This window comes from Fistularia commersonii, chromosome 9, assembly GCF_037954325.1.
Source record: "Fistularia commersonii isolate RoL2024-O1a breed Wild chromosome 9, RoL_Fcom_v1.0, whole genome shotgun sequence".
NCBI classification, from domain to species: Eukaryota; Metazoa; Chordata; class Actinopteri; order Syngnathiformes; family Fistulariidae; genus Fistularia; species Fistularia commersonii.
Window position 1 is genome coordinate 3272577 of NC_141292.1, and position 54248 is coordinate 3326824.

General features: G+C 40.4%; 4 protein-coding genes across 5 annotated transcripts; 3 read left to right on the forward strand and 1 right to left on the reverse strand.

Moving 5' to 3' along the window:
* Positions 1–8742: 8742 nt before the first annotated feature.
* On the reverse strand, positions 8743–10642 carry nxnl2 (nucleoredoxin like 2). Its single transcript, XM_086153046.1, has 2 exons — positions 10259–10642; positions 8743–9380 (listed from the first exon to the last, which is right to left on the reverse strand). Exons 1-2 carry the CDS (start codon positions 10558–10560, stop codon positions 9212–9214), a joined length of 471 nt encoding a protein of 156 aa, XP_086009172.1. The 5' UTR covers positions 10561–10642; the 3' UTR covers positions 8743–9211.
* Positions 10643–17508: 6866 nt separating this feature from the next.
* On the forward strand, positions 17509–18668 carry gng10 (guanine nucleotide binding protein (G protein), gamma 10). Its single transcript, XM_086151946.1, has 2 exons — positions 17509–17687; positions 18341–18668. Exons 1-2 carry the CDS (start codon positions 17607–17609, stop codon positions 18464–18466), a joined length of 207 nt encoding a protein of 68 aa, XP_086008072.1. The 5' UTR covers positions 17509–17606; the 3' UTR covers positions 18467–18668.
* A 525-nt stretch (positions 18669–19193) lies between these two features.
* btc (betacellulin, epidermal growth factor family member) lies at positions 19194–31040 on the forward strand. 2 transcript variants are annotated; one of them, XM_086151944.1, is made up of 5 exons: positions 19194–21165; positions 21837–21944; positions 26433–26550; positions 26683–26829; positions 28874–31040. In XM_086151944.1, exons 1-5 carry the CDS (start codon positions 21126–21128, stop codon positions 29037–29039), a joined length of 579 nt encoding a protein of 192 aa, XP_086008070.1. In that variant the 5' UTR covers positions 19194–21125; the 3' UTR covers positions 29040–31040. The 2 variants fall into 2 exon arrangements, with proteins under 2 accessions (XP_086008070.1, XP_086008071.1); XM_086151945.1 differs by having other exon boundaries at positions 26442–26550.
* A 14248-nt stretch (positions 31041–45288) lies between these two features.
* On the forward strand, positions 45289–46854 carry rxfp3 (relaxin family peptide receptor 3). The gene has a single exon (XM_086152993.1). The coding sequence runs from the start codon at positions 45289–45291 to the stop codon at positions 46534–46536; it is 1248 nt and encodes a 415-aa protein (XP_086009119.1). The 3' UTR covers positions 46537–46854.
* Positions 46855–54248: the final 7394 nt, after the last annotated feature.

Here is a 54248-nt window from a genome sequence, read left to right on the forward strand (position 1 = left end):
ATGACAAAAATAAACAAGATATATATATATTTTGTTTATTTTTGTCATTACTATTGTTTCTTATCCTTGTTGTCGTTTTGGTTGTTTATTCTAACCCTTGCTGTCCTTTTTTCCATTCCGTTGTCTATTCTTATCCTTGTTGTTGCTGTTGTTGGTCACTCTACTATCTATTTATTTGTGGATGTATTTTGCGATCTTCTAATTGTCTCTATTATTTAGATTTATATCCAAATTTATTGATACTGTAATTGTTAGGCTGCTTTGACAAAAGAATTTCCCAGATGGGGATCAATAAAGTATATCTTATCTTATCTTATGTTGCATGGTTAAAATTATCTTAAATGTAGATATACTTCACATAGATATATAGATATAACAACAACAACAACAATAGTTGTTATTATTATTATTATTATTATTACAACAACAACAACAATAATAATAATAATAAGTATGAATATCAATATTATTAATATCAGTTGTATCATTATTGATAATAGTATAAGAAATCTATTATCATTATTATCATTATTGGCATTATTATTATTACTATTATTATTCATACTTTATTAATCTTTGGAAATTCCTTAAGATATATTTTGTGGGATACTTCTAATGATACCAGCTGTAGCAACTCACTCTAAATAATGCTTATCTGTTTATTTATTTTGTTTAAATCAATTTTACTGGTAATCTCCCGATGTTCAGTGTCATTCAGTTCTTAAGTAACAGCTAGTTCCCTGCTCCACGTCCAAAAGACAAGATAGGACCGGCTGAGGGTGTGTTTTGCCACGATAATGCATCCAGCCAGCTGTTTATCTGGATGTATGAAAGCTGACATGGCCTCAGCTCGGGGCGCTCGCTCACTCAGTCACTCACAACTCTCGGAGGGGCGTCGCGTTCGTCGGCAGACGTTGGACTCTAAACTCGCAGACGGATAGCTCTTCACTGTTCCGCTCTTTCTGGCTGAGTTTTAACTCCGTATGTCTCCGCTGTTGCTGCCACTTGTACTAGAGACATATCTTCTCTTTACATGCACACTCTGAGGTGCCTGCAGGTCACCTCTGCAGCACGTATTTCATTTCTAAATGTTATTCGGACTCACATCTCGGCTTTCACGCGCATCCCGCCATCCTGAAACTTCACCATCACAGAAGACCACCGTGTGACTTCTGATTGAATTTTGGATGCATTATGCATTCTCTGAATATCCTCCAAAAAAATCCTCTTATCTTCATATTCGCTGGCCGCTCTCTATGCATGCTTATAGATCTACAGGGTTCCCGGCATGATTTTCCTCCAGTTTCTACTCAACAAATATTATTATGCTATTTTAAGTCATTCTATGTTGATGTTGGCAACGATCACGTATGTTTTCAGGTTATTTCTCGCATTTTTTTTTTCACTTTTCTTTTTTTTAATCTGAACATCCAGTAATCTTTTATTCATTTGGCAGATTCTCATTGAATTTGAGGAAATCTCTTGCTGATAGTCATAATTTGTGTTGTATATATTTTTTAAAGTGAGTATTTCATTGACTCACAGTGCTTCCCAAGGATTTTGCAAAGAGAGAAAACCAAAAAAAATGGGCAAAATTCCCAGGATACCAGGGATGGCAAATAAATATAATAAATGAATAAAGTAAAATAAAATAAAATAAAACAAAATAAAATAATGTTGTTTACATTTGAGTTTAAAAAAAAAAAAAATATTATGCAATATTTCAATAAGACTATGATCCAAATTTACTATGGGATGCCTGGACGTGAATGTTTGTGCTGGCAAGCAAATGCTCCAACCTCCTGCTGCTGGCATGAGTGAAAGTGACAGTTATCTCTGGAGGCCAAAGACTCCTCAGCACCATTCATGCTCTCCAATTAAAAGCCCTTTATGAAGCGGCGGCATCTGAATGAACAACGAGTACACAAAAGTGGAATCATTAGACAATTAGTCGACGGGCTGCAGGCACATCAACGCCACTAAAATGTCCTGCAAGAGTCTGTTATCTGATCTGAGCCACGCAGCAGCGTCCGGAAGCGGAGGGCATCTCAAATGGGGCAATTTTATCTTGCAGGCACAGGAAGCACATATATGTCATCATGTATCACATCACTTCTTTCAGCGAAACAGTCACACAAGGCCCGCGCAGTCCTTTACCCTGAGTGGGCTGCATGTTTTTCCACCCTTTTTAAAGTCAGCTCCCTTCTTTTTTTCCTGCGTGCTAAACAGCCTCCGATCCCACATAATCTCCAGCTTCATTCTTCCAATATGAGGAGGAGGTGGAGGGCAGGGAGGGAGGGAGAGAGAAACAACTCTGGCTGCCTCGGTGCCAAATATTTCAGGGTGCTAGGTTGCTTGTTAGCGAGAGCACTAAGCAGGATTACCACCATTTCCCTGATAAGGGAAAAAAAAGAAGAAAAACAGTGCTGTGTGAGTGTGTGTGTGTGTGTAAGTGCATTTGCATGTGTGTGAGAGAGAGATGCAGAAAGAACACTGTGGATGAGGAGCCGGCACTTGCAGAGTGCATGTAATTTTATTACGTGGGTTTACCTACTTGAAACGATTGTGGGTGGCTGTTAAATGTTAATGGCCACGCTTGTCTTAAACAATTATTGTGGTGTTTTTAGCTTTTTTTTTTCCTCCCCCCCGCCTTAACATGTTAAAGATGTCAGAAAAACAGAAGAAAACAATACTTTCCGGTGCACTGACACACTCCTAACTGTTTGCGTTCATGTGTGTAAACACTTCCTGTTTGTTATTGTTTACACATTCATTCATAAAAAAAAAAGTCCCTCCACCGAGAAGCGGCTCACTTTAACGAGCATCAACAAAGGGAAACATATTGATAAACTGTTAGTCAGCGGGGTGGATTAAACCGAGCCGAGATGCTGAACTTACCCTCTCCCCCGGGCTGCGGTGGCTCCGGTCTTGGGTGAGTGGAGGTCGGTGTTTCGCTCCGGTGCAGCGGTCCCGGCCCGCCGCCCTCCGCCGCTCTACGGCCGGCAGGAGAGGGTGTGAGGGTTTGTACCGGCCGGTGCGTCAAGCTAGCTGTAATGAAGACAAAAATACCGGAAGTTGAAGGTGCGGCTTTCAAAATAAAATATACAGGATGAAATCACTGAATGACTCAAAGCACTTTCCATGTCAATTTGAGGGGCTCTTGGAACCTGCTCGTTGCCAGAAACACAACCAGACTCTTTTTTTTTTTTTATCTGTGGAGGTTTTCAGTCATCTGGGTCACGGTGAATTCTCGCCACTGGATTTGGATGGACATGAAGAAATTAAAGAGTAGTTGACACAACTAGAAGATTTTGACAAGAATTCAAATATTTAAAAAAAAAAAATCACAAAAATTTCAATACTGAGTCTAATCACCTGTAGGAAGATACTGTATTTATCAAAAAAATGTCTGGAATGCGACCACAAACTTCCAGAATTGCATATATGTAAGGAATACTATAAACATGGCAAAGAAAACACACACACAATTGAAAAAAACCCAAGTTAATCTATAACCATTAATCATGTTTGGAAATAGTTCCTGTGTTGTTTTAAATAATAAGAATAATGGAACACGAACATGTTTGAAACTAGTAGTGTTCACAGTGGGAATTAGTCCAGCATCATTGTGATAAAGGGGAAAAAAAAACAATTAACAAGAATTTTTGACTTTTTGATTCAAGAAATATGCTTGTTGAAGAATACATATTTTGCAATCGGAGCATTCGGTGTGGAAAGCAGCTCTAAATTTTTATATTGAAAACATGACAGCAGATTTTAATGAAGAAGCACATGTGTGACAGAATATCTCAAAGAATTAGTTTCAGAATTTAAGAAAGATGTGGCTCACTTCTTTGCGGAGGTTTGTACAAAGAGACACCCTTTTACCGATTACACGGAAATATGAAGCGCCGGCCATTAAGATCCGCCTGACAGACATGAACGTCATCTTCACATCTACTTGGCATCATGTGACCACATTCATTTCTAACCAGGTTTTCCAGGCTCAAAGATACAAACTCAGGAGTCAAATAGACTCTGTCAGCCCCAGCGGAGGGAAATCACATATTTCAAGGTATGAGAAGAAACAGAGTAACAAATAAATCAACAAAACAGGACAATAGCATGCAACCAATCACCAAAACGAGTATTAAAAAAAGGATAACAGCTCTCACGAGCTCCCCCAATCATGAGGCAGGAGAACTTTGTGCCTCACGTGTTTTACAAGAAACTAGTAAAACACATGCAATAGTTGAGCAAAAAAAAAAACCCTGTACATTGGAAATGTAGTTCATATCGCAAAAGTTTTTAAACATATTTATAGCGATATACAGAGACAGCGATCCGGTCTTAGTGCAGAACATGCCAGCCGTCAGCCGTCGTTGAGTAATCTACGTTGAGACTTGACAGTCCGCTGCCTAACTGCATGTCTCTTCTCAGTATTTGAACAGGAAATGTGAAAATTTTGAATTAGAAAAAAACAATCTAAAACTGCTGGTGAAGTTAATATGAAAAATACCTTTATAGTGCAAATGATTAGTAAATATAACGATTTAATTCTTTTTTTTTTTATCAAGACTGGCAAGTGAGGCACGGCCTCTTCTGCCTCCCCCGACTGCACGTCACTGGTCCATGGTGCATTTGGCTTCTATTGACAATATATTGGCATTATATTGACAATAGCGGTTTTAACTGGTTTTAACATGTTTTAACTTGTTTTCCGGTTTTAACCTGTTTTAACCTGTCTTCAACCTGTTTTAGCTACTTACTAATTGTTTTTATTCCCCACTGGAGTACATTTACTCCACCCACGGACAGCCGGGTGCAATATAGCAACTCTGCTAAGCCTGTCTGGTACATCCATCTTCTCATATCGCATTTTATGCTGAAATGTTTAATGGCACTGTACTGTCTGTCCTTAAATAAAATTCATTCATTCATCCATTCATTCAATAAATAGGCAGTGTAAAACATGATAAGAAATATGAACGGTGTTGGCAGTGCAAGTAAAACATTGAGTGCAGCTTCTTGGTGTGCAAACGGCGAGTACAGTTTAAATGGCAGTAGCTCCGGGTGCAGCGCCCTCACCTACGTTCACGATACAAGGGGCCGAAATGAGTTTTCTCCGCAGGTGGCCGGACTCTCCCGTGGAGATAAGGTGAGAAGTTCGGCCATCTGGGAGGAGTCGCTGCTCCTCCGCATAGTGAAGAGTCAGATGAGGTGGCTCGGGCATCTGGAAGGAGACCGCGAGAAAGACCCGAGAGACTTCGGATAAGCAGCAGAAGATGGATGGATCTTCTTTTCCTTTCGGCTTTTCCCTTCAGGGGTCGCCACAGTGAATCAACCCTATTCGCTGTATCTTCCTCTCTCACACCAACTCCCTTCATATCCTCTCTCGCTACGTCCATAAATCTTTTCTTTGGTCTTCCTGTAGACCTCCTGCCTACCAATATACTCACTATGGAAGATGGATGGATGAAGAATTAATATAAAAAAATCTTTCAAAGTAAAACAAATCTATACAATCAGTGTTAAAAACACATTTTTGATAAGGGCATACGTGAGTATATAGTGCTTTGCTCTTGATAATTGTGCTTTACTGTCACGGGGAAACAATTTTGTCGAATTATGTTGTCCTCAACTCCAGGTAAATAGACAAAACATTGGAATATTCTTTTCAAGATGGGGAAAAAACGTCTTTGAATCCAGTCGTTTTTACAACATCTCTTTCCTGACTGAGAAATTCCTGTTGATACGAATCAACATTCAATTAGTTGTTTGTTTTATTTTGAAAGACCCAAGCGGAAGTAGAATCCCTCATTACCGCAGCTTGACACAGGCGCTCTCTGCTCTCAGGCTCCGCAGGTCCACCCTCACCCTCCACCTCCCTTCCTGCTCTCCTCAACATATAAAGACATCCTTGTTGGTTGGACTCAAGACACCGTTGCAGCCTCGGGGAAACACTGCGGCCTTTCACGACGAGTCAACGCTGCAAATGTGAAGCTCAAATTAAGCTCCTTCTCTATCCGACCTGCAGACAGACTCCACTCAACTTCATTAATGCCCACTTATGCAGTGCAGAGGCCCACCTGTACAACATAGCACTTCCTGGTAAACTAACGCTTCATCAATCATTAAAAGCATCATGGAGCCGCCAGATTGTAGTGATTATCCTGAAATGTAGGTTTTTTTCTGTCTGATAATACAAAAGGGCAGACAGAACTGCCTGGTTGTGTCTCTTCCTGCCGAGAGAAAAAATATTCGTGGACCTGAATATATCATGCCTGTCTGGTGTGAGTCTTATTTGTTCAAAAGGTGTTCTCATACCGATGGAGCGCAGGCAGACGGAGATATTCTTCATCCCAGAAGGGGCTTCTTGTTAATGATCCAAGTTCTCAGAAACACACAGGTGATTAACTGAAATTTGACTTATTACTCATAAACAGGGGGAGAGATTGGATGTCTCATTAAATGAACCTGAGCTCATCAAAATTTACCACTTGAGTTGAAATCTCTCTCGGTGCAAAACTGATTTGCTCCTTTTTCCTTGCAGGAAGAGGGTTGAATATGCAGAGGTTTAATGTTTGTGCAGTTTAAATACTGACTTTACATTTGGTGTTGGAAGCGTCTCGAGGCCCTGTGCTTGGTCGACTTGGTAGAAGCGAAGGTGAAGATTTCTGTCTCGAAATTAAAAACGTGATGTGGAAAATACAGAAGAATCTACATCAATAAGAAATGATTTGACTCAAAAAAGAAAAAAGCGATTAGAGTGAGGGAAAGGCAAGATATTAATGAAAATTGAGCAAGAAATTACCAGAAAAAGGCATGAAACTGCCAATAATAAGTGGCCGGTCACAGTCAATTATTTTTCTAAAGTGAATGGACAGACAGCTTTACTTAAAAAAAAACACAAATAAATACAAAGAAAAAAAAACTTGATAAATCAGCCAATGCGTGAGCGGTTCACTGTGAATAATTTTGATCTACTCGTCATTCAAATTCAGCTAAAGTTAACAATTCATACTTATTTTTGGTTGGGTTCAGAAGTTGCAGAACTTCAGCATTTTACAGCCCACAAATCTTTCTGATCAAAGATAATCAGCAGATTTATCAATAGTAAAAGCGTTCATTAGACCAAAGTAATTAAAAATTAATCGGTAGAATGAATTGATCCCACCTTAAAAAAAAAATAGTGGTAAAATCCCAGCCAAGGCGCAGCTGCCCTCCGTCATTCCCGCCATGGCGTCATTCCTTCTCCTGTAGCGCCACCGTGTGGCCAAAAATGGAACTGCAATCTCAGCACTTCTGAGGCTGCAGAGACAAAATCCGGATTTGATCTTCCTGACGGGGAAAGAGAGAGAGGACTTCTGCAAAGTGAGAGAGGACTTCTGCAAAGAGAGAGAGGACTTCTGCAAAGAGAGAAAGGACTTCTGCAAAGAGAGAGAGGAATTCTGCAACAGGCTGTTGCGAGTTTGGTGCTTCATCACTCTGCACCATCTCTCCCGAAACAGCAGCATCAGTCGGCAACGATCCAACAGACAAAACACTTAGTCACACATTTATAATCCTTGTTTTGAATCGTTTCCAGAAGCAAATTTTCAGGCGATAGTTTCCTTTTTTTAAAAAAAAAAAAAAAGCTAATTATTTGGGAGTCTTGAATGATTTATTTTAGGTTGTTTTGCTGGCCTCTCAGTAATCTCACAGGATTAACTCATTTAAATTTTAAATGCATATATAATCACAGGGATATATGTGCACAACTACCTCATGCACTCAGAAGTCCTGTCCTGACCCCTGGTTAGTATCACAAATGTTAAACCTGCGAAGACTTTAACAAGGTTTAGCCTCTGTCTTAATCACTTCCTGTCTCGCGTCCCCGGGCGTTCGACTAAAGTCCCGTGTGGATAATCCAGCCCAGGTCGGACGTGGGATCGCTCGTCCTCGTTCACCTGCTCTCTCAGAGGAAAGGTTACCTGATTCTGCAGAAGCAGCACTTGTGACGCCAAGATCTCCAGAGGAGACGGGAGGCCGAGAGGTCGGCCTGTGCGGGACGACAGTGGCGTCAGTACAACAGCCGACGTGACGGAAACAACGTCCTGTGGGCTTTTCTGCAATTTAATGAGGCCACTGGGACTGAATTTGTTTGTGTGTGTGTGTGTGTGAGGCCTTCACTGCACTGACACCTCAGCAACACACACACGTACAAAAACCTGCCTCAAAACAAACAGGTGTCCAACATACTTTTTAATAACGAACCATTAAAAAAAAAAAAAAAAAAAAAGGAAAATATAAAAATATACAAGCAGCTCAATATACAACTACTAAACTTTTATAGAAGAAAAGCGTTTTAATTTTGGGCAACATGTACCTTCATTTCTGCTTGAACTTTAACTAACTGCAGCTTATCTTATCATTAAGAAATGTTTTGAAACACAGAACGTGCCTGAGGTTCCTTTAAGATGCATAGGATGGTTTTTAAGAGCCAAAAAAAAAACAACTAAAAGCAACATCAAAAGGTGCTCAACTATTTTTCAGTTATTTAAAGAGACAATTTACCCTGAAATCAAAATTGGATTCGATTTAGCGGTTCGTTGAGATGGAATAACGATTTCAGATTGTAACAACTCGCTCTTTAAACTTACCAAATTAGGTTATTCTGATCCAATATAGCTCAATTCTATCAATAAGTCTATCTGTTTTCCTTGCCATCTGGAAAATAAACTTGTAAACTTCGTCATTCTTGCAATAAGACGGTAATGTATTTCATCATTTCGCTGTTTTGAAATAATAACATGAGGAGAAATTTCACATGGAGATACAAAAAAGGAGGGAGAAATAATCATGTCTCTGTTTTCATTATCTAAATTGTCATGCAATGTCATAAGTTATCAGGAAGTTAAAACTGTTTCTGGAGACAAACAGGATTTTTACATTTTTAAGATCGTATCAGTCCCCCCCACGCACTGATGGAAAACAACAGATGAGCAAGAAAATAAAAAAAAATAAAAAAACGTTCTTTCGATTCGAAGGTGAACTTTCCCTGTAACAGAAAGCGGGATCACATGAGAGGGGATAAAACAGAGAGGAACTTTTAGAAATAAATGCGTTAAATCTAAGATACACATCTATTTTCCTTTATCTTAGAGCGGAGTTGCATCTTTGGTTTTGTTCGACCTGCTTCTCAAAAGGCTTTTCTCCTGACGCTCCTCTTTCAACCCTTAAAGTTCTGGAAGATCTCGGCGGCGTCCAGCCAGGACCGGAAACAGGCCAGGCCGTGGTCCCGGATCTGCTTCCTGCCCTTCTCCGTGATCACGTCGCCGTTCTCCTTCACGATCACCAGCTTGGGCACGGCCGTGATGTTGTAGCGCTGCTTCAGCTCACTGTCAGATAGGAGAGAAAAAAAATTATGAATCATAATATTAGGTGTTTTGAAACAGCTAAAGTTTAAATAGTCTCGTGTAGGATCTATTTGACAAATAAAATTAGTCTATCAACAACAGAAGGATTATTTGAACTATCCCACTTTTATCTAATTTAGGACTCAAACATATAAAAGTATATCACTGATATTTTTAAATGTTTTATTTCAGGGGGAGTTTGTTGGATTTGGTGTCTTTCATTGATGAATAATTTCCTTTTTACTTCTTGAAGATATACACATTTTTATTGCTTTCCCCCCCCCTCTATTTTGGGCATTTTCTATCTGATTTTTCAGCACTTATTTTTTTCCACTCTTTTTCTGTTTTGCAAGTCTCTCTAAATGAAAATGTACTCCTGGTGTGTTGTCGGTGTGTTGTAGTGAGCAGCCCAATAATTAAAAAAGAAAGGAAACAAACAAGATAAGGTGAAAATAATAATAATGAAGAGTACAGAAAACAACTAAGGGAATATCATAATTTTGAGGGGGATTTTGGGAACCAACAGCAGATCCATCACCATGAAGGAATGATAACAACACACTATTGTAATTTTTCTTCACACAGAAAAAATTGATTTGTTTTTCTGAAGTCACGGGAAAATGTTTGCCACTATTGTGACATGAATATCTGATTATCTGAGTGGAGCAAAGCCTTAACCTGAGAGGGTTACCTGTCCTGAGCAGGTTACACAAGCAGACCAGAGTCCTGCAGCTCAGAAACATCGATAGCAGCGCATAGGAAACGACGATACACACCATTAAAACATTTTAAAAGCCTAAACTCGGGATCTGCATGAAGAACAAATCGGCTTAAAATGAATGCATGGATGATTCACGCACTGCTTGTAATCGTCGGTCCAGGGCAGAGCCAGCCAGTCGCCGTGCATGTCGTGATAATACTCCACCATGTCGTCGGCGGTTTTATCCGAGGACACGAAGACGATCTCCAGCTGTGCGGGCGGGTCTCCCTCCTCCACCAGCTCCGTGTAAAAGTCGCACAGGACGGGCGTGAAGTCCCGACACGGCGGGCACCACCCGGCGGAAAAGTAGATCCCCACCACTTTGTTCCTCAGCGCTTCCTCCGGTTCCACGTAATCTCCGTCTTTATTGAGGAGAGTCCGTCCGGAAAACACCTCCACCATGTCTGCTGAAGCCGCTTCCACTCCACGCACGTCTACCTCATGTTTCTTCCGTGTCCACCCGGCGAACCCACGGGAGGGTTTATTTACCTCTGCGTTAAATCTACTTACAGCCAATCCCGATAATCGCCGGCGGACCAATGAGGAGGCGAGGAAACGGTGACGTAGTTCATTAGCCACGTGGTTTGTGACCGTCCGGCTTCTTCTACGGTTTTAAGCCAAAAAAATGTGTTAAAATAGTAGGAAAGTGGCAACAGCGCTAATAATGTAATGAAAAAGACCCTAGTGGCTAAAAGGGGAAATTGCAAATATGGCGCCGGTCACGTGTTATGCACGCTTCCATTCACCGATTTTTTTTTTTTTTAATTTAATTTAATTTTTCTTATTGAACATAAACAGTATAAACAAATATACACATGTACAAATAAAAATTGCAAGGTTGAATCGAATGTCAATGAAACAACCAGAGATGAGGGAGCAAAGGACATAAGGACATTCATTATGCATGTAATCAGAAGTTAATTGTGTTACATCACATTACATTACTGTCGTTTAGCAGACGCTTTTAACCAAAGCGACTTACAAAAATTGCAATTCAATAACCGAAGATCCAAAGTACCAGTAGTCGTTATTCAAAGTCACCACTCTACCAAATAGCCATCTCAAAACCATATACAGTACATACATACATTAATTTCTTGTTTTTTTTTCTTTTTTTGGGGGGGGTAAGTGCGCTTAGTATTAAAGATTTGTGAGAAATGCCTAATGCCAGACAAAAAAGAAAGTAAAAGAAAATAATAAATAAATAGATAGATAAATAAATTGAAAAAATAAATTAATTAAAAAAAAAGACTTGCAAGGGGAATATAACATATATTTAACTTGGTCGTTCACAAGAAAGCTCAGACATCAAACTGTATGTTTTTGGGTTTTTGGATTTTTCCATAAGTTTTAAAGATTTTTTTATATGATTCAAAATCATTTATAAAGAACGTAAAATTTGGGGACCACTTTTGCATTCTCTTTTTGTGAATGAAGAACTTGGCAAGGCCTAAAATAACACATTCACCAAGTTGAAAGTTAAGGTAAGATAAACTTTATTGATTTTTTTATTTGATTTTTTTTTTATAGATTTAAACTTTATTGATTGATTGACATTCCTTTGTCACAGCAGTTATAATGTCAAAAATAAATATAAATATGAATATAAATATAAATATAAATATAAATATAAATATAAATAGAGAGACATTAGAAGATAAGATAGCAAAGACTTCCACGAATAAATAGACAGCGGGGAGAATAACAACAGCAACGACATTAGGGATGAGAATGGACGACAGAATAAAACAGTAAGGGTGAAAAATAGACAACCAGAACTAAACGACACTATAAATAGACTGACGATAGCAATGACAAGAATAAAACAAATAAACAAAAGACATGACATGTGAATGGGTGAGGTGGTGAGGTTGTGGTAGCAGCACAGAAGCACCTCAGGCCTACAGCCTGAATTTCTTCACTTGGAGACCTGAACAACTTAGACCTGCCCCAAAACCTGCCCCAAAATTCAAGTCCAGTTGCCATGGCAAGAAAATTTGGACAAGAATTTAGATAAGAATTCGCCACGGCCAGGATGACTGAGAACCTCCACAGACATGTCTTGGTTAGCTCAATGCTAACCACGGAGTTACACATTAAATCACCCCATTTTGATTTGTCTCATTTGGTCAGAAAGTAAAAGTCCGAAACATTAATATTCTTATCGTCGCTAAGGTATCAGAGGGCTACATTGAATGTTAGTTTATTTTGTTTATGGGCTCAAGCACCCGGAAGTATGAGGCCAGTCGTTTGAAACGCTGCCTCTGGTCGCTGATCCAGTTTTGTTATATATTCACGGTTCAGACGAACTTGAAAGGTGATTACGAAACAGTATGTCTAGTGGAGTGACGTGCAGTCAGGGGACGCAGTCTCGGAATAAAAAAAAATGTAAAATTAAAAAAATTGATTAAATGGTTATATCATTAGTGATTTGCACTATAAAGGTATTTTTCATTTAACTTCATTTTTAGATGTTTTTTTTTAATTCAAAAATTGCTGGATTTTCACGTTTACTGTTCAAATACTGAGAAAAGACACGCCGTGAGGCCACAGACTGTTGATCTTCAACGAAGATTGCACGATGACGACTGACTGCTGACATGCTCTCCACCAAGACCGTATTGTCGTCGCTGTATGTCGCCATTGAAATGTTTATACATTTTGCTATATGAGCTACATTTCCCATGCACAGTTTTTTTTGTCAACAACTGTGTGTGTGTTACTAACTTCTTGTGCTGAGCGATCATAAACGAAGATGGATGTACGCAAAATGCAGTGAATGCAGACTGCGGGCGAGGAAAGAGGATGTGAGATTGGCATGAAAGGAACCGGATCCGAGAAGAGTCGCATTGAAGCAAGCGAGACGCTTAAGATGATGGAGGTACTTCTTCAGAGGGCCAAACTTCATCCGGCAACTGGACTCATACGATAAACTAGACAAGTTAAGCCTGATAACATCAGGATGACATTTTACACTAAAGTTATGTTTAAAGCACATGTTGCTTTCAGTGATGCATCTTGCCGGTGTAGTTTGTCTCGCTTCATTATGTATTGACAGCTCATTTCATGTAGAAAGGCCATCAGCTGAGGGAAGTGGAAAACACACATCCTGCATAGGTAATCCAATCACTTTTGCACTCAGAGGAGTGAGAAATGAATACAGCATGCTAAACAAAACCAGAGCTATTTTCTGTTTTTTTCATTTATGTTGTGTGTGATATATATCTCTGTAGAATTGGAAACTGAGGAAACTATGTTGATAGATACACTTGAAATAAGTGTGAATTCTGAGGTGTAGGAAGCAATGCTATTCTCACCGGTTTTCACTGGGTCTAAGTTGATTTCACGCAAACCAATATGTTTTTTAATTTAAAGAAGCACAAGCAATGAATTTTTAATCAAAACAGATCTTTATAAACATGGGATGAAGTAACTAAAATGAGAATTGCCCAGCACTGCAACTCATTTAATTTCTGTGTCCATTTAATACACGTGTCAACTCAAGGTCATTGCCTTTGGCCCGCGAGAGCGTCGTAAAAGGTCTGATTGTCTTAAAATAAATAAGTCAAATGCTTGCATTGACTATAAACTACATTTCCCATAATTCATGTGGATCACGTTACCCACCAAGTGACAGCATCACGCCATCAGATTGCAGTGTATCCACATCAGTGCCATTTTGAGAAATACAAATTATCCCCAAATAGCCAGGAAGAGAATAATCGAAGGTTTTTGAACAAATTTAATGTTATAACTAGTGTTGGATGACATTTTTCTTTATTTACTTGGATAGTTTGAGTAATGTGGCTTCCTTAACCTGATATGATAAAACAGAGCAACTAGTGAACATAATTTTTTTCACATCTATGCAAATGCATATGCAACATTTCGGATTTGAATGAGTAATAAATTCAGCTATTTAACATTTAGGAGTAGTTACATTGATCTTACATTACATTCAGTTACATTTAGAAACATGTGGCCCTTTGACAGCAACCATGATGCTGATGTGGCCCGTGGGGAAAATGATTTCGACACCCCTGATTTAATAAATACAGGGGGGGGGGATATAATGCATATGCCTTAAATGATATTGGACATAGCTCATTTATTGATGTGCAATATTATTTTTGATTTCATTGAATCCAGTTTGTGAGCTTTTAATATGGCAGTGCCTTTTTTCAGTGCATTTTTTTTAGCAGTTTTAATAATTATAGTATTTCTACCTCCTTATCCCAAAATGCTCCTGATCTTCCTGCATTACCTTCTGGATCCCGTTGAACTGCACCTGTCTCGTCTACCTCTGTATTATCAAATATACAAAAAATTCTGTATTTACACTGGTTTCCAACAAGGGATTCAATGGGTTGTGTTTGTGACTTTGGCCTGTTGGGGTTGAGCAAGAGGGATGTAATTGACCTGGCCCTTATGCTGTCATAGTCTCGGAAATTATTCTTCGTCTTTTGGATCTATGTGTTATCTGTGAACAAATGAAAAAAAAAAAACAGGTTTTAAAGTTGTAGTCCACTGTAACAGATAAAATGATAGCAAGAAACACATGTGGAACATGGAATGGTAAAAGGTGTGGGGTAAATATATCGCTCCACTTAAGTCTGCTAGCTCATACGAATACAGTGACCCAAAACTGTATTTAAAAAAAAAAAAAAAGTAAAACAATGCTCTTTCTTCTTATTACGTTGGCAACTAAAGTGTAACTTTCAAGGAAATTCTTTTCATCGCCAACAGTCGTTATCATGATTATATTAATTATAAATATATTTGTTAATGCCAAAAACCTGATTTCTTTTGGATGAACGTCAAGGATCTGTGACCAGATCAATGAGAGATCCACTGTCTTCTCCCTCAATGACGCTGAAAGATGCGTCCTCAGAAAACGAATCGTGATCTGTTGAAAGCGCTTCTTCTTTTGTGCAAATTTAAAATCTTAGTAGCTCTAGTTTGGTTTGTTCATATGGTCTGCCAACAGTACAAACGAACTGAAACTTGTTTCTTTTCAAATCACACCCATCAAATGTGAAATTGCCCCTTTGTCGAGCGCCCCTGTGGGAAAAATAGGTCCTTTCCCATTTCTAAAATCCAAACAACAGTTGCTGTCTTTTCCACACTTGCAGGTTTTTGTTCTTCCACCATTCCCGGTCCTGAGGTGCTGGGATTCATTCTTGCAAAAATGAAGCCAATCAATTTCAATTTTCTTGGAGGTCTTTTCTGCAGACTTACTCTTCTCTTTTGCCATTGCTCCACTTGTGCTTTGGAACCACATCTTGTTCCAATCCGATCTCTTACTCTCTGTAAGAGTCTCCTTTTTGGCACTGCAATTATCGTTGTCTATTTGTTCCCCAGAATGATAGATCAGCTACCTGGTCACCACAGGATGCAATGTAATTTGCCTTTTGAACACTGCTTAGTCAACATGCAAACAGAAAATATTGAAAGAAATATATGAGATGCTTCCCTTGAACATGAATGATAAACATGGAGATCCAGGGTCATAACCCCTCCAATTTTAATATAATGTTGCTAGGTTGTTCCATAGCAGGTGTTACGGTAACAACAGTCACACAAAGTCCACTATATCGCTGATAAATCTGGCCACAATATGGTTTTGTGCAATATTTCATTATAGATAAAAGAAACGTAGCTCAACAGCAGAGTAAAATGCAGCACGTATAAGCCAAACAATGTTACGTTGACGTTGCTGGACACGCATAATGTAAGAGGATCTATGGTTAGAGCATTATGAGATTAGCTTACCTGAATGTTATGCCTGTAATGTGATTTTGCAAAAGTAATTTTTTTTTTGCACACCCTCCAAAAATGTTTCCCCTCCGCAGCAAGTGGCAGTACGGCACCTCACAAAAATTAAAGGTGTGTGAATATCACACAAGAAGAATTATAATCCTTTTTTTAGTTCTTATTCTTAACAGGTTTTAACTCACTCTTACTAATATCTTTCTGACCCGCATGCAAAATACTTCCAGGAAGACTGGTGCATGTGCAAGATAGAGCTATTGCAATATTAAAAAAAAAATTCATAAAGGTTGTTCTGCCTTATTTTTTCTCCAAATATTCTTCTATCATTCCAGCATAAAACAGATTTTTTTTTTGCAAATGCATTCTCTGTATGCAAATCCTTTCATTGATGCTGGTACTTTTTTTGTCGTTATTATGAATTTCTAAGCATCTTCAAGTATTGTACACATATAGTAAATATAGACGTCTATCGTGTTAATATCATGTTGCTTATTATTGCTCGATGTATTCATTTTTTTTTATTTTCGGTGAATTTGTACAGGGTGAACCTTGCCTTTGGCCCAGTGTCAACTGGAATTAACAGCTACAACCTGTGGTCCCGTAATCAGGAGAGGCAGTGCATAACTACATGTGTAAAATGCATATGTGAATAATGTACACCTCCTGTCCGCATGCACAAGTGTCCTTGGCCAAGACACTGGATGCCAAGGTCTGGCTAGCACCTTGCATGACAGCAACTCCCCCCCGCCGTGTGTGTGTGTGTGTGATATTTATCCGGTGTATAGTGCTTTGAAACTGCTTGATGAAGAAAGAGCTATGCAGGTGGAAACCATTTACCATTTAAATGTCACTGATGGTGTAAAGTGGGCATATATTGTCACGTCAATTGTAGTTTCAAGAATGAACTCTATTATCGTGATTTGTTTCTCTTCAAAGTATACACGGAAATATGCAATGATGTGATGTTGTAATATTTGTTTTAATCTGCTTGTAAATAATGGACTCAAGTTAATTATTGCCCCTTTCACAATTACGATGTTGACAATAAATCACAACATAAAAAAAAGTGTCATGACAAATTGTTAAACTTCATAGTCTTCTTCATCCTGCCTATTTCTATTTTTGTTTATTGATATTGTCACTCTCTATATATTGTCATTTAGTTCTGGTTGTGTATTTTTCACCCTTACTGTTCCATTACGGTATCCATTCTTATCCCTGATGTTGTTGCTGTTGTTATTCTCCCTGCTGTCTATTTATTTGTGGATGTCTTGCTATCTTCTGTCTTCTAATTTCTCTTTATCTATATTTGTATTCATATTTATTTTCTTTAATCAATTAATTTATTTTTTCCTAATTTTTGACATTAAAGGATTCATGGTAATCAATGTACATTGACTGTAGGTTTAAACGGAGAGCATTGTCTCATATTGTGTGTTGAAATTTGCTTTATTCCAGTTACATTTGGACATCAGTTTCCTTCTTTCACTCAGTATTTCCTACTGAAGTAAACTGAAGTCACCAGGAAGGAAACCCAACCCCTCTCTCTCTCTCTCTCTCTCTCTTTCTCGCTCTCGCTCTCTCTGGCCAAACATTTGTGGCCTTTCAGTGGAGAAAACAGTTGCACTGACAGACTGTAGAGAGTTTGAATATATTTGTCTATCCAAAATAGGACCATGTCCTCTAATTCCAATTTATCCAACATGCGACGGCTGGTGGAACAACTGAAGTTGGAGGCGAGTGTGGAACGAATCAAGGTAAGGAGAAAAAGAAGAATAAAAACGGGTCTTAACATACAGTCCATGTGACTTTGTTTTTTTTTGTCATTTAAAATTCATTTACACTTGTAGAGTTTATTTTGGGTTCCACATAGGTACATGGATCGAGGGTCTAATGATGAGAATAAGAATCAGAAAAACTTTATTTGTCCCCGAGGGGTGATTGGAGGGCGCAAGGGGTGGCATGGCAACCTAAAAAACAGATGAAGAGTAAGATCAATTAGACCTCTATTATAAAAAATGGGAATAATCTTGTTCTGCGAATCAATGTAAAAATGTGATGGATGATGAAGTTTAGAATTTGAACTCAACATAATTTCTGTGTATTTTTTTCATCTAAAATGCACACAAATTTCCTTTCTAATGTTGAGTTCTACTAAAGTATGATTGTAGCTTCTATAACAGTGCTGTTGTTTTTAATTGACCAGAAACTGAAGTAAAAATATACAACTTGTGAGCAGTAAACATCAACATACATTATACAGTCACAGGAATACCACATGAATATTCGCTCTTGTGGAAATTTACTTGAGTGCACTTGTCCGTGCTATCCTGAAGCTTGTACGACAGATGATGGGTCATCAATACCGATAAGGTTACCGATAAGTTTCTGAAGGTCAATATGTTTACAGGTGTCCCAGGCTGCTGCGGAGCTGCAGCAGTATTGTCTGCAGAACGCAGGCAAGGACGCCCTGCTGGTCGGAGTCCCGACAGGCAGCAACCCGTTCCGGGAGCCCCGGTCTTGTGCTGTCGTGTGAAACCAAAAGTTAGGGAGGGCTTCCACGGATGTGTGTTTTGGGACACAAAACTCCAAAAGAAATATGACGTTTGCACTTTTTTAATTGGGGAGGAAGAAAAATTTTTTTTTTTTTTTTTTTTTATCTTATCTGTCACTAAGGAAATTACCTGTTTGTTATACTTGAATAATGTGATCATGCTACATTACCATTTGGCCTTTTTCCTTGATTCAGGCTGATTGTGATAAAAACATATTAAAAGCGGTTATGTAATCCAACTTTATCTTTGTGCTTATTATGTAAATACTCTCAAAAGCTAACAGTGATCTGTTTGATGAAGTGTACAGTGCAGTATGGTTCATCTATGTGTATTACAAAGCGGATGTTTATAGTGCAGGTCTAAATAACCTTTTGGAATCTCACACTGGCAGAACTTCCTGCTGCTCGATCTATAAGGAGTTCGACTGCAGAGAGGAAGCACAGCCTTCCTGTCAAAAACTGCAAAACACTTTTTTTGCAGGCTCTTATTCTCTCAAGACATACCATCCAAAAAGAACACTGATACATATGAATATAAAACATTTGGGTCCTTGACTGTTCATATAAAGTAAAGGTACAATAATAATTCTTCCAAAAGGGTTTTTTTTTCTGCATGTTATGCATGTTAACACAACCTCCATCATTGAACTCCATTTATCTGACAAAACAATAACAGAAAATGTGTTAAGAAGGTAATTAGACTTTGCTAAATAAAGAGTGAAACTATCTCTAATCATACCTTGAGAACTGGAATAAATACGATAGGTTGTGTTTGCAGTTTGACAAGTTGAGATGTATTCACTGTTTCAGCACAAAGAGTGCAAACAGAAGTCTGGCGTGTCATGAGACGTTCCTCTGCATCACTTCTGTTTCCTCTCCCTTCTTGGACGAGTCTCAGAAAGTTTCCCTACTTTCCTAACAACCTCAAATTCATTCCAGGGTGAGGATCAGATGCTTCCTCCGCCTTTCCTTTCCTTTCCTTTCCTATAAACTGGAACAAAATCATTTCCTCATGGCGTCAACTGAAACGTAAGGACGATATTATCTATGCAAATATGAGACAAAGTAAAAGACAGAATTCTAAAAAGTAACTGGCAGAATGTGTGCTCAAAAAACCATTATTTCTAACTTGGTGTTATTTAAACATTTGTTGTTGACTGTAGTAAAAAAATGAATTTTAATTTTCAAATATTTGGTTACCAAGCAAATTTCCTCACAGTCAAGGTCCTGCTGTATCTCATTTTGTAACACATTAAAATTTGTATGATTCCTCAAGATTCATTGACCTATATTGAAAAGTCAATATTCTGGGTTTAAATATGAAAAAAAAAATTTAAAATTCTATGCTCCTTGTGTGTTTTATAAATTTTAGTTAGTTGCCTCTGTTCTGCAGTATTTGGTACCACATGAACGTTTTAAATTTTTTCAAAAACCTTTCGTGGTTATTTTCCTGTTGTTTTTTGTTTTTTTGAACGGCTCATCAATTGAACATCATGAATATGAAATAAATTAGAACTTGAAAACTCCAATTATGTGAATAAGTGAAAACTGCTAAGGATTTTAGCTGACTCAATCCAGGTTGGCACACAATCTGCACAAAGTTCTGCTGTGGGAAAAGAACTGTTCAGGGAAATAATGCCATCTATTGGTCAAAACACAGAACATCAGCTTTCCTCTCTCCCAAAGCAGAGGATTGAAAAGAATCTGCATTACAAAGTGGACTCACGCTCTTGAAGTTGATTTAAAAGTTTAATTCCTAAAGGGAAAACGTTCACAAATTCCACAGCTCGGGCTGTAGAATTCATGAAAACACATTAGCAAGAAAAAAAAAAAAAGCAATTCAAAGTAAAGCATATTCACATCATTCTACATTAAAAAAAAGAAAAGAAAATCCAATTGACACATTTTGGCAAATAGCACAAAGTGATTTAAAGGAAACAATATTTCCTCTGTGCAGGGGAGAATTGATATATCTATAAATGCGTGTGTGTGCATAAATATCTGTAATACTGAGCCAAATAATTCCCTGAGGGTTTTGAAACAGGAAAGAACGCACACAATGAAGCGTCGTCTCTGTAGCCCACCCATGAATTTTCCAAACCACTTAAAAATGCTTAAAGACAAAAAAAAAAAAAAAAGCTGGTAACCTCAATGCCTTGGTGTGCTGCTTCTGTGTATTGCTGTTTTGTTTTGTGTTTTTTTTTTCCTCTCATTCACCTCAATATTATTCCAGTTCATGAGCACATACTAGTTTAACAATTCATTCAACACCTGCCGTCTCATTCTTAGACAAAATAGGCCACGGGGAAATAAAGGTGCGTTTGTTCCTTGACTGGGAAACAACCTGAGCTGCTTAAATAGAGTCTCCTTTTAAAGGTGTGGGCGGAGAGCGGAGAGTTGGGTTTCAGCACCTCCCTCTTTCTATTCTGACACACCAGAGTGCCGTCCAGTCTGAGTCCGTGGAGCCGTTTGAGACTGTTTGACAGCTTCTCAGACCGACTATGAACTTTACTTCGATCAATGAACATCCACAGAAAGACTCTTTGCCGTGGAACCTTCACACCTCCTCCGTGAATGTGACCAAATGTTCTGCTCTGACTAAATCTGATGCTGCAGATGAGCACGTTTATCAAGTGAGGATATGGCCAAAGTATACAGGATCTGTCTTGGAATAATAGCAGGTAAGACACATTGTTATTTTATGCGTTTGATATGAATCTGTGATCAGCCTGTGCATTTGCAAACCTTAAAATAGACAAATATTTGTGTCTTATCTTTAAATAACTCCCTGATCTATTGCAGATAAAAAGTTGGATCAAAATGCATTTTTTGTGTATTTATTGGGTATCATTTCAGAATTTAAAACATGTTTAAAACGTCTACATGTGTGAAAAGTCATGCAGGCAGAGAATGTTTCCCTGTCTGGCTTTACTTGTACATCAGTGTGGGTAAATGATTAAATGAGTGCGGCAGCAATAAACAACAGTCCATTCAATAAAAGTGGAGTGAATTAGAGGAATCGACCTCTCGTGTTTTATGTAATCCAAGTGCTTGGATGGAGATCAGACAAAACAATATGGAAGAGTGAAAGTGTGTGTGTGTCAAAGGGTCAGAAGTGGGTGTGAGAATAGTTCTGTCAAGTCCATAACCTAGAAAGATTACCTCGTATGATAACTACGCCGCAGGAACAACGCAACAACTGCACGGCAGTTCCTGCAGCTGGAATTTAGTCCGAGATTATCCGGAGTGCACATGTTGGCGTTCTCTCACCTTTATTGCTAACGTGTGTGTGTGTGTGTGTGTGTGTGTGTGTGTGTGTGTGATTGGTTTTCGTTTGTGTTTTCCACCGCAGTTCTGGCCTTATGCAAATACTCCCGGGCTGACTGGAATGCGACCGGCAGGCCGGCCAATCGAACCCTGTCCCACTGTCCTCACCATGGCAACGGAGACAACTGCACAGGTAGATAGGGACAACATGTCGGCGGTATCATAAACGGCCGCTTTCAAGTGGTGAGGTGGACGATCAGCTGGAGAACAGATGTGGAGACAATCATGTAAACACATCAGGGTAATAAATATAAAAGGAGGCCATATCCCAGGCTGTGTAGAGTAATTAAAGCGGTTCGGAGGCTTAAATTAGTATCGACAACACGACGTCCTTGAAAACAGAATGGCATACAAAACATTGAAATTAAAATTGAGAAAACTTTTGATTTATCGACCGTCAAATGTTAAATCGGGTTTAATAATAATACAACGTACTAATACCTAGACAGTTCGACGTTGTACGATAAAACCCACAATATTTAATAAACACTCATTGAAATACACAAGAATTTTCCATGAACTTTGATTGAACATCATAATGGTTAATGATGAACTATTTAGATGAAAAACAGCGTTAGCTATAATGTCCTGCCAAATGTTACTCGGGAGGCAGAATTCAGCTAGAAATTGTTCATAAGAAAAGATGCATGATGGTTTGCGGTGAGATCACGTTCATTATTTCTATTTCCAGATTTCAAATGGCTATTTTGTAATCGCCATCGCAATCATTATTTCAGGCAAAAATTTACAACATATCTGGCTCGAGCTGTTTCAAACGTGATTTGACAAAATTGGTTTCAGCGTTAACAAAGTGGTGGAGTTGTGTTACATGTTTTGAAGTTCTTGTGACACACTTTGTCACAGGAGATTAAACAACGCTTACAATGTTATTTCTGGAGTCTCTCAACCCATTGAATCCAAGAAATGTGGTTCATTTCAGTGCCGTCATTGTTTTACAGACATGATTTACTCTTAATCAAAAGGGCAAGTTGTAAATATCTGAAAAGTAGTATCTATGTCTACAGGCATAAAGTTCTTTATCTTCTGTAATGCTATTACAAAAAGAAAAACGTCATACATTCTGGAGTCATTACAAATCAACTGAAATATTGCAAGCCTTTTATTATTTTAATATTACTAATTATGGCTTACATCTTGAGAAAATTCAAAAATCCTATATCAAAATATTAGAATATGGTGAAAAAGTATTTTTTGTTTTTTTAATTGCATCACAGAAGATAAAGAACTTTATCACAATATTCTAGTTTTGAGAGACAGTCCAGTATTTAGTGAGCTGGTAGATGTAATGATGTATTGTATTGAACAACTGTTTAAACAAATGTTTCAAAGAAATTGCTCAGCATTTGGCAAATATACCCAACTGAAAGCCTGAAGAAAATCTCAAATTCTTGTTGTCAATGTTTTGTTTTTCTCTCTTTTCAATCCATTACGTGTCCACTTTACCGCAAAGGCGATCGGAGTTTGTTTGCCACGGAGGTGCAATGTTTAAATGTCACACTTTTATGTGAGAATTTAATCACATATGGCTTCTAAATTGTTGTCTCATCACGTATTATGATTAACTGGGAGGAAAGTTTTCCCTTTTCTGTGAACAACAGCGAAAAGACATTATTAGCAAAGAAATGTTTTTTTGGTCTCAAAAAAAAAAAAAAAAATCCATGGTTTAAATTCTGACCCACATTTCACTTCAGTGACTCAGGCTGGAATTTTTTGTCAGTCAAGAAATAATAACTCTTTCATAGTTTGAATTCAATATAGATCTAGCCACCAAACATTTATTATGTGTTATCTTAAAGTCTTTGAGATAGTGATGTGATTCATGTAGCCGAGGGACGTTAGAACATGGCGGATCTTGCTCTGCTGTACCAAACAATGAAAACAGAAAAAAAAAAAAAAGAAAATATCTATTATTTGGATCAGTTGCTGGAGCCCTGGTGCGTTGTTATTCAAGGACAAAGGCAAAACTGGCTGTTTCCTCAAAGTTGATGTGAGATTAGAAGGTACCATCTACATGTTTGTTGGAAATAAAGAAAACAATGCGCTTCTCGCCTTAACAGCGAAAATAAAATAAACAGGACCAAAATGTTTCTTTAAACCCTTGTAATAAGATATTATTTTCCCTCTCAGCGGTTCAGGCATCAGTCCCGTCATCTAGTTTCAGCCACAGCGTTCTCATTGAAGTCACCTGAACAGCAGTATTAGTTTACAACCTCATCTTTGAAGGTAATGTCATGAGAATAGGCGGTAAAGATAGCCGCTGCTTGTTTTGTAGCCGGTCAGAAGTTCACCATTGTGACCTATGGCTGACTGCTTCACGGCGACTTTTACTGTGTGTTTGTCTTCCAGACGGACAAAAAAGGTGAAAAATGGTATTTAACTACAGCAGACAGAATGCGACCATAATCCAACGTCGTGTGTTTAATTTTGTAGAGTCATCTGACGCTATAATGAAGCCTTGATGCCACCAAAGTTTCTCTGGCACACATTTATTTGGCTTCCTCACCGGATCATATTTCAAGCTATTTATATACACGGACATGCCAGAAGGAGTTGGATGAAGGATGAAAGCGTTGAAGAAATTAACCTAGATTTTGAGGAGTGTATTTGCTGTGAGTTTGATAACGAGACTGATACCTATCACTGTTCTCTCAAGGAAATAAGAATGTCGTATCTGCCAAAATGATGTAGAGGAAATAAGTGTCAACTTGACAAGATACGGGTAGATGGAGTATTTAATTCCTGCATTCATTGCAACTTTGGACAGTATATTCATGCATGACACATGCAGATTTTCCCAGGCTCCATGAATTGTCAAATCCAAAAACAGAGCATTACGTTGAATTTTATGATATTTGTGTTATTTTTATGTTATTTAATTCAATGCATCTAATTGTAGACAGCCGTTGCTCGATGCCAAAACACCGTCATCGAAGACACGCCGCTCTGTATCCAGAAGCAAGACTTGCTTCTATATTTGCAAATATTGCAAAAATTGCAAAAATTATTTTGCAAAAATTGCAAATATTCTTTAATTCCCTGCTTTTATAATCTCTGATCAGTGTGAATATTTCTTTTCTGGTGCTTTTTGAGGTGTTTATTCATTTGCTTTATTGGGGGAGTTGTTTAGTTTAGTTGCTCAGCAGTTTTTTATATTGAGGTTTATGGAACAACAATAGTGTGGTTGGCAAGACATTGATTGTTTACAGTGTGGGTATATGTGTGTGTGTGTGTCTGTGTGTGTGTGTACGTGCAAGTTGGAGCCTCGCACACCTCCCTTTGCCAACTGTGTGTGTGTGTGTGTGCGATATGAAAATACTTTAGTGGCCAGTAGACTGGAAAATTACTACATGAATTAAGTCTGTTTACCATTTAAACTGTCTGATCCACATCTGCACGCTGCTGACAGTGTGACAGCGCATTTGGGATTCATCCTGCCTTCCACATGTAGGCCGCTTTTTTTTCTGCATGTTATCAGCACATTTGACAACTGAGAACTGCAATATGCCGACTTAATTAGAGTAGCGAGCATAAATTTATTTACCATCTGGACAGTGTTTATGATTCATCAATATCCTTAACATAACTATAGTTATATGAGATAAACTATGTTGATCCCCATAGGAGAAAATCTTCTGTTATATTGTCAATAAACGTGAATATAAACATAAATAAAGAGACAATTAGAAAATAGCTAATAATAAAAACAAAATAAAAGAAAATTGCAAATAAATTAAACAACAACAACATCAAGGATAAAAATGGAAGAAAAAAAAGACAGTAAGGATGAAAAATAGACAACCAAAACTAAAGCGACAACATAAACAGAGTGACATCAGCAATGACCAAAATAAAACAAATAAACAGAAATAAGCAAGATGCGAATGGGCTTAAAGCAACAAGCGTAAAATAGACAACAGAGTTGGGGCATGAAAATACATATATAAATAGATATTTATGCATATATATGCATGTATACACATATATATATGTATGCATGAGGAAAAATCTTCCTTATTATGTGTGCACATACAAGTTTCATTTTTCATAGCTTATAGTTGAGGTACTGTCAAGCAGATGTTATAAACGTCAAATGGTTAGTATATTGGTTTGCTTGAAGGCTGCTGCAGCTGCAAAGCTTAACCTGTACTCGATAACCCCCCTTCCTACGAACACGCCAACCCGAACTTGTTTAACCAAGGAAAAGCTGGTGTATCAACGGATTCAATCTATTTTTAGGGCGACATATGTTGTAAGCCTTAGACTTGGTTTTATGGATTTTATCATCCCTGGATGAAGCCTGCCTAGGTGCCTTGGTGCTGCGTCTGTCTATTGCGTTATATCACAAAACACTGTATTGGTGTTTCATCAGTCCTCTATTGACATAAATATACAGTATATTGATATTGAACAAGAGTAAATAAAAAGGACAGTTTCAATGCTTTTTAGACGGTGCAGTGTTGATTACAATGTGCTCTAACTCCTCCCAACTCTTGCACTTTGGCAGCGTTTGTGTTTAAATAGTCCAAATCTGAAGAATGTGGGAAAACAAGATTTTAAAAAGTGAAACGCAAAGCTTTTTTTTTGTGTTGTTTCCTCGCAGACACAGTAGACACAGGGCAGTGGAACGGACATTTCTCAAAATGCCCAGAAGACCTCCAGCACTACTGCGTCCACGGGGATTGTCGGTATATTAAAGAGCACAAGACGCCGTCTTGCAGGTGAGAATCCTCCGCCGAGACACTCGGCGCTAACCGAGGAACGTAAACAAGCTTCAGAATCAGATCCAAATCATTTTGGATTATGTTTGCTGCCTGAGGCGTAACATCTTTACCTCTTTGTCTTTGTCTCAGGTGTTACTATGGTTTCATTGGGTCCAGGTGTGAGTATGTGGACCTGGACCCACGAATCGGAGAGAGACAGCACATCATCATCGCCTGCGGGATTACCGGCCTCGTGCTCCTCGTTCTTCTCATTCTCCTCCTCTTCATCTGTTCCCAGTGAGTCTATTTGATTTGGACTACAAATAAAGTCTGAAATAGTGTTTTTTCTAAAAACGGCGAATGAAACGTTTTACGCCCTTTAGACGCCCTTCGAAATAAAGCAGACGCAGCCAGCATGCTGCCATCTTCACATTTGACGCCGACGCTGTTTTATAAACCCGATGTGGTCGTATTTGGCAATGAAGGTGGAGTTAGAGCTTTCAAGCAAATGAAAAATCTTAGCAGGGTTCTGCAGCTTTTGATCAGGTCTTTTTTTTTTTTCCATTCTTCCAAGATTAGGCAATTGCGGCATTGACCATTAGCAACTTCTGCCAAATCTAATAAAATCTGTTGCACCAGATGCTGTAATTTTATGAACAGCAGGTCTTTATTTTACAGAGCAGGGCTGAATCGGAAAGGTGTCCTCTGCCCTATGATGCTTATTTTTTCCCTTCTTTTTTTTTCTGCTATCTTAAGTTTATGTGTGGAATCCAAGCCATTTTTGCTAAAAGTAATAAAAGGATTGAAAGTTGGAGGAAGATTGCTCTTCTTGCCAATGAACCCATTCAGCAAAATCTAATAAGATGAAGTTGGGCTGGTGTCGCTGTCTTTTTGATGAAGGTTAAATGAGGTTTGGTCAGAATTAGGGTTTGAGTCTTGGATTTAGGATTTTCAGGGCGATTGAAGATTGGGCTGGACTTCTTTGGAAAAGGATCATAATATTCTTAAAACTACATTACACTGCAATTTGACAACGTTTCAGACTCCCTGAGGGGTTGTTCCCTACTTTTTTGGATTAGACATGCAATATCTTCACTTAAACAATGCTAAAATCTGGGTAATTTCCATTTAAGGATCACTATCATGAAATGTTGAAAAATGTTTTGGTCTGTTCTAATCAAACATTTGAGATCTTGGGATGGTTAAAATCATAATGCTGTCTCTGAAAATGTAACCTTGTATAAAATACCCATTTTCTGCAACATGATAATTTGGCACCAACAAAATAACCCCATTGTGGTTAAATTTGATTGAATGAATGAATACTTTATGTAGTTTGTGTTACATTGGTTAATGTTAATAAGGAAATGTATTTTGGCTGATGTACAAGTGGTATCTGAAAGACAATTTCAGATTACAGAACTTTACTTTAGTTTTAAAAATAAAACTATTCTGAGTAGAAGAGCAACAACAGTCTAATAGAATGAACTTCAACTCAAATAACATTCAGTATTGAACCTCCTACATTCCTATGTTTAAAACAGAAACCGTGGTATAAGTATTATAAGATACTTATATATACCTCAATTTATTCCACATAATAACCAATCATTTGTGTAGAAAACATCCATCTGGGCAATCTGTTCAGGTTAATTATGCGAACTGCAGCAAAGCCTGATCCTTGTTGGATAAAACCACCGTGTTGTGAACAACCTTGGGGTTTCAACAATAATTATTTCCCGCGGGATCACCTCGACATATGGGCCCGCTCCTTTGTTTTTGACGGAATTCAGAAAAATTCAGAAAATCATTATCCAAAACCGTAGGTGACTTCAGAACATTGTTGATCTTGGTAGTTACATTCTTTCCAGGCTTCTTTTGCAGCAGTTGTAAAAGATCCCTGTTGTCAGTAGAGAATGTGAAAGTCATGTTATTAGAACAGTGACTTTTTATTTTAGTGCGAGAGGCTGTGTACGCTTTTCCAGCGTTGCGGTTGGCTCTATTAAACTGACTGGAGGACATCCAACGTAAACCCACTCAAACCGTTATAGGTGTGATACGATTTGTGTAACAGCTGATAATCCAACAAATGCACCGCTAACGCAGAAAACTGACGGTTTTAAATGTCAATTTATCGAGGTTGTAAGATGCGCCTTGTCTCTATTCCTGACAAATCTACCGGTTCTAGTCTCAAATTAAACAGACGTCCGAAAAGCGGCGGCAATCTTCTCATCCATCTCTCGAACGATCTATTCTTAGAAAATGTAAAGAGCAATCGCTGATTTAAATAATAACATGCACTTTGTGTCAAATGGATAACAGATTTTTTTTTCTCCGCCAGCCGTAGGTACAGGCCGTGTCGGCGGAGGGGAAGGAGGAGGGAAGACGCAGGGAACGGGACGGAGAAGCTCAGCATGATGGACACCAGTTTAACAAACACAACCGTAAGGACGGATTCATCGGAGCAACCGCACAGCAGCGGCGCTGCGAGAGACCCGTGTGTGTAACTACCAGTTTGGGAATTGTTTAGGAGATTGTCCTCCGTGTGACAGCCGCTGCTGTTTTAGAGAGCTCCCACTTTGGTGGCCGGGAATGCAGCCCGCTCAAGGATCGGACATCTCCATAGAAAGTCCGGCTATGTAACATCAAACAGGACCAACCAAGGAGTCTGCTTCCAAGAGGAGCACGGCCTAAAATGTCAAACAAGCCGCGGCACGAAGGGGAATATCATATATATATATATGAGATCGGTGTTCAACCGATCGTTGGTGTTGGTGCGTTTTTTTTCCACTATAGAGGAGCGATAGGCTCTTATAGCTGTCGAGTTGCCGACCGCAAGGCGCTAAAAAGCTTGCGTGACCAGCTGGCGGACGACGACGGCTGCAGATCGAGTTACCAGGGAGAGCAGAGGAGGCACCAAGATCATGCAGAATGAGCAGGAAGGAAGTGTTTGAGGATACCTTCTATTTTATTTTCTTCTAACGCATTGAAAATGCCCATTACCAGCTTCAACATGTTGAATGCCCCTTTTTTGTGTGTGTGTCTACTCCCCCCTTCCATCACTGCATTGGGGAGACTTTTTTTTTTTTCACCATGACACAGTTTTGCTTTACAGATAAATCAGCCTATTCTCATTTATTTATAATCCACGGCGCTGCTCCAAATGACTCACACAAGATTGTTACTTATCAACATTAGCAATGCAAGAGGTCCCTTCAACATGCAGGATTTTTGAGGGTTTTGGACTTCTGGGTTAGAGGAGGACAAGGAGAACTTGTACTGGAGGATTTTTTGAACTGTATATTTGGAGTCGGGCAGCCTCTGAGTTTAAGAGGCAGAACAGCCCGTCCTGTGTTTGATGGTGAAAACGCTCCACTGTATGAGGCCGTTTCCCAACCAGCCCCTCACTGGCATTTAATGTGCATCTGTATTAAAGTAGTATCTAAATATAGAATGATGAGATTCAGGGATTAAAATCGTCTATTTAAGTTTAATTCATTTTAAATCTGAAACGTCCACATGCTGTCACTGCATATATTATTTTATGAATTCCCTGTAAGTTCAAAGAGGTTTATTAGACTGTCATCGGGCGGATTTTAATGTTACGTGATGTTTTCCAAGAAGTCTTCCTCAATGCCGCCTCTGTGGATGGGGAAATATCACTTTTGATTTTAGCTGACGTTCACAGGGCCGGTGTAATTTAATAGCATCATCCTGTCGGGTTGCTGTGTCACAGTCAGCAGCCGGATGTTGAGGACAGCGACAATACGCCATCTTTCTTTGACATTTGTGGGAAATATTTGTCTTCTAGCATTACCATCAAAATGTCACCTGCAAGTTTTTGTGTCAGAATAGGCTGTAGAGAAAATGTATATGTAAATTATTGAAATGTATTCCAGCCGGATGGAACACGGACAAAGCTTTTTGCGTCATATGTTTTATCAAATGTATGTCTTATAAACATTCTTATCTATTTATTAAGCTATTTAATCACGTTCGTTATTTGTCCTTTTGTGTCACATTGAATCGAACGTCGTTCGTGAACAAGGATCCGTTTTCAGAAAGAAAAAGTACACAGGGCTCACTTGTCGTCTGGTTTTATTTCAATCTTTCGGATTAAATTCTGCTCTGTTAAAGCAGCGATTAGCCGAATCCTAAAAAAAAAAATGGTCATATTTCTTGGAGTATATTAAAAGAGCTCCCTGAAATGAATCCTTCCCATCAAAGATCAGAATATTAAGATTCAAATGGATCTGAATCTCTCAGAAGAGTTATTTTACAGACTGTATTGGAGACTGAAATTTGCGGTGTTGTTGAAAGTGTGTTGATTACATAAAGAGATGATTTTAATATTTTATAGAGCAAATCACCCGTACAGTCCAATAACACGTTATGTTACAGCTTAACGCGTTATTGGATTCTACCAGAGTTTATTTACTTTTTTCTAGTTGATGGTTTGAACTACACTAACTGCTTTTTTTTTTTTTTTGAATAAACAACATATTCAATTCTGTATTTTTTTAATCCAGCTTCATAGGTCTTTGTTAATTAGGAAGATGAGCTTTGGCGACTTTCAGCCCAAAAAGTAAAAATAGCTAGAAAATCTCATCATTAGCAAGGTGAGGATTGTATTACAAATTATGGCAACGGATTTATACAGAATTCAATGAAAGATAAATATTATAATCCTGATAATTTACTGCAGGGCATGGAGTCATTATCAAGGCCGGTTGGTATAGGAAGGCAGCAGGCGGTTAATTAAATTTGGAAAAAGACAAAGAAATATTCATTTTACAGAATTTGATATTGAAGAGTATAGTCTGGAAGAGGCCAGTTGTCACGGGAGTGCTGCAGTTCAATCTACTTTCATTAATATTTCATTTGGCTAATAAAAGACCGATACATGAAGAGGATCTTTCCAAAACCCATAGTTGAAGGGTTGCATTTTAAGTTCATTTATTAAAGTGCAATTTAAATTGTATAATCATGTCAGAGGCGACGCAATGACTTTAGATAGAAACGAACTCGGCGATGCAAGCGTCAGAGCCAAAACATTAAGGTGGATCTCGGAAAAAGTTTATTTAGTGGCAATGCACAACCTGACTCATCACTAGATGTTCCAAGATTTTCGTTAAATTCCCCAAAAAACTATCAAACAACTTCTTGTCTTACCATTGGAGAAATTAGTTTTGACATTTTGTAAATATTGCAATGGGACTCCATTTACACAAGCTCTAGAAATGCCTACAAGTTTTAAAACGCACTCGCCAGTAACCATAACGCTCAGCTTCAGTTATCACAGAAATGTTGCCAGGCAACCAGCGGCTCAACCGTCTTTAAAATGCTGTTTAAAATGCCATATTTTTATACAAGAAGAAAAGGCGACTGAAATTGAAAATGAGTGTTGGCTACGGTCCATTTGCAACCTGCCAAGGGTCAGTTATCGTTCATTCTCAGGAAACTGGGCTGAAACCGTAGCAAAAATACAAATTATGTTGGATGAAACAAGCAAAATCCTATAGGAAATAATATACTGTAAGAAGAGTTGCTCGTATTAAACAAATGCGACAGATAAAACTAGAAGTTTGAAGGTGCGATCAGTGACGTTGGGGAGGTTTAGTCTTTGACCTGATTTCAGGCGGCCGCAGTGGCGGTTTGCCTTCAGGAGTTTGCTGGAATGCAGAGTTCCTATGTGGTGGGCGTGTCAGCAGAACTGATAAGGAGGACAGATATCAGCCAAACTTTTGTAGCTGTTTGATTTGGAACAGAGACAGTAAAAATATCTTTCACAAGCCCATCATTGTGAAACTCTACAAACAATCGGCAGACCGTAGGCGCATTGGAAGCAGCGGCGCGTTTGAGTTAGAACGGCCTTCACACTGAATACCCTCGGCTCCATCTGCTCTCCTGCGGTACGTAAGCCCAAGACGGCGGCTTCGACAGCTCCGGATCACTTTGAATGGGTGATAACGAACCACGCGGCGGGAAACATGGTCGGACTCAATTCACACCCAAGTAGAAATTTCGGGAAAATTGCCGACAAAGAGCAAAACGGGCGACGGCAGCGGCGAAGACCGAAGGGAAACATGGCTGGACTCGATTCGTACCCAAGTAGAAATTTCGTGAAAATTGAGGTCAGCTTCGCCGACAAAGAGCAATAAATTGAATTTGGTATGTGTGACGGTCACGGACAGGCCGCGCATTTCCTTGCCTCGGTGGCCGTAAGTCAGGTCTTGTTCAAGCGCGCTCACGTGGACGGATACTCGCACACGCACGCCGACACGGACAATCTCACGGACTCCAGAACCGGGCGCTGCCAACTACTTTGTCGCTTGGGGATTATTCATGACTGCTACGGACAAGGAAGTGAAATGAGCGCACTGGACAGACAATGTGAAAAGACTTCTTTTCGAAATCTTCTTGCCTTGGCAACTGGACTTTAATTTTTGTTTCACCCCTCATCCGAGAGGCTTCTTCAGTTCTAACCTGAACAACTGAAGACGCCTCTCGGATGAGGGGTGAAGAAATTCTAGTCCGGTTGCCAAGACAAGAAGATTTTGACAAGAATTCACCATAAACCTGGATGACTGAGAACCTCCACAGACTTTGCTTCTTTATTGTGCTTTAAGTAATAGTGAACTTGCGTAGCTAAGAAGACCAACGTAGCCTGTCGGGGTGTTATCCCTTGTTGACGATGAACCCTTCCGGTGGCAAAAGGGTGCCGTAAGGAAACAAGGGAACATTTATTGGGTTCTCGTCACAATTGGTCCGGTCTAACTTCCGGTCGTGTGGATGATTGAGACGGCCTCTGTTTCTATCTCTGAATGCACTGTTGCATTGAGTTTCATTGCATTGAGCCAATCTGCGGTTTAAACATCATGAAATGTCCTTATGATGCACCACCTTTCACATGAGAATGGTGCTGGTTGCCTCCTATATAGAAATGACGGTCCAGTCCCATGTGGAGATTTGGCTTTTACCGAGTTCATTTGTCCTTGCTGCTATTTGTTCTCTGCTTTCATTAGAGACTGAGCAAATTATTTTTGAGTCCGGTGTTTGATTTTATCCTGTGCGTTCACCCTTGCTTCTCATAGTTGTTCTTTATTGATATCAGAGACTTAGCGATTTATTTATTTGGGATATGGTGACAGTTTGACTTGGGTTTTCTGGTAATTGAACATTTCGCGTGGATCTCTGCTCTGCCCCTGCACTTTTGGCCCAATACCATCGCCTGGCGGTGTCGGCTCGCCCATCCCGTCACGATATGTTAATCACGCAGCAAGAAGGGACTCTCTCAGCCATCGGCGTCCAAGTCAAGCTTCCAATTTGTGTCGCTTTTTCTCAAGTTGATTTGGCCAGTGTTAATTTCAAAGTGTAGAATTGCACCAAAGAACTTTGTCTGACATTCCTGATTCCAACTTTGTGTGACTTCCCATAACCTGACTCGTTCGTCGATGAGCCTGTTTGGCATGGTCTCCATTTTTTTCGTGTCCTTCCCTATTCCGGTATTAATTTATTGTGCTATTTATTTTATCGTGGCATCCCCTCCAATCGCAGAAACGTCAGCTGAGCTTTGAGAGTTGATTTCTGCAATTTCAGATGCTTTCTGCAGTTGACTTTTAATTTCAATCCGCAGATAAAACTAAAATCAGCATCCGACCCCCGCTGCTCTCCCTGCTTTTGATTTCTTTTCTTATTTTTTTAATTCTATGTCAGATTTTTTTTACTGTTACCTGCATGTTGCAATCCTGACCGAGACCACCTTTTGGATCGTATCTATTGTTTTATGCAATTTGAAGGTCTTATAATATTTAAGGAAAATGACTTAATCGTGGATTGTTTGTCCTTTTGGTCTGGATGTTGGTCTTTCAAACAAAACTGAAAGTTTTGCGTGGAAGTTTTGCAAGGGAGGGTTTTATTTTTTAAAAACACAAGCCAGTGATTTGAATTGCAAGCACTAATGAGGCAATGATCAACTTTCACTTGAAATAAATTATTCATAGCGTCGAGAGTAAATATTAATGCGAAAGTCAATCATGAGTGCTGAAGGATCATCAGAATTTCCCGCTGAGTTTGCAGCAGGAAAATATCTTCTTGCTTGTTTTTGACCGCAGATTCGAGAGCGAAAGCTCAGAAACGCGGCCGAGTCCCACCTCTACCTGATACTAAGGTAAGAGCACGAACTCCACGAGCTGCGTTGGGCGATTTCTTACGTTCCCCTGTGCACTTTTTGCCAGAGCACCACTGGAGGTCAGCAGAACTCCTGACACTGTAGACTCTGAAAACCTCTAGTTGTCACAAATAATCCCTGACAGATGACAATTGATAGACTGTTAAAAGTGAACAGAATTAATCCGCCCATTATTTTGGTTTCAACTCATTGGTGTCATGATATCACCTTTCATCCCAGCACAGAATAGTGAGTTAAATCACCAAACAATAGGCAAGATGTTTGCCGAGGAGACTTTCACCACAGGTTTACTCCTGTTCCACGTTGCAAAATTAGAAAGTGAACTGAAAAGCAAAACCATAGTTATGGGTGAAGTTCATGTTTATTCATTTATCATCATTGGTGATTAAACTTATTACAAGCAGCATAATCTTGCCTGTTCTTGTTATGAAATTATAAGTCATTTCAATATTGATATATGGGGGGTTTTACTAACTTTTGTACACAAATCCAATTTCTGAGCGGACGCGTTTTTCATCTTTGTGATTTTGCTCACCTGTACGGAATAAGAAGTGGCTCACATTGCGTATTTACTAAATGTAATTATGCATACAATTATAGATGTGAAGATGGAAATGGGGCTCTGGTTCGACACAATGAAATATTATGAAAATAAATCCACGGAACAATACCAGCCATAGTAAAAGGACATTCCACTTAAGAAAACGTTTACAAATTCCATTATTGAAAACATCCCTGGAATCTCAGGAGACGACTATAGAGTTTAAAAAAATTGAAAAGCTCATAATTGAAAGACCGCCTGTCCAGGGATTCCACTTATGGCATTTTGTCATGAATTGAATCAGATTTGCAATACGCTGTTCAATATATCAATATGACACAAATAAAAGAAATGAATGACACTTGAGCTTGTTTGTAATTATAAATATAAAGAATGCACAGCATTTACAGCAAGGGTGGGCAAACTACGGCCTGCGGGCCACATCCGGCCCGTTGGTCTTTTTAATCCGGCCTGCCAAAGATCGGTACAGAATTCATACTTGATGTGAATGATTGAATGATCAGATCAATAAATGTGGGAGCTCAAACAGGAGATTATTACATTTTTGGAGCAAATTGAGAATTTTCCTGAGCTGAATGACACATATTGGTTTAGTGATCTAGCCTTTACTGTGTTCATAGTGACACATATGAATGAGCTGGATGTGAAGCCACAAGGGAAAAATTGGTTTGTGCATGAAACACAAGCAAAAGTCAGGGCCTCCAAAACCAAGCTGGTTTTATTTTCAAAGCAAATGTCAGACGAGTTTGATATGTACTGTTAACAAATGCTTTTTTTTTTTTATGTATTGTATGTTGTGCTGACCCGGCCCGTCTGTCAAATTTTAAAACTCAATGGGGCCCCTGAGCCAAAAAGTTTGCCAAACCCCTGATTTACAGTATCATCCACATCCGCAGCGTCCGATAACAGCATTAGTGAGACCGTCACACTCCCTGGGGCTCAATAACTTGTTAGGAGATCAATATTAAGTATTTTCCACTCATTGTTCTGCTTCTAAAGCAAATAAGTCCTTGGTCCTTCTCTGGGGTCAGTTAGTAAATAAACCCCTAATTAAACAAGACATTTTTTTCCTCTGGTCTAAAATATCATGAACTGTGTTTTGTGTGAATTGGATTTTGGAGATTTTGTAATAGTATCAAATGGAATTTCTGTTGAATTGCAAATGGCTATATTACAAAACACCTCATTATCAGCATATGCATGAACAGTGTGAAATACCTTACGCCACTGGCCAGGCTCTCTCTGAAAACATGTTCATATAATTGATGTGGTTTGGCTAAATGAATAAATAAATGTTAAATAAGGGAGAATGCAGATCGGCAAATAATGCTAAACAGATAACAAGCAGTATAAATCTGATTTTTTTTTTTTCTTAAGTTTTAGTTGATTTTTTTTTTTTAATGATGTTGACTCCCTGCACTGCTTTTTCATCCATGCTTAGCGGGTTACATCTTCCAAACATCGATGACCATTTATTTGGTCTCACTGACCTTCATGTGATTGCGTTTCCGGCACCATGTGGCCAAGTGTTTTACAGACGTGTCACCTTCACCGATGACGCCCGCAACTCTTGCGTGACTGCGATCTTTACAAGTAATCTCTAGGTTGTGGACAAACACCAGATCCGAATGCCTCACCGCATCAAAAGCTACAGAATGTTCACGGAGTGAGTGTTTCATCACGGCCAGGGAAAGGAAATATCATTGCGTCCCAAGTGATGATGAATCCACTACTTTGATGAATATCAGTGTGACATTGCCCTTAAACCTTGCAAAACTAGCTCCCCTGCAGCATCACTGCCAAGATGTAACAAAAGCGACTTCAGAAGAAAAACTGGGAAACCGGGATAAGATGAAAATGAAATGTATAAAATTCAGAACAAGACATACGTCTCCTTATTTGATCATATTTTCTCTATTTGGCAAGCATAAAGGAGGATTTATGATGTCGTTTGCTGTATCATTCAACTGCTGAGTTCAGTTTGGAAGCAGTTTCCATCAAATCGGGGGTAACAGCAGGAATACGATGTTGAAATCTGAGTCTGCTGTCGCAACGTCATGTGTCGGTGGAGGCCGTGGTCGTGCTGTGTTTTGCTCTGAAAGTCTTGGAAACATTTGGTTTGATTTCTACTTATTCGGAATCGTCTGGGCAATTTGGGTTCTCCGATGAACCTACTGCCAGCGTTTTGGACGGTGAGAGGAAACCGGAGAACCCAGAGGAAACCCTCAAGGAAACACGGGACGAACATGGAGACTCCTCACAAAAAAGGCTCCCTGCTGGGATCAAACCAGGAACCTTCTTGCTGTGGGGCAGAAGCGGTAACCACCAGTTCGCTTCCTTAGTTTGATCTTGCTCCAGTTAAAAAAATCAATATGACCTACATCCATGTGAAACAGATACAAACAGAGAAAACGCTTTCTTCTGTCTTTGCTATATTTTTTGATCTTTTAATTATCTTTTTAAATGACTCATATAAAAGATCTGTTGGATCTAAAAATATAAAAGTGTCTCGTATAAAAGGCAAGAAAATTATGCCACTAAGTGTGCAGACAGCATTTCGTAGTAAAGCCACTTGGATTTAATTTATAAACTTGGAATAAATTTGCAACAAATCGATGAATAAATAACTTACTGTAGATAAACAAATAACAAGATGGCGGTGCGTATAGATGCAGTTTCTCCTCGCTCTCCTGCACGTAAGGTGATTTATCATAGTTCTTCGTATATTTCGTGCTTTCCCTGTTTGTCCCATTTGTCTTTTGCACCGAATCACAAGTACGATTGACAAGATCTGCCAGACATCTATAGAAGCTGACCTGACACCATGGATTCCTTACAAACCGAGACCACCAAAGAGCTTGGAATACTCCGTCGACCTGCAGCCACGTCAAACTTGACCGCTTCCTTTTGCCCGGAAAGGAGGCGCCGCAAGCAGTGTGAGAGGATGCAGAAGAGGGGGTAGTGCGGAGATATCCATGCTAAGCTAGCGGCTAAACCTACCTGGCCAGCCATACCATCCATCCTACTGGTAAATATACGATCTCTAGACAATAAAATGGATCAAATAAGGCTTCTGAAGACTTCAACTCAAAAGGTGAGTGACTGTCCTGTGCTTGTCCTCACTGAAATGACAACATCCCGGACTCTGCTGTGCAACTGGAGCAGCTAACATGCTACCGAGCGGACAGAGCACTCATAAACAGAGGAAAGACTTGCGGCGGTGGAGTCTGTGTTTACTTCCGTGACATGTGGTGCCTGGACGCTGTTCACCACTGGTAAAGTTTATGATCATTAAGGCACCGTCCTTTCTCCCTGCCGAGGGTACTCACAGCGATTCTGCTAGTTTCTGTTTACATCCCTCCAACTGCAGTGACAGGAACGTAGCAATTAGTGAACTATACAAGGTCATCAGTTGGCAACAAACAGCACACCCAGATGGATTTCTCATCCTTGCCGGAGATTTTAATCATGTTAACCTCAGGGCTTCACCACCCAAGAAGGAGCATACAAGGTTTCGCCCCTCCCCCACCTTGGATTCTCTGACCACACAACTGTTATGCTAACGCCGGCTGACAGACCCAGGGTGAAAGTACCCAGACTGGTTCGGAAGCAGGATGAGGCCACCTCTGCTCTTCGGGACTGCTTCGACAAGATAGACTGAGAAATGTTCACGCAGGCAGCCATCTACAACGACCACACGGACATTGAGGAGTATACAGACAGTGTTACTTCTCACATTGGCAAATGCATTGACGATGTAACCCACACCAAAACTGTCATCACCCGAGCAAACTAAAAGCCAGGGGACGTCCACCGGCTGCTGAGAGCCAGACAGAGCCTTCAGAGCCAGGGATGAATCTGGCCTGAGGGCGGTGAAAGTCAACCTGTCGCGTGGCATCAGGAAACGCAAATATGCCAGCAAGATAACGCGCCAATTCAAAGACAGCAGAGACCCGCGGGGCCCGTGGCAGGGCATCCCGATCCTCACAGACTGAAAACCTGTGCCACAGTTATGCAATGACAACATATCCCTGCTGAACAACCTCAACAGCTTCTTTGCACAGTTTGAAACTCAAAACAACACTCATCTACAGAAGGCAACGGGCTGTTCCGTCATGCTTCAAATCCCCCATCAGCATACCCGTTCCAAAGAAACCTGCTCCATCCAGTTACAATGACTATCGCCCCGCAGCACTGCGCCCATCATCATGAAGGGCTTTGAACGACTAGTCATGGCACATATCAAGTCCATCCTCCAACCGACCGGGCCAAAAGCTCCACAGGGGATGCAATCTGCTCATCTCTCCCCCGAGCCCTCACCCACCTGGACACCAAAGACTCTTATGTGAGAATGCTGTTCCTGGACTTCGGCTCAACACCGTAATCCCGCAACAGCTGATCACCAAAACTACAACAGCTGGGGCTCAATGCCTCCCTCTGCAACTGACTGCTGGACTTCCTCTGGGAAAGGCCACAAGCAGTACGAGTCGGCAACAACATCTCGAGCAGCATCACACCTAGCACAGGGGTCCCTCAGGGCTGCGTGCTAGGTCCCCTGCTCGTCACCCTGCTGACTCCCGACTGCAAGCCCACCTTCAGCACCAATCACGTGGTGAAGTTTGAGGACGGGTGGGTCTCATCACCAAGGACGACGCAACCCACTACAGGAGGGAGGTCGACCTTCTAACCATTTGGCGCAGAGAAAACAACCTTTTACTGAAAGTCAGCAAGACTAAGGAAATTGTTGTTGACTTGCAGAGAGGACTCACCAAGTGCGCCCGGTTGACCTCCAATGGTGAGTGAGGAGCACCACATCCTGGGGGTGCACATCAGTGAGGACCTCTTCAGGACCAGCAACACAGCATCACTAGCAAAGAAGGCACAGCAGCTCCTCTATTTCCTTCGTAAACTCAAACAAGTGAAAACCCCAATCATGCGCAACCTTTACCGAGTCACCATCGAGAGCATCCTGACCACCTCTATGAGCTGCTCGGACTACAACAGAAAAGCTGTGCAGTGTATCTTGAAAACAGCTGGAAGGATCATCGGTGCTGCGCTCCCTTCCCTGAAAGACATACACACCACCCGCCACACCCGTAAAGCGTCCAAGGACGTGAGCGACGCCAGCCACCCCGCACATTGCCTGTTCAGCCTCCTGCCTTCGGAGAGAAGGTTTTTCTTTTTGCACTAATGCTACTTTGAGAAAACCATCATGCTGCTTATGCACCAAATACCGTTATGGTACTAGCTACTGACCCTTGCACTAAACCAAAAAATCTCTGCAGCTACTCTTTCATGCCATCAAATATCAGTCTGGGTGCTCTTTACACTTCATACCTCATTCTTTAATGTTTACTATTTAATCTAACACTTCACTTTATTGGAAATTTGCACTTGATTAATGTTATTATAATTAAAATGTTAATTTCATGGGGTTGCGAGAAGCGTCATCTCGATTCCTCTGTATGTCCAGTACATGCGTAGAAATTGACAATAAAGCTGACTTTGAACTTTAAATAAGATCATCTTGCTTTCTATTCAAAAAAAAAAAAAATCACTCACTGATTTTTTTTTCTTGTATGCCAAGGGAAAAAATTATTCCTGTCTGACTGTACAAAGGATCAAATACAATGAGATCTGGCATATGATGTTTGACAAAGACCAAGGTTAGGAAACTATTCTGCACCCAAAGCCACAAAAACATGACAAACTAGCTTGAATGGTTGTCGATGCTTAAAAACTATATTTTGTCATCAAAAAAAATGACCAAATCAGGAGGTTGTTGAGCATTTATGTCCCTCCAGGCACACAATGAATAACAGTCTCCAATTTTTATCTTGGTCCTCAGCCTCCAGCTCAAATATTTAGTCTGCTGGATATCTGGATGTGTCACGGCTCTATTGATAAAAGTAGTTTCCGCCTCAGTTTTGCTATGAATGCATTTTTCACTCATATGTTCTTGCCAAGACAGTTTGCCAGCTGTGAGCCGGTGCAGAAACATCCCTGAAGACAATGAAACTTTTTTTTTTTTTCGTATAACAAGATGAGAGACAGCAAGTTTGATGTGGCACAACCTTGATGGAATTTCATCCTAGGCCGAATTATTTCGGTTGTCAAATCGCACCAAAGTCCATACATGTAACACATGGGCATCCTGAAATTGAATCTATTTCTCCCTTGCGTTTCATCTTCTCTCCGCTCAAACACCTTAGAGTTTTGAGTCTCTGCCCCAGACTTCCCCTAACTTCTCCTCTCATCTTCCTTTAATTTTTTTTTTTTTTTCCAGACAGGTGAGCCTCTTTCATCTTACCATCCAGTCCGATGTAGTCGGAAAACTGAGCAGCAGACACCTGATCCCCAGGCAGGTGAAGGAATCAATAAAGTGGCCTTAATAAAAGAAGCCTAAAGATCAGCTGTATATTACTACACCGTGAGCGGTAGGGGTTGGATTCCACCCACACCCGCACCATTTCAGCTTTACGCTCCCTGCTGCAAAATAACAGAACAAAAAAAAAATATATAACCAAGTCTCTGGAGGAATGAGAACAATATAACACCTTTGCAAACTTTTCTTTTCAAAATATCCCGGCCTGAGAAAAATGTGAAACTTGAAAAAAAAACAGTCTTGACAGACATCATTAAAATGGTGTTCTGAATCGCAGCTTCACATTTCAAGTCGGAGTTATCTGCGCTGTTCAAGGAGACGGAATTAAGAAAGGCGATTCGTCTTTTTGTCACAAATGATTGTGAGTTCACACTGTAGTTGTTTTATCCATGTGTTTGGTTGAGTGGATTATATCCATGTTTATTATGGTAATCCTGCTCCACGCGTGTAGCAACGTTTTAATTGTTTTTTTTTATCTCGTCAACCCTGCCCGTTCCTGCTGTGTCCATCCATTCGCTTTTGTTGTTTATTCATCTTCTACGTCAGTCCTTGCTGAAACCTTAGTTCAGCAGGGGTGACTTTGCCCATGTCTTGTTTTGAATCTTATTAAGAACCCATGTTCCATGATCGCCTCCTGCGTCTGCATCCGCTTTCTTCGACACCCCCCGGTTTTGTGCGGTGGTGCTCCAGAAAATTGGTGGGAGTGTGAGGGAAAGGGCGAAAGTGGAGCGTCATTCAACATGATAGACGGGAAAATATTCTGCTCCGGTTAAGGATCTGTCAAAGAGTGATTGGTCATACTGACAACAACCAAAACCACATGCCTATGTGGTCACGCAAGTAAATCAAAAATTAGAATCTCAAACATTTTTTGGCCTCAAAGTGTGTGTGTGAGGAGTGTGTGTGGGGGGGGGGGGGGGCAGAGTTGCAGACAAACCCCCATTTATTAGACATGATAATAATAATAATTATTATAACACATTTCATTTGAAGCACCTTACTCAATATTCAAGTACATCATACAGATGTATACAAATACACAAAATACAGATTGATTTAAAAGAAAGAATAAAAATGAAGGCAGTAAAAGTGACAAAGTGGTAAAAGAGTAAGAGTTAAAAAAAAAAGACAATGATACGCCGTGTCCTATAACAAAACTGAATGACTTTCTTGTAGATTTCTATTTCAGCGCCAAAATATATGTGATTAAGTTTCTTTTTTTAAGGAATTAATGGCAGATCCATTTGTTGAGAGATAAAAACTAATTTCCTTTACATATTTATGAAAGGATACAGGTGTTGGGCGGCGTGTTCGCCTGAGCCAACCATTATAAATCCATTAGTAGATTTTTCTCTATTTCTTTTTCCCCATTTGGTGAATTCATAATTGAAGTAGAAGTGGTCTCAAAGGAGTGGGATTATTGATGGCAGGACATTGAACAACTCTTAATAACTCAAAAGATAGATATTATTGCAGTAAATAGTGATGACCTTCTGCGGGTCTGCCTCGGTGAGCATCATTTCCTTATAGCTCATGTGCTTTTCTTTCTCCTGTTTTTCCTTGCAGCTGCTCCCTTCAGATGCAGTCGCAGCGAAACCTCCATCCAACTCCGTATCCTCTGTTCTCACACCAGCAAACTTCATCCATCAATCTCGTCTTCGGTCTTCCCCTAGACCTTCTCCCCGCCACTTCCAGGCATATTCACTGTCCCTCCTCCGTTTGCACGTCCAAACCATCACATTCTGGCTCCAAAACTTGCTGTCACATTGATGGATGCACTCCTGATATTATCCATCCTCCTCGCTCCCAAAACCAAATTTCAACATTTCCACAAAGCACATCGCGTTCCAACGTACAGCTGAATTTCATCAACAGAAACGACAACAACCAAAAAAAAAAAAAAAGTTTTCAAGATGGCGTTAATGCGGAGACGCGGCGACCCATCGATCTGTCCCCCAACTCTGTATTGGACTCTGATAACATATCAAAACATTGCTACTTTTTTTCTTTTTTTGCGCAACTGCTTCTTTAAGAAAACCATCATGCTGCTATCGCACTGCTATTGTAGTTACAAAACTCAGAGGTGAGGAGGCAAGACAGCAATAAGTCTTCTGCGATTATAAGAATTTATGGCTGAAAAGATGCATTGAATCCACATGAACAGCCAGCGTTAGCCAACAACAGTCAACAATGATCAGCGGTGATCGGGAGTCATCTGAAATCAGAAACAGTCAAGACTTTCTATCGACCGAACCGGATTCAGTCTCCCTCCAGACATCCAATGATGTTCTAGAAGGACAAGGAGACAAAAAACATTTAAGCATTTGTCAGCTTGTTAATAATTCCTTCTTGGTTACATTAGTACGTCCTTCACGTACACATATCATCAACGTGTGTGAGAACAGATTGGACGATATGAAAGGTGAAGTACATGTAGCACAGCCGCTAACACAACATGTTGCACAGGAATGAAAAGGCATGTTGCATAGCTGTTAACACCGCAAGGACATTCCAGTTTTTCCCGACATCGTTACGGTGCTACCTACTAACCTTTGCACTAAACTGTACACACAAATAAAAAACCTCTGCTGCTACTCTTCAAATATCAATCGTTATCTGCGTTCACTTTACACTTCATACCTCATCGTTCGATGTTTCCTGTTACTGGAACCGTGCACTTTACTGCTAATTTGCACACGATTACGATTATTATATTGTTAATTTCACGACACCGTGGGATTGCTAGAAACGTTTTCTGGATTCCGCCGTATGTCCAGTACATGCGAAGGAATGTGAAGAGCAATCGGTCGATTGATACCGTTGGGATTTCAGGTCGAAATCTTCTTGTGGTGGCAACTGGACTTGAATTTCTTTACAAGAAGATGTTTCACTGAAGAATCCTCCAGAACCTCTCGGATGAAGGGTGAAACATCTTCAAGTGATGAAATTCCAGTCCAGTTGCCACCACGAGAAGATTTCCACCAGAATTCCTCATGGCCTGGATGACCGAGAACCTCCACAGACGCCGTTGGGATTCATTATCCACTTTTTTGGAACTCATCTGGACATGTTTGAATATGTTGTGCCTTTTTTTTGGGGGGGGGGGGGTGTTATGTTAAAGAGAGCATCTTGATTGCCAGTCTGTGACCCCCGAACCCACGCAACAACCACCCGCCAACTCCCCGCCTTGTCAGACGCCGGATAAAGCCGTGTCGTTATGCGTTACGCACGCAATCCTGCGTCTGCGTGACTTCTCCTGCAGAAAAGCGCGGGACTATTCCGGATGAAATTCAATCGAGGATGTGTGGTTGTTCTTTTGTTTTTTTTCCTCTCTTTTTCTGTTTCTCCGTGAAGCAATAAGGCAGCCAAAGCGCCGGATCTCGCGTCTGGGAACCGCACCGCTCCGCCTGTGCGTTTTTTGAAAGCGCACTTGTGCGGGAGGGGGTTTGGCGGGGTCGGGATCGGAGGTGTTGCGGGAGGAGGAGGAGGAGGAAGGTGAAGATGCGAGCGCCTCGCTTCTAACCGCTCCCCCGCCAGAGCTGACGCCGGGAGCCGAGGTCGGCTCGGGGGAGAAATACAAAAAAAAAAAAAAAAAAAGATAAAATAGGTGTAAAAATAATGTCCGGGGATTCTGGCGACGCGGGAACCCGCGGCGGCGCGACGCTCAACTTCACCTGCGCCTCCAAAGCCGCCAACCGCTCCTCTTCCTCCTCCTCCTCTTCTTCTTCTTCTTCTCCATCTTCATCCTCCTCCAGCCCGGATCAGGACTTCCTCCTCCTGCTGCCGGCCGAGTTGGACAAAAGTGACTTCACCGGGGATGGAGCGGCCGCCGTGCGCATCACCATCTCCATCATCTACTCCCTGGTGTGCGCGCTGGGTCTGGTGGGGAACCTGCTGGTCCTCTACCTGATGAAGTCCAAGCAGGTGTGGAGGAAGTCCTCCATCAACCTGTTCGTGACCAGCCTGGCCGTGACCGACTTCCAGTTCGTGCTGACGCTGCCCTTCTGGGCGGTGGAAAACGCGCTGGACTTCACCTGGCTCTTCGGCAAGGCGATGTGCAAGATCGTCTCCTACGTGACGGCCATGAACATGTACGCCAGCGTCTTCTTCCTGACCGCCATGAGCGTGGCGCGCTACGCGTCCCTGTCGTCCGCGCTGAAGGGGACGCGCCGGCGGCCGCCGTGCCGCAGCGCCCGCTGCGTAGCGGCGCTCATCTGGTGCGCCGCCGCGTCCGCCGCGCTACCGCACGCCGTCTTCTCCACCACGGTCTCCGTCTCCGGGGAGGACCTGTGCCTCGTCAGGTTCCCGGAGTCCAACGGCACCGCGCAGCTGTGGTTGGGGCTCTACCACTCGCAGAAGGTGCTCCTAGGCTTCGTGGCGCCGCTGGGCATCATCTGCGCCTGCTACCTGCTCCTGTTGCGCTTCATCACCTCCAAAAACGTCCACAGCGCCGGAGCCAAGCGGCGCGCCAAGGTCACCAAGTCCGTCACCATCGTGGTGTTGTCCTTCTTCCTCTGCTGGCTGCCCAACCAGGCGCTGACCGTGTGGGGGATCCTGATCAAATTCAACGTGGCCCACTTCAGCAACGAGTACTACACCACGCAGGTGTACGTGTTCCCCGTGTCCGTGTGCCTGGCGCACTCCAACAGCTGCCTCAACCCCATCCTCTACTGCCTGATGAGGCGGGAGTTCAGGAAGGCGCTGAAGAAGCTCTTCTGGAGGATGACCACCCCGACTCTGACCGCCATCCGGCCGATTACCGGCAGCACCAGGCCGGAGGCGGAAGAGCGGGGGCCCGCCCTGGCGCACATCGGGGGCCCCGAGGAGCCCGCCGTGGAGTTTTTACCCCCGGGGTCAGTCATGTAGGGCTGACGCTGAACTCCCCAATGCCCTCCCCTTGTCCCATAGAAGAAAAAGAAAAAAAAAACTTTTTTTTAATTTTTTTTTATCTAATTTAAATCATGATCTAATTCAATAAAGGGACTAGGCGGTGTTTGCACGGCTTCTAATGGGGAGGTCTTGACATCTGGTTGCCAGGCAGGAAAACATGGAGAACCAATTTCTGTTCATGTCGTTCATAAAGCTGTGTATTACTTATAAGATCATCTGATTGACACACACACGCGCACACACACACACATACACAATAGGAGCTGAGAGGATGAGACTGAACTCCTGGAAAAACTCAATGCATCTCAGACTTGGCCACCCAGTGGCAGCAGATACAGATGAGTTTCCACTGAGGCTTTAAAACGGGTGACCATTATAAAATATATATATATATATACATGAAAGACCAAAAAAAAAAAATGTGAATGTACGTCTTTAAAGTGTCCATCATGTAACTAAAGTGTATCTACAAAGTGTGAGACATTTGCCAGCCATCTTTGTTCCAGTGCCTGTCAAAAAAAAAAAAAAAGTCTCTCTCATCTGACAGAAAATAATAAAATACACGTCTCAGCATCGTCTGGTGTGTCATTGATGAAATACTTGGAGGCATAATCGCATTCCTATCATGGCGGGTTTACGACATTGCTGTAACAGTTGTCGCAATTAAACCCTGAAGTGAGGGGGGATAACTGAGAGATTCACTTCACCAAAGAGAAAGAACAGAAAATAAATTCTTTCAAATGCAAATGTCATGGGTGTGCTTTTTAATAAAACATAAGAGATTCAGCCATGTCAAGATCTTGCGTTTTTTTTTTTTTTTTTTTTTTTTTTTTTTTTTGGGAGGGGATAGGAATCTGTATAAAAGATTGCTGTTAAATTCCTGTAATTTACTTTTTAAAAAATGTAGTAACAAATCCTAATTGTTTTTTTTTTTTTTGACGCAGACTACTATCGAAAGGCTTATCTAATTAGAATTGAGGCACGATTAGCCTCCGCTGCCGTGTAGTAACCTAAATTAATAGAAAAGTACCATTTGTCATCTGAAATTAAACGGCTGCAGTTTGACGCGCTACTCTGTTTGAAAAAAAAAAAAAAAACCCTTTGAGGAAAGAAAAATGACCTGAATGAAAAATCTTATTAGAAATTCAAATGCATGTTTTCTCTCACAGAGAAAAACGGATATTTCCCTTGATCTTCCATGTGGTGGCGGCGGTGGGGACGACTTTGATACGGTTTAAATGTCAAGGAAACGGATTTTCAAAGATGTGGCGATATTCTATAGCTGGCTCCTGTTGAGTAAAATTGAAATTCAGTAAATAGTGTACACAACTGATTGTACATGAAAGAGTCCGGCTCAAAGGGACGAAAGCGAAAATCGGGAGCATAAGACCTAAAGTGAAAACAGAAATGTAACGATACATTATTTGTTTTTGTTTCTTTTCCCCAGAATAATCCCGCGTGTCTTCGGCCAGAATGCGGGAGGTCAAAGGTCACAGCAACGTCATGGTCATGCTTTTCGATCACAATAAAGTTAACATTTCACAAAAATAAAGGTGTAAAAAAGCTTCCTGAAGGTATTAACAGAAGTAAAAACTAACCCATGTTAAGTTCTTGTGTGAGGAAAAAAAAAAAGTAAATGAAGTGTTTAAAAAAAATAAATAAAAGGTTCTGTCCAGTGAAAAAAAAAAGGAGTTTTTTTTTTTATATGATGACTGACATTTAGAAAATTAACAGGGATCACAGATGTTGTCGCCAGTGTTTTATAAAAGTAATTTGCAAAGTTAAAAAATTAAACGTTAATTTCATTTGGGGAAATGTAAAACCAATTAATTTATCTATGGACTTTGCTAACAGCCCATTTATAGCTATTTTAAATGGCAGTTTTCTTACTGTGGAAGGTTTATAAGTTTCTCACCAAAATCACAATCTTTTATTGTTATTTTCAGGAGCGACGTGGGTTTTTATTTAAATTCCAGAAGTTTGAAGATCTCTTCACACATGTTTTGGGACTTTAAACTATCTGTATAAACACAAAGTATGACTGACACGAGTTTGTCACAAAGTGCCCCGCTGACTTTTGTTTTTCCTAAGAGACGTCCACTTCTGCTTTGTAATTTAGTGGAACACAATTAAGATAGTGATAATTTAGTGTTTTTAATTGAACTTGAATTTGAGTAAATTTTGATGGTGTATTTATCAGTTGTTATTTGCAAATTTTTATTTTATTTTTTTTAATGCTGAATATGATTAATGTAGTGCTTGTGTAAACAAATGCCTCAACAGTTATGACTTCTTTTTTTCCCTTTCATTATCTATAGCCTTCACTCATGGGACACTGAAAGTGCTGCGCTGCTGTTGCACGACTCCTTAATGACTTGACTTAAATAATATGCATTAAGCTGCTGGATGTAAAGACTAGCCTTCAGTTCACCTGTAAAAGTTGGAAACTGGATAAAAGAAACAAGTTCACATCCTAAACTCACATTTTCAGTGAAAGCTGACAGGCTGAAGACTCAACTAAATTTTTAATGTGGGGCCTACAGGAGGATTAAAAAACATGATCAAAATTGCTCTTCGACATTTAAATTCTTAAGTCTTTTATAATGACTTGTTATATCGGTAATTTTTTTTTTTTGAGTCAAGGTTTACAAGCCAATGATTTATTTTTTTCTGACGAAATCGCTTCATAATCTTGTGCAAGTAATGAGATAACAGGGTCCTGCAGTTATTGCAGATTATCAGGTCTTTAAAGTGAAGTAAAAAGTGACTTTAAACTGTGAAATTGCTTGCAAGCTTCTTCTTCTCCTTTTGGCTTTTCCCTTCAGGGGTCGCCACAGTGAATCAACCCTCGCCATCTAACCCTGTTCTCTGTATCCTCCTCTCTCACAGCAACTACCTTCATGTACTCTCTCATTGTGTCCATAAATGGTCTCTTTGGTTTTCCTCTAGACCTCCTGGCTGGAAGCTCCAATTCCAGCATCCATCTGCCAATATATTCACTATCCCTCCTCTGTACATGACCCAACCATCTCAGTCTGGCTTCTCTGACCTTCTCTCCAAAGCATCTAACATGTGCTGTTTCTCTGATAGACTCATTCCTGATCCTATCCATCCTGGTCACTCCCAGAGAGAACCTCAACATCTTCATCTCTGCAACCTCCAGCTCTGCCTTCTGTCTTTTTGTCATTGTTACTATTTCTAGTCCATACAGCATCGCTGGTCTCACCACTGTCTTGTACACCTTTCCTTTCATTCTGGCCGATAGTCTTCTATCCCAAAGTACCCCTGACACTTTTCTCCACCCATTCCAACCTGCTTGGACCCGTCTCTTCACCTCTTTTCCACACTCTCCGTTGCTCTGGGCTGTTGACCCCAAGTACCTGAAATCCTCCAACTTCTTGATCTCCACTCCCTGTAGCCTCACCGCTCCACCCGAGTTCCTCTCATTCACACACATATATTCTGTCTTGCTGTGACTAACTTTCATTGCCCTCCTTTCCAGGGCATATCTCTACCTAGATTTTCCTCTACCTGTTTTCTGTTCTCACTACAGATCACAATGTCATCTTCAAACATCATGGTCCATGGAGATTCCTGTCTAACCTCATCTGTCAGCCTGTCCATCACCACTGCAAACAAGAAGGGTCTCAGAGCTGACCCCTGATGGAGTCCCACCTCCACCTTGAACTTCTCTGTTACCCCTACAGCACACCGTACCAGTGTCTCACAGCTAGCATACATGTCCTGCACCAGTCTAACATACTTCTCTACCACTCCAGACTTCCTCATACAATGCCAGAGCTCCTCGCTTGGCACCCTGTCATATGCTTTTTCAAGGTCTACAAAAACACAATGCAGCTCTCTGTAGCCTTCTCTGTACTTCTCTATTAGCATTCTCAAAGCAAATACTGCATCTTTAGTATTCTTTCTAAGCATGCAGCCATACTGCCGTTCACAAATGCTGACTTCTGCTCTCAGTCGAGTTTCCACTACTCTTTCCCATAACTTCATTGTATGGCTCATCAACTTTATCCCTCTATAGTTGCCGCAATTCTGCACATCCCACTTATTCTCAAACATGGGTACTATCACACTTCATCTCCATTCCTCAGGCATCTTCTCGCTCTCTAAGATCCTGTTCAATAATCTAGTCAGAAACTCGACCGCTGCCTCTCCTAGACACTTCCACACCTCCACGGGTATTTCATCAGGACCAACTGCCTTTCCACTCTTCATCCTCTTCAATGCCTTCCTCACTTCACTTTTACAAATCTCTGCTACTTCGTGGTCTACAACAGTCACGTCTTCTACCCTTGTCTCTCTTTCATTTTCCACATTCTTCAAAGTACTCTTTCCATCTTCCCATCACTCTTCTAGCATCTGTCAATACATTTCCCTCTCTATCCTTAAATCACCCAGACCTGTTTCACATCCTTTCCATCTTTATCTCACTGTTTACCAACCTGTATAGATCATATCTCTCCCTCCTTACTGTCCAACCAATGTCCAGTGAGATAATTAGGTTTTGATTTGCATGTTTGGTTTTAATTTGGACCCGAAATAAAATGAAATCAAATGATTAAAAAAAACTCTTTCTCCCTCACAGTGAAATTCAAGATTGCGATTCCTCCATGCAAATGAGCTGTTAGCAGCATTAGCTTAGTAGTTGATGTCCTTCAAAAAGCTGACTATTTCTATAACAGCTGCTGTTCTTTCCCCGCACCAGGCCCAACATCATTGAATTATACTTGAAACATTTTTTTTTTCCTGCGTAAGCTAAATTAAATCTGCTTTCTGCTGACTTAACTCTATTTGTGTGTGTGCACAACACCAACTTTTGAGCTGAAAGCACTCAATGGCTTCTCCCTCCTCACTTGACATCCCTGGAATTTGTGTACTTAACGCTGCCGCCCCCGTCCTCTTTCTTGACCATGCATGATGTTACATAAAAAATAAAATATAAAACAATATCAACATTCACGTTGGCCTTACGTCCAATAAAGCTGCTCCGACCACCGGTATAGATTATGGGAATCCGACTTCTTAGAAAATAAAAACACATGCGCATCCTCTACCCGATCAGGAATGGGTGCTGGATTTAAAAAAAGCCGACTAATCTGCAGACTACTCAGGTAAGCATCTGAGGAAAAGCCTATGTTTTGCTCGAAACGCCATGCATGCGAGAATACGTTTTTTGTGCAACATGTAAAATAAATCATCTTTTCTTTAAGGAGAACTTTTGGTGAGCGTTTTTTTTTTTTTTTTAAACTCTACTTAATCTGACTACTTAGACCTGTCTGAGTTGAAGAGGACGATGGCCAAAGTAGTGCAGTTTTTCTGAAAATGAGAAATTTATAATTCTCGTCCCGTGTTTGCAGCGCTCGTATTCGATGCAGAGCACGTAGACAGGGTGACTTTCCCGAGTCAGCCTTTGGCTGGCATTGTGCCGCGTCGTGTTGACACACACTTGTTCAGCAGTGCGAGGAGGTGAGGTAGTATTTGGGCCACAGAGGGGAGAAGTCGAGGGTTTTTGTGCATATAATTCTGCAAGGTCACAAAAGTGACATGTTTGATTTCATGAACTGCTTCAAATGTTTCGTGTAGGAGTTACGGAAAGGTTTATTTTGCGCTTTCTATTTTGCTCCTGGCCTATAACAGTTAAAAAAAAAAAAAAAAAAGTTTATTCTGTTGAATTTCTAAAGAACTGGCAGTGAAAAGCATCAGCTCCGACAAAGCTCAATAACTTTGTTGGAGGTGACGGCTGTGGCACTGGAGGTTGAAAACAATTGGCTTTGGCCTTGGTGACAGATACACCAAACATATTTCTCCCAGGCTACATCGGCAGTCGGACTGTTCGTGGATGCGCAACGAGATCTCCTGCTTTGGTTGTTTAATCTGAAACCAACAACGCTGTATCGAACCTGTCACAGAAAAAGGTCAGGATGTGACAGGAAACACAATTAAAAGTAAGTTCATGTAAGCAGATCATATTTTTGAGTTGAGGGAAGCATCGAAAGATGAGCTGTGTTACGCAGAGTTCACAATACGGGCTAAACTTGCTATCTCCCATTCGTGGCGCGCTCGCCCGGTCGCCTGCTGGAAATCCTGTGGTTATTTGCAAACTACATATTGACTTCAGGTCATTTGTGATGTTTGACCTGAAGACAAACCACAACATGTTAAAATCACTGATAAAAAAAAAAGGGGCACTTGTCGTAGTGGTGTGGAATTTTCTTTCTCTCCCAACAAGCCTCGGAGTCAGCCTGATAAAATGAATTTGAATTTCAAGATTTGTATTTGAAGATAAAATGTGGCAGAAATTGGAACTGAACAAATGCAAAACACTTTACTAACAGATTGTTTTGTTGACAGAATTGCAGTCTCCATCTGCTATTGACTGCAAACCTATTCAATATTAAAAGCCCATAAAGGAAAAAGTCTGGATGGCCACCACAAGTAAATTAAACCAAGAGTGACGATATTCCTCGGCTGAAACAGAAAAGTCAATGCTCAACGTTCAGGAGTTTGAAGCCCCAACGTCAGTCGCTTTCATAACGGCATGCGGTTCCCGGAGAGGAAGACACAAAGAATGCACAATGGCAAGACACAGGCAGTTTTGTCCAATATCCACAAAAAAAGAACCCAATCCTTGCTATCACGCGGGCTCAGTGATTGTGATGGCCGCCTTAATGTATTCCCTGAACCAGAGAAATTCAAAAAGAAATCCAAAATGTCTCTGCTGATGTACAAGCTTTCTCCAAATGCCGCCAAGGACGACCGAGAGGAAAACACTGGGTGATGACATCGTTTTACATCTTGAAAAGGTTCAGAAAAACGGAGTACAATCTGAAAAAAAATGTTGTTAAGCCCCACAAAGATTGACGTGCAGATCGTGCAACATAATAGTTGTTTAATGGCTTAAATACGTCTACTTTTTCCGTTACGTCATCAATGTTTATTATTTGACCGCGAAGTTTTAAACAGTGTAACTATAATCACTGACTCTAAGTCACGATGTTTTACATTCTTTCGGGATTATCAGTGCAGCCGTGCTTTGCGATAATTACATCTAACACTTTACATATGGCACTTAACAGCAGACATCTGATGCAGAACACCATATCCACTAAATGCCATCACGTAAATAGCAGCGCTTAAAATATAAACAAATGGGTTCACTTTCCACATCCATTAATTTTCATGAAGCTCAGCCACATACCTCTTCCCCCTCCTGACCCAACTTTGTGTTTAGTTACTTGGCACCAAAGCAAAAAAACCTTCTGCGACACAGTCTGTACAAGATTTTGCAAATAAGATGAGATGTAAATGCACTTAGCAAAAAGTATATTAGTTTGGAAAATGAACTGTGTCTTATGAGAAATGTAATGTTTTTCATTGTATTTCATTTGAAAGCGGTTATATGTTTACTGTCAGATTTGTACCCGTTTGCCGAAGCAAGCAAACGTCAGTCTGCGATTGCCCAGCCTGTAATACACCAAAGCACGGATTCTACGTTTTTATAAGAAGTCACATGTACATTGAGGAGCTTGACGGAATAACAGAGCATGAAAACCAAGAATAGACGTACATCTGCCCAGCCTACTTAGCGGCGTCTACCTGCAGCATGATCCTCCTGACAGCGACACTTCCATGCTGGGTGTTAATAAACAGGAAAATACAGCTCTTCC

What these genes read in the sequence shown, in the direction of transcription:
- gng10 (XM_086151946.1), top strand. Translation starts at nt 17,607, where the DNA reads ATGTCCTCTAATTCCAATTTATCCAACATGCGACGGCTGGTGGAACAA. An exon ending in CGAGTGTGGAACGAATCAAG is followed by an intron (nt 17,688 to 18,340) that starts GTAAGGAGAAAA and finishes ATATGTTTACAG; the next exon opens with GTGTCCCAGGCTGCTGCGGA.
- nxnl2 (XM_086153046.1), bottom strand. Translation starts at nt 10,560, where the DNA reads ATGGTGGAGGTGTTTTCCGGACGGACTCTCCTCAATAAAGACGGAGAT. An exon ending in TGGACCGACGATTACAAGCA is followed by an intron (nt 9,381 to 10,258) that starts GTGCGTGAATCA and finishes CCTATCTGACAG; the next exon opens with TGAGCTGAAGCAGCGCTACA.
- rxfp3 (XM_086152993.1), top strand. Translation starts at nt 45,289, where the DNA reads ATGTCCGGGGATTCTGGCGACGCGGGAACCCGCGGCGGCGCGACGCTC.
- btc (XM_086151944.1), top strand. Translation starts at nt 21,126, where the DNA reads ATGGCCAAAGTATACAGGATCTGTCTTGGAATAATAGCAG. An exon ending in CTGTCTTGGAATAATAGCAG is followed by an intron (nt 21,166 to 21,836) that starts GTAAGACACATT and finishes TTTCCACCGCAG; the next exon opens with TTCTGGCCTTATGCAAATAC. An exon ending in CAACGGAGACAACTGCACAG is followed by an intron (nt 21,945 to 26,432) that starts GTAGATAGGGAC and finishes GTTTCCTCGCAG; the next exon opens with ACACAGTAGACACAGGGCAG.